The following is a 72089-nucleotide window of genomic DNA, read 5'->3' as shown; positions in this document are numbered from 1 at the left end:
TGCTGGTTTGGGTTGAGGGGTTGGAGCCGGAATGGCTGGAGGATCATCCTCGGGTGAGGCAGCAGAGGTGCCCAGGGTGTTTGAAGCCAGGAGAATGAGATCGTTCCTTGAGAGGTCATTGCTGACTGGGAACCCGCTCTCTTCCAGGATACTGACAATTTTCTCAGAGGGCAGTTGGGACCAGGGAGATTCCCTAGTTTGAATGCGGCTGCTTCGACGTACTGACTGAGGAGAAGGTGAAATTTGATTATCATCTGAATCAGAGAAGTCAAAGTCTACAATCGGTTTTTGAGACATGTTGAGCTGCGGGACGGATGCGCGTGAAAAGAAAACTTTGCTACGACACCTGCGGGCAACAAAAAGGGACGGTAAGATCAGTCTTTTATATTTGATGTCAAGCTGTGATTGGTAGCGTGGAATTGTGAATTAATGACGTGGCAGTAAAGTCTTTCTGGTAGAACTTTCGCTTACGCTTTCATTTCTTTGCTTTTTTTCCCCTCTATTTTTTAAATAAGAGGAAGTCTATATAACTCCTTAAAGCTGCTGTCGGCAAGTCTGGCAGATTGGGTCGATTAGGCAAAATTTTGAATGTTTACAACTCTCATGCCCCTCCCCACTACCAGCGAGCACCCTCCCATCGAGGTCGTGCTCGTCAGTGCGTCACTGTGCGTGTGTACCTGATTTTCTGTGAACGCGTCCGTCTCTTCAGCATCTATCAACACCATGGACTCGGAGGTAGGCTGCCCTGGCTAATCTAGCCATAGATAGCAATAACCGAGGAATTGGAAGCTTGTTAGTAGATTTTCTCTCCGCCATCACGCTTCATGCAATCTCCAGGCGAACTTCAGGCGTGGCGTGTGCATGTGATATTAACGTGCGCGAGTGAGGGGGGATCTGTGGCGTGTGCACGACCTGTGATTGACAGTCAGATCTCACACCCCCCTGCGCTGATTGGACCTGATGAAGCGGGAGCGCTGGATTTTTGCAAAACAAATAACACGCTCCAGGTGGAGTTAGAAGCTCGGGTTTTTTTCTAAAACCACCTTATTTATGTTGTTCTGTCGGATTATAGTGTCGATTACACTGAATATGATCAAAAAAATGTTGCCGACGGCAGCTTTAACTGACAACTGAAAATACAGTAGATTAGAGTTACATCACGTAGTTCTAAACAAATTCTACAGAATGAAATGGTGGCATTTACTGAAAATCACTGAACTGTGTTCATCTGTGCACCAGAAGTTGATGGACCTTCCTCCTGCTGTTCTTCCAAGATATGTCCATTTATACTTAGATATAAACTTAGATTCTATAGGCTACTCCACATAAAAATGTGAAGAAATGTGAATGTGTAGATTGTTTGATGTGTAGACACATAATGTTAGCATTACCTCTGTAGGCCTCTCTGTGGAAGCAGAAACTGTTTCTTCATCCCCATCATCCTGTGAAGATGAGCATTTGGTTGAGTACACCTTATAATACTATTTGTCATAATTTCTGGTGTATTGAGTAGGCTACTTACAACTGCCTGGGGTTCTGTTGAGACAGGAGGCTCCAAAAGACAGATATTTCCATCAGAATCTGTTGGGACCAACGAAAAACCCAACCCAAAGTAATATAAATGGAAATATCACAAATAGCCTATATAAAAAAATAACACATGGTAGACCTCTTACATTTTATGAAGGCACTTGAATCTTCGGGAGTGACTGGCTCTGATGAAGTCCCTCCAGGAATTCCTTCAGCCATTGGCCTTCCAGCATTCAGGCTCAGGGCCATCTCCTCTGCATTTGTCAGAGTTGCTGGTGCAGGTCCTCCCCCCGTTTTGCGAACCTCTGCCTTCTTTCTGTTGACTGAGTAGAAGTCAAATGAGAATGAACATTTAGACCTATGTCAAAAATCCTGCTGCACTGCTAGACACTGGATGCTATTTAGTTATTTAATATGTCAAATGTTTGTAAAGTCAGGTACCCTACACCTATGGCATGCTCAAGCCTTACCTGAATAAATTGTTTTAAAGGGCACCTATTATGCAAAATTCACTTTTACATGGTGTTTGAACATAAATGTGTGTTGGCAGTGTGTGAGCAAAACCACCCTAGAATGATAAAAATCCACCCAGTGTTTTTTTTACAATCTCAATAAATCATAAGCACTGTCTCAGAATGAGCTGTTTTCAGATTCAGCGCAATCTGACGTAGAATTGTGCAGGCCCCTCCCACGACTGTTGAGTGACACTTCAGTTTGAGCATAGACCCGCCCTGAGTGAGCTGGACACAGTCCGCCATTGTTCGACGCTTGAGCAGCTGTAGAAAAGAATGTCTCCTAAGCGATTGAGGTGTTTTGTTGTTGGATGTCAGAATGAACATATCAGTCTTCATTTACTCTCATTCTTACTCGAGGATGGATCTGTACCAACTGTTCGTGATCCAGATTACACTCTCCGGAGTGACAGGACTAACGTTACTGACTACGGCAGAAATGAAAGTGAGAGAGCGCACTTTATGACAGCTCATCGAATAGTTTTACGGATTTACAGTGTACCAGTTTATTAAGCACAGACTGAAAAGGTGTGTATATATTTGTTTGCTGTTAGTTGTAACGAGTGTTTTGTGTACTTCGCTGTGAATGTTCCATGATAATGAAAGGGAGAGAGAGAGAGTTTATGGATAAGACTTTAATGCTCACATCTTATACTGTGTTTATTTAGCTGTTCTTACAGTGATTCTCTGGAGTAAAACTAACGCTTCATCTTTTGTGTGATGTACAATAAACTTCATTGAACTCATCAGTATATTTTGGTCATCATTCGGACGAGGTCTGCTACAGCAGGCTTGTATTAATAGTGGATAAAAGCAGATGACAAATAAGTTATAACCAAGCGGCAACCTCCCCGTCTCTCTCTTGAAACCAACACGGAAGTGAGTTAAACTGCAATTCGTTGACTGGCCGCTTGAGGCTGGTGTCAAAAGTGAGTCAAATCTGTATCTCCCCCATGTTAAAATGCCAAATTTTACAGCAGAAAAAAACGTGTTTACAGCCTGGTGTCTGTATGTGGCTTTGGTCTATACAGCTAATTTTGCCCTTCATGACAACTGTGAGAGGGGTGAATTTTTTTATAACTCATCCGTTTAGTTGATTAATATTTAAAGTTAGTGCATAATTAAGGGTGTGTCCACTAGAGTGACAGGTGGATTGCAGCTGATGTCAATGCTAGCCGTTTGTCTGCTGTTACTAGCCGTCACTTCACCTCAGCAAATTTTAGCTTCTGAACTTGCCATATCTGCAGTGTTTGTGCTTTTTTTCGGGATTATTTCATACAATTTAATACACCTATTACTTCGCCCATGGCTTTGGATTCCGTCGTTGTCGTCGGGTATCGTTCGAGAGAACAACCAGCACTGTATTTCAGTTGTTTTCCTCGGTGAACATGCACTAATGGATGTCTGACAATTTTGTTGCTTTTTGGAGTTTTCAGATTTAAAAACGTCAATAAAGGCTCATTCGTTCTGCTCTCATGGAACAGATCGATTATAATGTGCTTATGTACCGTCAGATGAAATCCTGCAGGTGTCGGCGCTTTCTCCGTCCATGCAATAAATGCACATCCTTACATGAGCGCGGATTTCCAGCGCATTTACTTGAACTTCATAGGTAACGTTAATATGGTTTAACCCATTTGAGAGGCGGCCAAAATAAGAATTTAAAATGGACTGAATAAGCTCTCTACGAACTTGACGAGCGATGCCGCGCTGACGGACCATAGGCCTACACTATAAAAAAAGAGTGACTGACATGTATGCACATAAATCACTCACACACACTCTCTCAGAGTAATATTAAGTTACTGCAAATACTTTTTCAACTAGCAGAATAGTACAGAATCACGATACACAGTCTCATGTTGTCATGTCTTTTAACTATTATAATATTTTGAAGGGCAAAAACAGGAACTTTTAATTGGCTTTACATCATCAACTGTCACTTTAGCGCGAGGCCCTGTGCAGTCGCAGACTTGGTACTGTCAGTAGCATATAGCATAGCATTAGCTCCCCACCCGCCTCTTTGCCCATTTTCTGTTATCCGGGAGTGACGCGAGGCCAAGATGGCGACGGCCGGCTCCGCCCACTTTAGGCTTCAAAAATGCTCTTCAGAAACCTACGGGTGACGTCACGGACACTACGTCCATATTTTTTTACAGTCTATGGTTATAACCATAATTAAGCTAAACTATACCCGTTTAATCTCCATACAGTATATATTCTCTGGCGCTGTGGGCATTATTGTCCGACTCTGTTTTGATATTATCAGATGAGATTGTCCTGACTGAAGCGCGAGCTCGTGAGGCTCCGCCCCCTGGGCCGGCAGCAGCAGTTAATTTGCATTTAAAGGGATACACACTAAAACAGCGCGTTTTTCTGAGCCCCAAAAAATGACAATTTAAACATGCTGTAAAAAAATATCTGTTGGGTATTTTGAGCTAAAACTTCACATACATACTCTGGGGACATCAGAGACTTATTTTACATCTTGTGAAAAGGGTCATAATAGGTGCCCTTTAATATTTCATTTTCAGCTGCTGCCACGTTCTTTTAATGCCTGCAGGATTGCACCTACATGAAAATCAAAATAGGTTTAATAACATACTGTTCTTCCAGTTTCACCTCTGATATTATAACAGTTGGGTAAGTTACTCTAAAATAGTTAACTACTAACTACAAATGACATCTTCAGCAGTCTAATTAGATCAATGTAATAATTACTATCTCTAGAAAGTATTGGTCTACTTATTACAAATTACTTTCTAAATCCCATATCAACCTCAACCACTTGAGACAAGGAGAGACAAGAAACTGCACTTTTAATGCTTTCAAATAAACAATATACAATTGCATGAATTATTCTTGAATTGACCAAAGTGTGTAGAGGGAGAAGGTTACATTAAAAATATACCTTTTATAATTTGATGTTAAATCCACTATTGTTTTATACAGAATTGTTCTATAGTCTATGCAGCATTGAATGCAATTACATCAGATTTTACTTTAAATTACAGAAGAATTAAGAGTAATCCCTTTAATTAAATTACAGTATTTAGATTACATAGTAATTAATTACACCCAACACTGTATAACAGTAATTAAAATGTAAACTTACGCATTGTCTCGAGCAGCTATTTTCTCCCAAGCTAAGTCTCTGTCCTTCGCCGCTGCAGCCATGTTCGTACTTTCCATATGCTTACTTAAGCACATCCAGTTCTGCTGGTGAAAAATATGCAGACCTCTTTTTTTCTGCCGCTGTTGCCATGGGGACTCATAATATCTGCGCTCCATTGATAATGGCTTTTTATAGTTGTGGTGCTCGTACTTAACTCAGAGTCAGTCAACTTAGAGTTGATTGAACAAACTCATTTCAGCTGTTCTGAAACCGAAAACTCAAGAGTTTCCCATCTCAGGGTAAATCAACTCAGAGTTCAAGATTTAACTCAGAGTTGTATGAACCTCCTTTCTGAAACAGGGCCCAGAACACTCAAGCTGTTTGATTGACAGTTCTAGCGATTGTAAAGGGAGCGTTCTTTGATCGCTTTCTGTATATAATTTAATCACAGTTTAAATAACATATTATTTTCATCCTATTAAGACAAACAATGTGAAGTTGACAGTTTAGTCACTGGTTGATTTACTGATGTAACAAGGTTAAATGTTGTGGGAAGAAGGAGGCAGGAACCGGCGAACATTCAGACACATTTTAATGCCAAAAATATGGTCAATGCTTTAATTATTCTGATTGGATTTATTATATTTAAGGATTCTGATAAGAATTTGATCATTACCCTATAATCCTCTTTTTTCCTCCTGACCTGTCGATTCTCTCTTTCACTGTCCGTTCCTGACGCCTGTTCTGAACCTTTTTTCCTTTTCCGATGCGATATGGCTGTATATCAGCACAGCTGTGATTCGGCAGTAGGTAATCACAGTGTGCTGATATACAGCCATATCGCACGGCTAAGAGTTTGATATTGCATTTATAAAAGTAAATAAATAAGAAACAACAAAGAAAGGTGTCTTTAAAAACCCTCTTTTGTGCAGAACTACTTCCTTCCGCCAATCTCAAGTTGACAGTTTGACAGTTGAGCCCAAGCCCCCGCTACTAATTCTAAAGTGATGTTTTAGAATTAGTTGCAGGGGCTTGGGCTCAACTGTCAAACTGTCAACTTGAGATTGGCGGAAGGAAGTAGTTAATTGATGCTTGTTGTATTATGTAGAGTACAGTATGGTATTAAGAGAGAGATATCAGCTAAACGAGTGTATTATCTGCATCTGACATGACATTCATTCTTCAAGAAAGCAATATGTTCATCTTTGTCCTTATCAGCGCTAAAACAACTTCCTTGTTCTGACTCTTCTTCTTCTTCTTCTTCTTCTTCTTCTTCTTCCTTGATGTTTAACGGCGGTTGGCATCCAACTTCAATGGTGCATTACCGCTCCCTACTGTACTGGAGTATGGACCAGATCTAGACAGAGATAAACTATATCTATAAAGGTAGATTTTAATAATTAAATAAATAACTAATAATCACAAATAATAAAATAATAATAATAATAATTCAGAACTGGAAACTATATCCTATCTGCCAGACCTGTGTCCTTTACGAAACTAAATAAATGTGTACTAATGTCATTTAATGTTTTTCCCAGTAGTTCCTTAAGGGAGTTCCCTTGAACCCCCATTCTTCTTATGCCTTCTTTCATCTTTATCCTTTCCCTCTCTTCTGACATTCAAACACCACATGTTCAACAGATTCAGTACTATTGCAAAATTCACACTTTCCTGATATATGCTTACCTATTATAAATATAAATACTTATTTAACCCACAGTATCCAACCCTTAGTCTAGTAGAAATTATTTCTTCCCTTCGTTTCCTTCCAGTGATCCTCCTTGTTCCAACCTTTCGTTTTATACTGTATAAATGTCTCCCTTTCTCCTCTTCATCCCAACATCTCTGCCACTTTTCCATAATTTTCATCCAGATTTGGGCCTTAGCTTCTGCTTTATTTATTGAAATTGATATTTTAACAACTTCCCTTTTACTGGCTTGTTTTGCCAAACTATCAACCATTTCATTTCCTTTAACGCCTACATGTGCTGGAACCCATGTAAACTTTACCCTCATCCCCATTTGACAAACCTGTGTGTGACATTCTAGTACCTCATATACCAAGTCCTGCCTTGATTGTGACTTGAATGATTGCAAACTCTTTAGAACTGCACTAGAGTCGTAGCAAATTACAACTTTATCTAGTCTAACTTCTTCTACCCACTGTAATGCCAACCAAATACCCAACAGCTCCACTGTATATACAGATAAATGATCAGACAGTCTCTTCTGCACTTTGATCCCCATCTTTGGTACTCTGAATGCAGTCCCAGTTTGTCCAGATTGAGGATCCTTAGCTCCATCTGTGTAAATATCCAAATAGCCATTATACTCCCTATTCAGATGATTATAAAATACTTCACATATATCCATATGTACATGTACATACATTCATTTTTATTTGAAAATCTAAAACCCCATCTCATTGACCACCGTTCTACCAGTCCTATTGCTTCCTGGACCTTACTTACTGAATATTTTATGTTCCTTCCCCTTTTCCACAAGGTCCCATCATCCGCATACAACGATTTTCCAATCCCAGGCCCTACATCTGAAAATACATCATTTATCATGATGAGGAAGAGAAAAGGACTAATAACACTACCCTGAGGGGTACCATTTTCTACAAGATAGCTACCAGATATTTATTTCCCTATTTTCACCCGAATAGAGCGCCCATACAGGAAATCCTTCACCCAGTTAAAGGACCTACCTCCTACTCCCAAAATATCTAATTTAATCATCAACCCCTCTTTCCACATCATATCGTACGCTTTCTCAACATCTAAGAAGACTGCCACCACTGTTTCCCTATTAACTTGTGATTTCCTTATTTCATCTTCCAGGCAAAACACTGGATCCATTGTCCCTCTACCCTTTCTGAATCTACTTTGAAATGATGAAATTAATTCCCTCTTCTCCAATAAATAAACCAGTCTATCCGTGATCATACGTTCCATAATTTTACCTACATGAGATGTTAATGCAATAGGTCTATAGCTAGTAGGTTTTGTAAGATCCTTTCCTGGTTTCCTAATTGGGACTACAACTGCTTCTTTCCAACTTTTTGGAAGCTGTCCTTCCTCCCAAACTCTATTGAATAGTCTTAGCAGTCTTCCCTAATGCTATCTCACCCATAAAAGACAACATGACATAACACATTTCATCTCCTCCTGGTGATGTCATCCCTGCTCTGGTAATCTCTCTCTCTCCATCTCTGCCTTAGAAAAAGGTGTACTTAATGCATCATCCACCTCCTCTCTTTTTTCCAAGACTCCAGGATAAGTCTTTAATGTCCTTTCCCTTCCTTTCTTCCAATTTCCCTCTAGGTTATCAGAACTGTATATTGCTACAAAAACTTCTCTTTTTTCAGTCACTGCCTTCTCTTTCTCACTGACCAATAGGGGTAGTCCCAATCCCTCCTCACGCCACCCATCTTCCTTATCATCCCCCGTACTTCTCTGACCGGTGTCATTCTACGTACAGTATTAAGCTGTAGAACTGATGCCAATAATTCCTCTTAGCCTGGCTTATGGTCTTTCTTACTAATGCTTGAGCCCTTTTATACTGTAACAAATGCTCATAATTATGGGTTCGTCTCAATTGCCTGAAGGCCCTATTCCTACCTTTTACTACTTCTCTGCATTTCTCTGTCCACCATGGAACTGCTTTCCTTTTCCTTTTCCCAGAACTCTTGGGAATAGTTTCATCTGCCACCCCTCTAACAATTTCCTGGAAACTACTAAACTCTCTATCAATATCCATATCTCTAACTTTCCCAGTTAATCTTTCCTCACATAACTCCTTGAATTTTGCCCAATTAGCCTTACCAAACACCCTTCTCCCTACTCCCTCTTCAGACTGTTTTTCAACTCTCATTCTAATTGAGCATAATATAGGAAAATTATCACTCCCTACTGTCGACCCCTCCCGTATCTCCCATTCACATAACCTTGCTATATCATTAGATGTAAAAGTAAGGTCTAGTGCAGCCTCATTTCCTGAAACCATATCAATCCTTGTTCCTCTACCATCATTAAGACACACCATCCCTTTCAAATCCAACAACTCCTCTATCACCCGACCATTTTCATCCAACTTCTTCCCACCCCAAAGTGGACTGTGAGCGTTAAAATCCCCACACCACACTACCTTTCGTCTGTCCTGTCCCTCAACATCTTCCATTTTATCTAATTCCAGTTTCCTACATGGATTGTAAAAGTTAATTATAGCTACACCATCCAGTCCTACCCACACCTCCACCACCATATATTCCAACTCCTTTCCCAATCCCAGGACCCTATATGGGAGTCCCCGTTTCCCCCACCTCCTTCATTTCTATCTCGACGAACAGACACATACCCCTGTATCACAAAATCTAGTTTTGGTCTAAGCCAGGCTTCCTGGATACAAATAACATCTGGCTTTTGCACCCACCACTTTATCAATAAAGCTTTTAAGCTCTTGTCCATTTGCTACCAAGCTTCGGGCATTCCATTGTATTAAAAACACCATGATTAATATCAACCAACCCATATTTCCTGACTAGACTGATGTTTGAGATCATCTCTCACTGTTTCCCATGTCAGCCCTGTTACGTCCAAATGTCACTCTGCCGCCATAACTATCAACTGTATTCTTTCTGTCTTTGATTTTACATCTGCTGTACCATTAATCATACCAGCTATAAATGTGACTAGTTTCCTTGCATTTACTTGCATCATATTCCCGTCATTCTGCTTTATTTGTCTTGTTTCTTTCTCCACACTACCCACACTGCTAGTTCCTGCTGTCTGGTTTCGGACCATTTTAACTGCTTCTGCATATGACACCTTCTGTCCTACTCTCATTTATTGCACATGTACTGCTTCCTTCATCACTGCACATCCTCCATAAGCCACATTATGAGCACCTCCACAGTTACAACATTTAGGTGGTACACCTTCCCCACACTGACCGTTATGATTTCCTCTACATCTGGCACACCTTCTTGTCTCCTTGCACATTAGGCTACGGCTACATGTCCAAACCGCTGACAGTTATAGCATCTAAGTGGTTTTGGCATGTAAGGTCTTACAAAGTAACTCATATAACAAATTGTTATTTTCTTTGGGAGGGCCTCTCCCTCAAACTGTTACAAAACTGACAGACTATCCTCCTTAATTCCTTCTTTTGTTGTTTGAAGTCTTTGTGCACTCATCATTATCCCACCCCTTAAATTAGTCTTCACCTCTTCCATCCCTACACACACTGGAATACCTGTAATCACCCCCTTTCTCCATTTTGTCCTTCCCTGATCAGATACAGCACTCTGCCCCATTCTTTCCAGCTTGAGTGCCCGATCCCCTCTGACCCATGTCTTTACAAGTAATCAATAAACTTCCATTTCGTAGCACCCTTGCTGCATTTATATCATCAATCACCTTTTTTAATGCTGATGTCAGTCTAACCGGATTTATACCTTCCACTCCACCTTCCATCCTAAACTTGATCACTACTTTATAATCTTCGTCATCTCGTTCCTCTAATGTACATCACTCTCCTCACCACTCAAATCCGAGTTACTACTTGTACCTAGTGTGCAAGCCTTCCTTTTCTTCATCAAATTTTCATTTTTACCTCCTACCTGCTTTCCCTTTCCATCTTTCCCCCTATCCCGTCCTCTTCCATCTCCTTCCTCCATCTCCATCTCCAGTCCAGTCACAGTACAGCTGTTCCAACTGCCGTCTTTCCGATCGAGTAAATGTTTTCTATTCGTGTGAGCGTATAAGCTGCTGTTGCTCCGGTGCCCAGTGCTCACCTTGTTCTGACTCACTCATAAAGGCAGTTTTTGACGCCATCCAATGGCGTAATAATGTAACTTTCACTGAAGTCCATATTACGATCCTTTCTCTATACCAAATACGGCATATTATTTAGATAAAATAATATTTGTTGAACAACAATATTTAAATAAAAAATATAGCCATATATAACATATAACATAGAGTATATAACATAGAGTTATGAAACTTAATTTTCCCCTTAACCATAATCAATTTGATCTGGAACAAGTAATAGATTAATAAGACCAAAGATTGCCCGTTTGATATGTTGGGCAAATTCCCAAAAGACTGGCCGAGATGACGCTGTTCTCTGCGGGAACATGAGTGCTGAATGGCCGCTGACGGCCTGGAGCTTGCATTTGCGAAAGCGTCTCGACAGATTGTAAAATAGGTTTGATTATATATTAGTCACATGTTTGAGGTCTAAAATAACCAATGTTCCTATCTCATGATTTTCCTTTTATAGAGTTTGGCCCATGTATTAATTCAAACTCTTTTGGTTTAATGTTTCAGAATTGCATACTATGGTTAACTAAAATCACACGTGTTATCTATATGAACTCCAAAATTTGCTTCCTATTTGTTAATTTACATTACATTTTGCTAACTCAGTGGCACATTATAATATTATAAGAATCTTTAAGGTTATTCTCTTAACCACTTACACCCGAAGGCATTTTTAATGATTTCACGTCTAAGTGGCATATTTAAAAGTAATGGCTTATAACTCTACAGAAAAACAAGATAGAAATAAGTGCATGGTCTCATTTGATAGAAACCCTTTCAAATATTGAAAAATAAATTTGATCATGTTTGGTGGTTCTTATGTTACATCATTGCTGAGAAACCCCCAGAAAAAGCAATGCAATTTATTGATTTATTTAGTTATTATTGATGATTGAAATGATGACTAAGTATATATGGAAGCTCATAAAAATCAAGTTTGGACTTGTTCACAATCATGTCAACTGTATCTGGGCAAAATGTTGTGTTGATTTTTCAAAGTAATCAAAAGTTATGGCATTTGGAACCATTTAGCCTGTTTATCAAAAGTCCAAAAAAAAAAAAAAAAAAAAGAGTGTTATACTGAGCATAAGACCTACTTACATGTGTAAATCTACAGTACAGCATACAATTATTTATAATTACATAGAATAAGTATCAAGCAATAAGATCCCGGTTGGTGAGTCTTCCAGCACTGTTTCAGCTGTGCACTCCTATTCTGTGGTGCACAGTAAATCAAGACCTGTCAATCAGGGCAATCAGCCCAATCAAGCGCACTCCTGGAAGGGAGTGTCTGATTGCTCTCTACATATCGTCCCATCCCACTATACCCACCCACATCACCTGAGATCCAGTTTCCACTGGTTGAACTTTCAAATGACGCTGCGTCATGGGCCGTTTCTCAATATGCATTCTTGTCTCTACTTGTCTTGTCTGTACTGAAACGTCATCAGTTGCTGCCCAAGTACTGTTCTAATTCAAAGTTCACATCTAGCCAAGTACAGTTCAAATCCCCGGATGTGTTCTTGATCCACCCCTTTTGTTTTCTGAGGATGCATCGAGAGGTGACTTGTGTGGACTTGAGCACAGGTATCCCAGAATGCATCTCGCACCAACCAGCAAGTGTCAATAGCAGAGGAGAAACCCCACGTAATTGTAATTGTGTCACAAAATTTAGTTTTAAGTGTTTTCAGGCGAGAATGTAGTTGTTTATAGCTCGAATCTATGGTTTATTTAGAAAGATAGTGCCTATTTGAAAATTGTATCTGACATTTTCAGAGTTGTGAGATCCAGACAATCAGCAGGCTTTCAGCACTCATGTACCCCGCAGAGAACTGCCTTACCTTGGCTAGTCCTTTTGACGTTTGCCGCTGGCTCTGATGTCTTTGTAGTGGTTAAACATAAAATATAATTAATCTCGTGTGTATCTATAACGGGCAATCTTTGGTCTCATGAATCTATAATTTGTTCCCTGGCAAATCGTTTTGGATGAGGGCAAAGTGAAGTTTCATAACTTTATATATGGCCAGAGGTGTAAAGTCCAGGTTCAGAAAGTAAAAGTCCTCCTCAGTATTTTGTTCCAATCACCTGGATTTGTTAATTAGCACAGTTTTTCAGCCAGGAGATAGAACTAATTATATATATTAGTGTGTTTTATATTAGCCTTTATCTTTCTGGTTCTCGAATCTGATTGGCTGAGAGCCTTTTTCAGAAGTGCTATATTCACACAGTAACAGCACTCTGACCGTTTCACTGTTTGTATCACTCCGCTTGCGGCGACTGTCATGGCGGTCAAGCAAATCGACCATATTTGAAAAAAAAAAATACTACTGTTGTTGTGTCACGAAGTGTAGTTTTAAGAGTTTTTTTTTTTTTTTTGGCGAGAATATTGGATACGTGTTTATACATTTCTCAAGTGGTTATATATAGAATATATGGGATTAAAAGGGTTTATTTGTCCTTTTCAATGAGAATTAAGTGAGAGTAAGAGAGCGCTTCACTAAAACCCGCCTGTAACATGCCTCTCTGGAACAACGTCACACAAACCCATCATTTCACCAGAAAACGAATCGGAAAAAAATCACTGGAAACTAGCTAGATCGCAAAACGAACACGATAAAAGCTGCCGTTTGTTGGCATTTTTGTTGTTTACTTATAAATATTTAAATTCCAAGCATTGATGTTTTACCACAGTTTTACAATAATAAGTGATACTTTGATCATAATGAATTAATTTGTGTCAAGATTGCACATTAGTCACAGAAATAAAGTGGTATTTACCGTTATTTCACAAAAGAAAAAGGGAACACACATGCTTATTCAGTCGCGTCTGTTTATTTGTAGTCACAGGACAGTATGTTTACATTGCATTTAGAAAGAATGATAATTTCTATAAATTTTCCACCAAAAATACGACCTGAGGACATTTAGCATTCTCTTCAGTGACAGTCCCAATACAGTTAGAAACGTCTCGGGTTACTATTGTAACCCTCGTTCCCTACTCAGGGAACGCTGCGTCGATACTCGATACTCAACACTTTGGGGAATGCCTTCGGCATGATACGGCTGAAGTCTGTAATGGAACTACTCTAATCTTGATTGGTGCTGCGTCTTTCGTCACTCGTGACGTTGCATGTGACGGTGATACGGAAGATAGCCGCGTCAGCTTTTGAAGGGTCGAAGCAAGTCGTTCTCAGGAGCGCGAAAAGTGTGGCTGAGGGACACAGCGTCTCATTCCTTACTCAGGGAACCCGAGACGTTCCCTATCGCAAGGGAACTCCCGCTGTGTCGATACTCGACACTTTGGGGAACGAATACCCACGCCGCCATACTGAGAGACCCCGCCCTGGTCTGAAGCAATCTGGCACACTCAAGACATGAGAACTTGTGAACCTGGTGTAGAGGGAAGATCCAGACTGTAATGTTTTATGAAGGTGTGTGGGGAGGCCCAGCCAGCGGCATCACATACCTCTTGAAGAGAAACCCCTGCTAGCAAGGCTCTAGAGGATGCCACTCCTCTAGTTGAGTGGGCTTTTAACAGGAGAGGTGAAGGCAGATTGCGCACCTCGTAAGCTGAAGAAATAGCCTCTACTATCCACTTGCTAATAGTCTGTTTGGAGACCGGGGAGCCCTTCTTGGATAACCCAAAACACACAAACAGTTGGTCCGACTTCCTCCAGCCTGAGGTCCTATGTACATAGGCCTCAAGAGCCCGGACCGGGCATAACAAGTGTAGTTTAGCTTGATCAGCCGACACATGCGGTGGAGGATGAAAGGCCTGAAGGATTATAGACCGTGCCACATTCGTGGGCACCCTAGGCACGTAGCCAGGTCTAGGGTGGAGAATGGCTCTCACTCTGCCAGGAGCGCCACAGATAGCGCCTGCAGGTCGCCAACTCGTTTCAGGGAAGTAATAGCGAGCAGGAAGGCTACCTTAAATGACAAAAATTTCTCAGACACCATATCCAGGGGTTCGAAGGGTGCCAGGGATAACCCTTCGAGGACCACTGCCAGGTCCCACGTGGGGACCCTAGGCTGGATGGCAGGCCTCATCCTCCTGGCTCCACAAAGGAAACGAATTATGAGTGGGTGTGTCCCCAGAGTGCCCACCCTTAAAGGCGTGTGGAAAGCTGATATAGCCGCCACATAGACCCTAAGCGTGGACGGGGAGAGCCCGTCAGAGAAACGATTCTGGAGGAACTCCAGTACTGAAGCCACTGGGCAGTTAACTGGGTCCAACTGACGTTCTCTGCACCATGAAATGAAAATTTTCCATTTAAATGCATAAAGTTTCCTCATGGAGGGAGCTCTAGAGTTTAGAATGGTCTCAACAACCTCGGTTGAGAGACCAGAATTTGTGAATTGGTCCCCCTCAGGGGCCAATCCAGCAGCTTCTTGGGCTTCAGCCAAGGGTGAAATATCACGACCTCGGACTGTGGAGGGAGGACCATCCTGATCCGGATTTACCGCGGAAGGCTTGCTAGGAGAGCCCAGATGTTTGGAAGCCATATTCGGGCCAGACAGTATGGGGCTACTAAGAGTAAGCTGATCCCATACTGCCGAACCCTTTTGTACTCTAGAACCCCCGGGGGCAGAACAATCGGGGAAAACATACACAGACGTGGCCTCAACCATGTCTGTATCATGATATCCAGACCCAGCAGAGCTGGAAGAGCACTAGAGAGGTGGCGCGGAAGGTGGCCGTCCGCATGAAGGGGAAACGGGACCACCTCCGACAAACCGACCTCCATCCCGGCTAAAGCCAACTTGGGGTGGAGTTTGAAATCCCCGGGCCGCAGCCCCTGCCTCGACAGGATGACTGCCCCCTCTTTGATCAGAGAGACCACCGACGTATTGTCTGTCAAAAATAGAACCAGATGGCCTCTCTGAAATTTCCTCAGACCCTGTGTTTCCAACACAGGTTCTAGGAACAGAAACCATAACTTCCTCCCCATGATCAGAAAACGAGGGCATATGCGCGTAACTCTGGTCATGCAGAGTGGGTTCCCTCTCGGGATAAACCCATTGGTCCTGAGCCACTTCTATAGGGCCCCCACTTACAGCAGGCCAAAGAATAGTATGTTGAACACTGCTGCCAGCGAGCCCACTCTTAGATAAGGTCATATAGTGGTGGCCTGGCCTAGCTTGATATTCATGACTAAGGTCAGGAAGGTGAATGTCCGAGCTGGAGACAATTGTGCCTATATTGTGACTACAACCTACACCGCCCCCAGGAATCGGTTTCTCTGAAGAGGAACTAGTGATTTTTCCTAGACTCTGAGCCATATTCCCTAGCACCTCACGAGACTCAGAACAACACCTCGGTGTTGAACCGTCTGCTCTAGTAGTCAATGGATGGGAATGAGGATGCCCTGAAGACTCCATGGAGCTAGGACAGTGACCATGCATTCCAAGGAGGTGCGGGGATACAATACTAGTCCCGAACTGATGCGCTTTTCCCCCAAAAGCGGATCTCGGAAACTTCCTGTGATGGGGTTAGAAGGGGACGAGGAGTTAGGAAGCTTTTGGATCTATCACGACAGACCAGTCCTCGGAGCTGGTCTGACTGACAGTCGGTATCTTGAATCTGAACCCCCTCGGAGGTTGATCCAGTACCTCGAGATCCAAAACAAGGCCTAACCCAAAGATTTGGAGGGAAGTGTCTGAGCTATCAGGGGTGACGCAATGTCGGGGAGAAAATATTTCGCAAAATATTCCTCAACCCGAGGCATCACCTCATAACCATTCTCATTAGATTCCCTAATGGATGAGTAAATATACTGTATACATGGGGGGAAAATAATTGTGATGAACATGGATTTTTCCATGATCTCGATGGCTCTGACACGAAGATTCTGATTGGGTCTGCAGCAGGGTGGGAATTATACCGCGGCCACGCGGCCATGGCCGCCGTTGCCCTACACTTTGGCCTTCATGCCCCGTGAAAAAAAAATCATCGTACGGCCACAATGGCCTGTGTGCCCTGGCCCTGTCCAAGTTCCATGTATAAAGCGCCAGTGCGGCATAGTGGGCTTGCTTTGAATTAAAGCGAGCCACCCAAGTAGTCTCTGAACTTCAATTAGTTCATGGATTCGCGCAGGTGCAGTGAGTGTCATAATCACATCGATGATCTCACGCCTCAAAACAGCAGTGCAAGAAGAAGCATGTAACGTCAGCACCAACAGAAGAACGACAGACACTCAGGTAAGCATTAGCAAACGAGCTAAGCCGGTTTGATATGATTCGTAACTGATTAATGTGGTAACGTTAGTATTTGACTGAACGTAACACTTAGTATTACCGGTATTTGCCATTTTTGCATGCTGAACTAGCAAGCTACTTAGGACAACAAACATCTCCTCAGGGGGAAAAAGGTCGGCGGCTGCAGCAGCACCATTTAGCATTTAGTATTTATCCTGCTAAGCCATATTGATATTAGGTTATAGCCTACATGACGGACGTATGTGGTGTTACGTTGAACTGAACATCTACGTTTAAGAAGCACTATTTGGTAGGACTATTTAGAACTATTTGTAATCAACGTCTCGCTGACGTTAGTGCTACATTAAACTTATGCTAGCTGCAGCTAGACACTTTTAAATGATGGGTCGCTAATACTGTTGCACGTCTTTTCCAGAAATGCCAAGCTTAAAAAGAATTCGCGACAAAAATGCCAAACTATTACGGGAGTCTGCTGCTAAGTGCATGCGTCTGGATAGATTTATGATACGGTGAGTATCAAGTTCAATCCCAACAGTGACAAGTGTCTTACTAAGAAGAGCACATTCTTAATGTTCTGATCTGCTGCTGATGTTATGGATAGCAATAACGTTATGCCACAGTGTTTTAGTTGTGCTATTTGCTAGTAGTTTTTTAATAGTTCAAAGTTACTATAAGATTTAATGTTATACCTTGACAAACTATACAACCCCTTGCCCGTCATAGGATCACTGGTTATCCCGGATTATTGTTGTTCAAAATGCATTACTCTTTAAAACATCACACTCTTACTTGATCTGGACAAAATCAGCATTATGAGAAAGGTTTAAGACTCCAGCTTCGATATTTGACCACTGTTTATGATTAAACTGGTTTGCAGTGACATTAATTTCTTAATTTATGCCAGGAGAGCAAAATAATTAATCTGTAACGATCGTTATTTTGAATAGAAAAAATTACTCACACGACATTCATTCTCGTCTTCTCCGGTTTATTTGTGTTCAAATACATATAATATACAGCATACGACAGGGCTATTAGTCCAATGGTGCGCATATTTGGAGAAATAATGAATAATTATTACATGCTAGTAAAATATTTCGTCATACAGAATAACATTTGTATTCATTTTCCACTGAATTATGCGATCTGAAGAGCTCAAACAGCGAACACAGCTAGATGTGTGTCTCCTCTTCCTGATTTGCGTCATACTTGACCTCAAATCTTTATGATTCGCTGAACAGCTGTCAATCATCTCACGTGATTCAACGTGACCTCTTCTGCATGACGCGTCTGTGTACACTTCCTGATTCTGCACATCCGTGATAAACAAAGCGAAAGTGGCATTTCTTCACCGAAACAAGCAGCTAATAAATGCACGATTTAAGTATTTGTGTTTTGTGTTTGATTTTCGTGCGATTTGGGGTGTTTTTATATGAATAAAGAATAAAGTTATAGGTAAGCATAGCCCATAGCTTCATATAAATTGCTAAATATAACATATTTCAAAATCTTTTTTTGACTTGAAAACATTTTAATTAGATTGATACAATGCCAACTTCAATTTTATTTTCATGAAGATGTTTCATAAAAAAAAAAAATTCTCATAACTTAATAAAAAAAAAAAATCTATTTATAACTTTTATACATTTACAATAAACTACCAGGTGTCAGCTTTCAAATGAGATCATACTTGTGCTTTTAGTACAAAGGGTTCATGAACTGTATCTGTTTCAGTTTGGGTAAGCCATTTCTGGGGATTTTTCAAAAGTGGGGTTGCAGCTTAACAGGTTGTAGTTGGAAACAGAGACCTCTTTAATACATTCAAGGGTTGCTGAATTTGACAAGCCCTGATCTCAAGCTGAATTTTCTTATTTGTACAATCGCATAGGCCTCCATAGACAATACATTGCAGACCAGCACATGTGCATTTCCCGATGCAATTGTGTTTTTGTAAATTGCACAATTTGATTTCTCTGAATCCATTGCAGTAAGGCCAGTCAGGCTCACCATGATGCACAGGGAATCAGAGAGGAGACACAGGAACAGGGAAACGGAGAGGAGGAACAGGGAAACAGAGAGGAGGAAACACAGGAACAGGGAGACAGAGTGGAGGAGACACAAGAACAGGTAAACAGAGAGGAGGAAACACAGGAACAGGAAACACAGGAACAGGGAGACAGAGTGGAGGAGACCCAAGAACAGGGAAACAGAGAGGAGGAAACACAGGAACAGGGAGACAGAGTGGAGGAGACACAAGAACAGGGAGACAGAGTGGAGGAAACACAGGAACAGGGAAACAGAGAGGAGGAAACACAGGAACAGGGAAACAGAGAGGAGGAAACACAGGAACAGGGAGAGGCTCTACCAATGAATAAACTTAGGAAAGCAACTCCCCACACTGTGGACTCTTGGGGATTTGATTGGCTCCGCTATGAAGTAAAAAACAACATGATTACAAAAGTCTGGTGTTGCATTTGCAGGGATTACTACAGCAAAACCCCCAAATCTACCACACAGTGCCCTGAAAGACCTATTCACAGCGAACAGTACATCACAGGAACAGCAAATATAAAAAAGGATACAGCCAACCACCATGGAAAGTCCAAGTCTCATAATGCAGCCTTTCAGGCACTCACAACTCCACTACCAGAAGTGTCTGACACAGTTCAATCTCTTCAAAGGCTTAACGATAGAACAAAAGACAAGATGTTGAAATTGTTTGATATTGCATACAACACGGCATATTCTGAGCAGCCTTTCAGACAGTTCCGAACTTCAGTAGGAATGGAAAAGAAGCATGGTGTGGATCTAGGAGCTACATATCAAAATTCAAAAGCCTGTCAAGTTTTTATACAACACATCGCTGGGACGATGAAAGACGAGCTCAATGACCTGATTGAAAAGAAGCCGTTCTACTGCTCTTTGTTATTTGATGGGACCACAGACAAAGCAACAATGGAGAAAGAGCTGATCAGCATCAAGGTTATTGAGAATGGCACACCAAGAATAAGGCTGCTAGGGTAAGTAGCACCCATGTACTTCATTTGTGTCAATTTATGCACCTTGCTTTCGCATAATTGGTTTTAGTATATTTTGGATTTATAGATAATATCAATTGTTTATCAAATAACGCAGTCGTTTCTCATTTCACCCAAAGCCAACATATGACTCAATTTAAATGACTTAAGGTAAATAAATGTTTTCTTTTATGTATGTTTTTCTTTCAGAATTGTAGAGCCGGACACCTGTGATGCTCGGGGGATATTTAATGCTATATTGCAGAAATGTCAGGAAAACCAGCCCAACCTTAGCAGCTGTCTGACTGCAACAGCAGCAGATGGAGCCAGTGTCAACTTTGGCAAAAAAACTGGTGTCCTTACACAACTCCAGGAGCAGTTAGCCCCATGGATGATAAGGGTTCATTGCATCACTCACAGGCTTGAGCTCTGTTTGAAGGATGCTTTCAAAGACACCTACTTCACCCAGGTGTGTTAAAATACAATGCGACCCTTTCTTACAGTATACACACTGTCACAATATGAATAATTACATGTCATATGTTTGTCCATTTATAAATGTGTTGGTTAAAAACAGTTAATATGAAGAAATTTGTAGCTTATTTTTGCTTGTTTGTGTGTGTTTGTAATCTCCCCTTCAGATTGACGAGTTGCTAATGCGCATCTACTCCCTTTACCGACGTTCATCCAAGAAGTGGAAGGAGCTGAAGGTGCTTGGAGAGACCCTTGAAGAACATGTGGTGAAGCCAACACGCTCTCAAGGCACAAGGTGGATTAATCACAGGAGGAAAGCCTTAGCCGCCCTTGCCTCCAACTACCGGTGTGTCATAGCCCATCTTCTAAAAGAGCAGGAGGAGTCTGGACCAGACAAGGCAAAGCTGAAATCTTACTGCCGTCAACTGACTTCATCAAAGTTTGTCCTCCATGTAGTTGTCTATCAAGATATACTGGCGGAACTGGCAGAACTGTCACTGGACTTTCAGGCAGACGAGCTGTCCCTTTCCTCTGTCAGGAGTAGGGTTATGGCGTCCCAGACTGCTCTGCTCCGACTGAGGGAAAAACCTGGTCCCTATCTCCGTCCTGTCCTCTCTGCTTTCACAGACACAGCCAGTGTTGGTGTTTTCCAATACAAAGGAGTCGACATCAACCACCAGTCAACAACCTCTGAGGCATTCCGTCACCAAATGGTTGACATGATTGACAAAATCATAGAGTGCATCACTTACCGCTTTTCAACCTTTTCCACAGATCCAGTGCTCCTGGCTGCAGAGATCTTTGATCCAGTTAACATGCCAGAGAACATCAGTGCCATCAACACATATGGGGACATTGAACTACAAAGGCTCTGTGAGCATTTTGAGCCATTGCTCGTAACTAATGGCTGCAATGTGGCAGAGGTGGAGCGAGAGTGGCTTAGGGTAAAATTTGACATCGTTCAGCATCACAGGCGGGAGGCTTTCCTTGTGCTGTGGAACAGGATGCTCAATGAGAAGGAAAACATCTACCCCAACCTGCTTCACCTTGTCAGGATTGTTCTCGTGTTCCCTGTATCCACAGCCCAGGTGGAAGGGCAGTTTTCAACGATTAAGAGAATGCAAGGAGACTGGCGCTTGAGACTGAATTTGTCCACAATTGAGGATCTTCTTTTCATAAAGTCTCAAGGCTGTGATCCCTTGGAGTATAATGGTGAAAAAGCTGTGGAAAGGTGGTGGAGAGCTTGCGTTCGTCCATATGGGTCAAGACTGAACTCCAACCCTGACCCTGAGTCAGATTCTCTTTCAAGTGATGAGTCTGATTGAAATAATCCACTGCATTCCCTCACTCTCTCTCTCCCTCACACACTGTCTCTCTCTCTCTTTATCTCTCTCTATCTCTCTCTTTATCTCTCTCTCTCTCTCTCTCTCTCTCTCTCTCTCTCTATCTATTTATCTACCTATTTATCTCTCTCTCTCTATCAATCTCTCTCTCACTCACACACATTCTCACATGATGTAATTGACTGAATGAACTTTTTGAATGCTTTTATTTGGCATTTGTGTTGTTTCTGAATGCTTTTATTGGCATTTATGTTGTTTCTATTGTTGTGAAGGTGTATACCTTCTGGATGAAATGGTTCTATCTCTCACACTCACATGATATAGAGGACTGAATTAATATTTTAAATGCTTTTATTGGCATTTGTGGTGTTTCTGAATGCTTTTATTGGCATTTATGTTGTTTCTATTGTTGTGTGAGGGTGTATTCCTTCTGGATGTAATGGCGCTCTCTCTCTCTCTCTCTCTCTCTCTCTCTCTCTCTCTCTCTCATTAAAATTTTTTTTTTTTTATTAAAAAAGTCATAATCCATGTCTTATTCCAAATTAGGATGTTATGGTATCAATCTGAATGGGAAAACCATCGAATTGTACTCAATGGCCTTTGTGCCCTGTCATATGGCCTTGGTGCCCCTAAAAAAAAAGAAAAGGTGGAGGCCAAATGGCCTTGCCCCTAAAATTACATAATTCCCACCCTGGTCTGCAGGAAGTGCTCATCCATTTTATTTTTATTAGTCGCTTCCTGCTTATTAGATGGCCATTCAACATTTAATTTAGCCACTGCCCTGGTTACAACCTCCAGCAACTCCTCAATAACGGGAATATGGGGTGGCGAATCCCCATATCCACGTGATTCGGTGTTGAGAATATCTAACTCCTCGGAGCCAGATAAATCAAACACCGGGTCTTTAACACGGTCGGAAGAAGCCGCAGCGCGGGCTTCCGAACCGTGCACGAGACCAGTGGAGCTGGTTAATAAACACTGAGAAAGGGTCGCAACCGTCTCAGTATTATATGCCAGCCCCACGTGCAAATCCCATGCATATAAGCGCCGCGCTGCCTCGACAGACGCGGGACCTGATGCACTGGAAACGCGAGCCTGATCTAATTGCTCGAACAGGCTCAAACGGGAGCGGAGCTTTTTCATAGGAAACTGAAAACAGTTTGCACAGACAGCGCCCTCGAGCACTGCCCGTGCATGCTCCACTCCCAGACAAACAACACAGAACGAGTGCGTGTCATCCTCGCTCAAATAGCGTGGGCAAGAGGACTGTATAAGACAATACAGTCACACAGAACGCTTGCTGAAGACAGAAAGCTGACGTGGCTATGTTCCGTTGTCCTTTTATAGCTTCCGGATCACCATCACATGCAACGTCACGAGTGATGAAAGACGCAGCACCAATCAAGATTGGAGTAGTTCCATTACAGACTTCAGAGTATCATGCCGAAGGCATTCCCCAAAGTGTCGAGTATCGACGCAGCGGGAGTTCCCTTGCGAAAGGGAACAGAAAGTACTGAAAAAACTGAACTCCCGAAATGTTGTTTTATTTTATGACATATAGAGCTAAATAGATCAGACAGTCCGGTTTAAAGAGACGAGACGTACTGACAGATTAAATAAATACACGATTGTGACAGCCTTTATGATTTGTCTTGATTTCTTCAAGCCGTCGTATTTACCATGTTTACTATGGTAATGGTTAGCACGCATAGTCTTTTGTATCGTATATAAATATTTCTGCCTTATACATGAAAACGTGAAACGTGGGTGATGATAACATGAGAATGAACCTCATTGGTTCTTGTGGAAGCTCAAACGTGCTGCGTAACATGAGATTGAACCTCATTCATTCTTGTGGAAGCTCAAACGTGCTGCATAACACAAAAGAATGAACCGCATTGGTTCTTTGTGAAGCTCAAACGTGCCGCGTAACACAATAATGAACCTCATTGGTTCTCACTGAAGCTCAAACATGCTGCGTAACACGAAAATGTACCTCATTGGTTCTTGTGGAAGCTCAAACGTGCTGCGTAACACGAGCATGAACCTCATTGGTTCTTTGTGAAGCTCAAACGTGCCGCATAACACAATAATGAACCTCATTGGTTCTTGCTGAAGCTCAAACGTGCTGCGTAACACGAAAATGTACCTCATTGGTTCTTGTGGAAGCTCAAACATGCTGCGTAACACGAGAATGAACATGATTGGTTCTTGCTGAAGCTCAAACGTGCTGCGTAACACAAGAATGAACCTCATTGGTTCTTGCGGAAGCTCAAACGTGCTGCGTAACACACAAGCTACATAACACACAAGATTGAACCTCATTGGTTCTCGCTGAAGCTCAAACATGCTGCGTAACAAGAATGAACCTCATTGGTTCTCGCTGAAGCTCAAACGTGCTGCGTAACACAATAATGAACCTCATTGGTTCTCGCTGAAGCTCAAACGTGCTGCGTAAAATGAGAATGAACCTCATTGGTTCTTGTGGAAGCTCAAACGTGCTGCTTAACACGAGAATTAACCTGATTGGTTCTTGCTGAAGCTCAAATGTGCTGCGTAACACAAGAATGAACCTCATTGGTTCTTGAGGAAGCTCAAAGTGCTACGTAACACAAGAATGAACCTCATTGGTTCTCCCTGAAGCTCAAACTTTCTGCATAACACACACGAATGAACCTCATTGGTTCTCCCTGAAGCTCAAACGTGCTGCGTAACACAAGAATGAACCTCATTGGTTCTTTGTGAAGCTCAAACATGCTGCGTAACACGAGAATGAACCTAATTCGTTCTTGTGGAAGCTCAAACGTGCTGCGTAACACAAGAATTAACCTAATTCGTTCTCGCTGACGCTGAAACGTGCCGCGTAACACGAGAATGAACCTCATGGGTTCTCGCTGAAGCTCAAACGTGCTGCATAACACGAGAATTAATCTCATTAGTTCTTGTGGAAGCTCAAACATACTGCGTAACATGAGATTGAACCTCATTCGTTCTTGTGGAAGCTCAAATCTGTGCTGCTTAACACGAGAATGAACCTTATTTGCTCTTGCTGAAGCTCAAACGTGCTGCGTAACATGAGACTGAACCTCATTCGTTCTTGTGGAAGCTCAAACGTGCTGCATAACACGAGAATGAACCTGATTGGTTCTTGCTGAAGCTCAAACGTGTTGCTTAACAGGAAATTGAACCTCAATGGTTCTTGCTGAAGCTCAAACGTGCTGCGTAACACAAGAATGAACCTCATTGGTTCTTGCTGAAGCAAATGTTTATAGCTTAAACGTGCTGCGTAACACGAGAATGAACCTCATTGGTTCTTGCTGAAGCAAATGTTTATAGCTTAAACGTGCTGCGTAACACGAGAATGAACCTCATTGGTTCTTTGTGAAGCTCAAACGTGCTGCTTAACAGGAAATTGAACCTCAATGGTTCTTGCAGAAGCTCAAACGTGCTGCGTAACACAAGAATGAACCTGATTGGTTCTTGCAGAAGCTCAAACGTGCTGCATAACACGAGAATGAACCTCATTGGTTCTTGCAGAAGCTCAAAAGTGCTGCGTAACACAAGAATTAACCTAATTCGTTCTTGTGGAAGCTCAAACGTGCTGCGTAACACAAGAATTAACCTGATTGGTTCTCGCTGAAGCTGAAACGTGCTGCGCAACTTGAGAATTAACCTCATTAGTTCTTGTGGAAGCTCAAACATGCTGCATAACATGAGATTGAACCTCATTCGGTCTTGTGGAAGCTCAAATGTGCTGCTTAACATGAGAATGAACCTTATTTGCTCTTGCTGAAGCTCAAACATGCTGCGTGAGACACAAGAATGAACCTCATGGGTTCTCACTGAAGCTCAAACGTGCTGCGTAACATGAGAATGAATCTGATTGGATCTTGCTGAAGCTCAAACGTGCTGCGTAACACGAGAATTAACCTAATTGGTTCTTGTGGAAGCTCAAACGTGCTGCGTAACACAAGAATTAACCTGATTGGTTCTTGCTGAAGCTCAAACGTGCTGCGTAACACAAGAATTAACCTAATTCGTTCTTGTGGAAGCTCAAACGTGCTGCGTAACACAAGAATTAACCTGATTGGTTCTCGCTGAAGCTGAAACGTGCTGCGCAACTTGAGAATTAACCTCATTAGTTCTTGTGGAAGCTCAAACATGCTGCATAACATGAGATTGAACCTCATTCGTTCTTGTGGAAGCTCAAATGTGCTGCTTAACATGAGAATGAACCTTATTTGCTCTTGCTGAAGCTCAAACATGCTGCGTGAGACACAAGAATGAACCTCATGGGTTCTCACTGAAGCTCAAACGTGCTGCGTAACACGAGAATGAATCTGATTGGATCTTGCTGAAGCTCAAACGTGCTGCGTAACACGAGAATTAACCTAATTGGTTCTTGTGGAAGCTCAAACGTGCTGCGTAACACAAGAATTAACCTGATTGGTTCTTGCTGAAGCTCAAACGTGCTGCGTAACACACAAGCTGCATAACACACAAGAATGAACCTTATTGGTTCTCGCTAAAGCTCAAAATACTGCGTAACAAGAATGAACCTCATTGGTTCTTGCTGAAGCTCAAACGTACTGCGTAACATGAGAATGAACTTGATTGGTTCTTGCGGAAGCTCAAACATGCTGCATAACACGAGAATTAACCTAATTGGTTTTTGTGGGAGCTCAAACGTGTTGCTTAACACGAGAATTATCCTCATTGGTTCTTGCTGAATCTCAAACTGCGTAACACAAGAATGAACCTCATTGGTTCTTACACTTAAGCTTCTGTTTATCATGAGTGATCTGTGAGTTGAAGAATAAATTAAATCCATTCATCAAGTGATCGTGTCTCTTCAGAAAATTTTGACTAAAACATTTTGATTAGTTTTACAATCTCTTTATGAACTTTTTAAAGAGACAAAGTGTCAGTTGTGTGGACTGTCAATGGAGGAACATAAATCTCTCAGATTTCATTTTAAATATCTTCACTTGTATTTTGAAGATGAAGGAAAGTCTTACATGGCTGGCATGAGTAAATGATGAGAGAATTTTCCATTTTTGGGTGAACCTTAAAACTGGATGGAAGTTTTGTATGCAATTTAAAGACATAAATATTACTCATTAAGTAATAAATATTAATACTTTGCAAGAATGTAACAGCATATTTAGGATTGGGACATATCCTCTTATGCATGGTCCCCAAATGTTTATAGTGGTTTCATTCCTGGTACTTTTGGGTCTGACTTTCAGAATTATATGTTCAGAAATGAGATTCCATAGAAAGAGATGTTTCAGAGTTGACAGGCTTCCTATCTGGCTTGTTCTGAAATCTCAACATGATGTCCTTCCATTCGAAAATCATATCAAACGTTATTCCAAGCTTCTAAAATCATTCAGTGAAACATCAGATGTCAAACTGTGTCTTTTGATTTCCTCTAGATGTTCCAGGAAATGCAGATCCACATTTCAAAGAAGGACCAAAAAGAACGGCTCCGCTAGCTTCTATGGAACTTATTCCAAAGTGGAACCTACAGATCAATCGATTAATTAAAACTTTATATCTATAACACCTTTCAAACAAATTCAATGCAATGCAAAGTGCTTTACATATCAAAACAAGCAACTGACACAAATGACAAGCAACTGAAAACAACACAATGAAATGCTGATAAAGCAACATAGAATAGAAATAAATTAAATGTAAATAAAAGCAAAACAAATACACTATCAAATATTTTTTTAAACGGTTATAACTGTCTGTGCAACAGTAGGCTACGCTATATTATTGAATGCACAATTTGTTGAGCATGTCGTTCGCCTCTCTGACGCGGGGGGCGATATTGAGTTCAAGAGACATGACAAATCCCGAATGAATCAATAGAGAAGAAGAGCCTGCTTCCCACAGTTCTGTGCGCTCGCAGCCATTTCGGTTTCTCCATCTGCAGGTTAACGTGCTGCAGCATAAACTCAGTGTATTTCTGTTATTTCGTTTTAACTGCACATATTTGAGGTTCCAGAACAAGATTATTCTGCGCGAGCGCCTGTGAAGACTTTAAATTGCCAACATGCCGCGGATTATGATTAAAGGAGGCGTGTGGCGCAACACTGAGGTTTGTTTAGAAAACACACAGTATTTTCGCATTGAAACTCATGAGCATTTAGTTAATTAAAGCCATTCAAACTTCAAATAGGTATTAATTATCTGAATTCTACACATATTCGCGTTGCTGTGCTTTCATTTACTTCTCTCTTTATGTTGTGAGTGATGATGTAGAATGATTTCAGCTCGCGTTGTATGTTGTACATTTTTATGAATTGTATTTTGAGTTAATAAAATATCAAAACATGAATGCAATTATTGTAGTTTCACCAAAAGTTAATATACCCACACATTTTTTTATTGTTTTAGGCAAGATTATTAATTATACACAACATAAATACTAGGTGACATTATACGTCAAGATTGAACACAAACAATAATACTGTACATAAATAACATAATCAAACGTTAAATTACACGTGTATTAACTGTCAAGATATCTCTAATTTATAGGTGTTTTCCAATTATGGCTTTTGGTCGTGTGTAGACTATTTAATAGGGATGCACCGAATCACTGATATGATTATTTAGGCCGCAACCAATACATCTTTATATTTGATATCCGATATATTGGCCGATATATCCAAATCCAAATTTTTATATAATTTTTTAGAGCCTGATTACAAAAACAAAAGTCTCACCATTAAAAGCCATATCCCAAACACACATTTATAATGTTGTTCTTATAATTGAATGTAGCCGATATGACAGATTTGTGTTGCACATTAACCGTATTTTCCTTTTTTGAAGTGATTTTCAATCATATTTCAAGCAATTCAAAACCATAATTTCAAACGGTGCACATCTGAAATGTCTCGGCTGAAGGATATAATCCATTATTTATCGTCTTAAATATATCGTCCAAATGTTCTTATCAGGCTGATAATATTAAAATGAACATATATCTATTGATACTGATATGGTATATGGTATAAAATATCGGCATATATCGTGCATCCCTACTATTTAATATTTATTTTATTTATTAATTTACAGCTTGTTTGTTAGTGGCACAGCACGCAGAAAAATATATTCTGTTCAAAAGTGACATTTGCCTTGCTTTTCATTGACACTGATGTTTCTTTTATAAACAAGTATTCTAACTTTTCAGTGAAATTTATTCAAGTCATTTAATTTTATTATGGTGTAAAAATGTTTGAGAGTTGATTTACAATTGTCAGCTTTTCAAAGTTCAAGTTAGGTTAGTAATAGTAAAATAATCTGTCATTTATGAGTCTTATTGTTGTTGCGTCCATTTTCATGGGCTCTCAGTGTTTTGTAAAACCTCTTTAATTAGTCATGTCTTTTGTGTGATTTATTAACAGGATGAGATTCTCAAAGCAGCTGTAATGAAATATGGCAAAAACCAGTGGTCTCGAATTGCATCCCTGCTGCACCGCAAATCAGCCAAACAGTGTAAAGCCAGATGGTGAGTTTATATCTTTGAGTCTGTCTTATTCAGGTGATGTCTCAACCTAGTGATCATGACATTTTTGAACATCATAGGTGCATTTAAATTATCTCCTTAAGGAGCAATTGTAATGAATGCATATGTATTTCACTTATGGTGTGTCTCATGTAGGTATGAGTGGCTGGACCCCAGCATTAAGAAAACAGAATGGTCACGTGAGGAAGAGGAGAAACTTCTTCATTTGGCCAAACTGATGCCCACTCAGTGGAGAACAATCGCCCCCATCATTGGGCGAACGGCTGCTCAGTGTCTGGAGCATTATGAATATCTGCTGTAAGTACATTTGTTTGATGCAGAATACAAACAACATGTAATAACTTCCATTCATACCATTTGTACTGTCAGATAAAAATTATATAAATCATTAATGTTATAGGTTAACTTTTCACAATTCAGTCTAATCCTCAATGTCGTCGTCTGGTTATGGAAATGTAATGCTGTGCAATTGCAATGTCATTTTGTATGTTTGCATGCACCTTTTTGCAGAATCAAGATAAGCTTGAATTAATTCTTTATTACCGCAGAGATAAAGCTGCTCAGAGAGAGAATGAAGATGATGTGGGCGATGACCCTCGCAAACTAAAACCAGGAGAGATCGACCCAAACCCTGAGACCAAACCAGCCAGACCTGACCCTGTGGATATGGATGAAGGTGAGGGTGTCTGTTTAATGTAATGTAAAAAAAAAAAAAAACGCTTTAACACTGCAATGAAAGATAAAAAGCATCCCATTCACAAATGCTTGTGCAGATGAGCTGGAGATGCTGTCTGAAGCCAGAGCTAGACTAGCCAACACACAAGGCAAGAAGGCAAAGCGGAAGGCCAGAGAGAAACAGCTGGAGGAAGCGCGGTAAGATCTTGTGTCATTAGGAGAGGTTTGGGGGGTAACATTGAATAATCTTTTGAGATACTACTATAATTTTTTGTAATATTTTGAATGTTTTTATTTTTATTTTTGTTTGTTTTTTGTTATTTTGCTGTATATTTTGTCATAATTTATTAAATGTCTGTATAATTTTTTTAATAATTTATTTATAAAAGAAATTAAGAAATGTGAATAAAAAGGAAGTAAACACTGCAACAAAAAGGGCATTTAGTAATCTGGTAAGCTTGTGTGCACTGGGAATTATGTATTATATATTTTTTTAAAGACAGGGTAACACAAATTTTACATGCAATACACAGTGAAAGTGACATGAATATAACACCGTGGCCAACTGGATAGAACGCAGTAGAGTTTAAATAGAAAAGCAAATGCTGTAATACTTTTTTGCTTACAACATATCGACCAAACAGAAAAACGTATCGGCCAATGCCAAATATCACTAGTTTTAGTTAACTAAATAACTCTAGTTGTTGATGTTATGATCTAAAATTATGATCTAAAAAAGTGTAGGTGATGGTGTCATAATGAGGATTTTATTAGTTCTCACAGTGTTGGAGTTGTTAATTATAAAGCCGTCTTCACTGTTCATTCTTCCCTGTGTTGTCTTCCGCAGTCGTCTGGCAGCACTTCAGAAACGCAGGGAGCTGCGAGCAGCAGGCATCGACATCCAGAAGAAGCGCAAGAAGAAGAGAGGTGTCGACTATAATGCAGAGATCCCGTTTGAAAAGAAACCCGCTCAAGGCTTCTACGATACGTCCATGGAGCTGTATGATCCTTTGGAGCCTGACTTCAAACGACTGCGCCAGCAGCATCTGGATAAAGATCTCAGGAGGTGAGCGGGTTTGTGTTTTGAGCTGCAGGAACTTCAGTGGCTCGGATGGACATTTTTTTGATCACCCCTCTGCTGTTTTGTGTATAGTGAGAAGGAGGATCGCGACCGAAAGAAGGACAGACAGAAGATCAAGAAGAAGAAGGAGTCCGATCTGCCTTCAGCCATCCTGCAGACCAGTGGAGTGTCAGAGTTCACAAAGAAGAGAAGCAAACTGGTGCTTCCTGCACCACAGGTCAGTTCAGCACAAACATTACCACCTTAACCGTGGTAAAAATCGCTAACTTCTCTGCATAAACACCTTCTCAACCACCCAGTCATTCCAGTAATTGCATTGCAACCAGTCCTATTGTTAACTAAAACTATTAATAATAATTTTTGTTTATTGAAATAAAGCTGAAATATAAATATAGATGATAACATAAACTTGGGATCAGTGCTTAAATAAATTGCGAGAAATAAATCTTGATGTTACGACAAGACACATTCCCTTTTAATATTTGCTGGGATGAAGTAATTTACACTTGATGCCGGATCGGACGCTCAAGACTTAAATGTTTACTATCAAAAAAAAGTGTTCATCTTGTCATAATCCACTGTCCATTAAACATTTTGTTGCAATGTCCTTCCTTCTACCCCTTTGAGGAAGTTTTTTTTATTCTGTTGATACTTCTGAAAAGGTTTTTTAACCAAGTAAATCCAAATTTAGTCAAGGTTTTTCGGAAGAAAAAACAAGAATCTTAAACATCTAAGGCTATGTTCACACTTAGCGTCTTTTTTGACAAGAAAAAGTTGACAACGGCGTTTTTTTAGCAAAAAAAAACGCTGGCAGCGTTCGGTTACAAATAGCAGCCGAGCGCGTCTTTTGTGGCTGGCGCATATACTGACGCGTCTTGACCATGCGTCAACATACGACGAAAAGGGTACCCCCATAACGTCCATATGTGACGATTCGGGTTATGGGTAGGTTTAGGTATGCGTTAGGGTACCGCTAGGAGGCGCTGCTGGTGCGCTTCTGTCTGCGTCTCATATTGACGTTAAAGGGGTACCCTTTTCGTCGTATGTTGACGCATGGTCAAGACGCGTCAGTATCTGACGTTTTGGGGTGAGACCGGGCTGCTATAACAAGAGCTGCAACAGTAGCCTAGTGCTGTGTGATGCAAAAAATGTCGAGAAAGAGAAAGTTGGCTCTTGCGTTGGCTTTTGAAGTTACCGGGGAGGAGAATGTCGGTTCACAAAGACGTTTGTGGGTGCACGACAGACAGTTGTTCTTGTTGTTATGGAAACGACAGGTCTCGCTACTCGCTTGTCATTGGTCAGCTGTCAAAAAGGCGCTTGACGTAGGGCGTTCTTTTCAGAAAAGTTGAACTTTTTTCAACTTAAAAAGACGCTCTGAGCTGCAGAAAAAGACGCCGGCGGTGGCGTCTAAAAAAGCGCTCAGGACTTTTTTGAAAAAACGGTTTACTCCATAGGGTTATAATGTAGAACAGACGCTGGCAGTTTGAAAAAAGACGCTAAGTGTGAACATAGCCTTATTTAGTTTTATTTTTCAATACAGTGGGTATAGAAAATAATCACCCCCCCCTTTAAAATAATCACATTTTGTTGCTTTGCAGCCTGAAATGAAGACAGACACAGTTTTTGTTTCATTCAGCTGTATTTACTCAGTGCAACTTATAACATCCAAGTGAAAGATATAACACCAACATGTCAGAAAAAAACATAATCAGTCACTGAGTTGGGAAAAGGATCACCCCCTTGTTTCAGTATTTTGTTGAACCACCTTTTGCTTTAATTACAGCCTTTAGTCTGTTGGGATATGTCTCTACTATCTAGACGTTGCAATATTTGACCACTCTTCTTTGCAGAACTGCTCAAGTTCAGTTAAATTTGATGGTGACCGTTTGTGGACTGCTGTCTTCAAGTCATTCCACAGATTTCCAATGGGGTTTAAGTCTGGGCTCTGACTAGGCCATGCAAGGATATTCACCTTTTTCTCCTTCAACCACTGTGTGGTCAGTTTTGCTGTGTGCTTTGGGTCATTGTCATGTTGGAAGGTACATCATCTTCCCATTGACAACTTTCTGGCAGAGAGCAGCAGATTTTCCTCAAGAATTTGACAGTATTTTGCCCCATCCATTTTTCCTTCTATCCTGACAAGTGCTCCAGTCCCTGCTGCAGAGAAACAACCCCATAACATGATATTACCACCTCCATGCTTTAGGAATGGTGTTATTTGGATGGTGAGCTATATTGGATTTTCGCCAGACATATCGTTTGGCGTTGAGGCCAAATAATTCAATTTTAGTCTCATCTGACCATAACACCTTTTTCCACGTGGCCTTAGAATCTTCAAGGTGCGTTTTGGCAAAGCTCAGTCGTGACTGCATGTGGCCTTTCTTGAGGAGTGGCTTTTTTCTTGCAACCCTCCCATTAGAGGTGGGAATCTTTAGTCACCTCGCGATCCGATCCGATTCTGAAGATCACGATCCGATTCCAGATCGATTCTTTATCTACTTTTCCCCCCTTATTAATTCATTAGTTTACATAAGTAATTAAGTACTTTTTTAAAAATAATTACAAATTAAAAAAAATTATTAAAACAGTTGTATTTTAAGAATTTTAAACTTATATAACTTCAAACCATACAAGCAAGTAGCAAATAATAAAGAGGAGCATAGAAACATGACAAACAACAAACAAAGAGTGCTTTCAGTATTTAAGATTATCTGAACATTTTCCATTCAAGAACTGTGAGTGATTTTTTTCTTCATCGTACTTTTGTATTTTACTATGACATAGACTGCGGGAGATCTATTAAGCTGCATTCACGCTCGGATCTCTTTTGAAATATAAGAAGTAAAGTGGTTTGTCCTGTCCGTTTAATCCCTTAAGACATAACTGGCTGTGTTAACGTTCATTTTGCACAAGTATATTAAACCACTTACACGGAGTCGCACAGCCGCTTGCGCGAGCAGTCTCGTGCACAAACAAAGCGCGCGTCAGCATTTAAAATTGAAAGCAGCCTTCTGTTAGTGAGATTCATATTTTAAATATATAAGTCCACTGCATTCCAAACCACATAAATGATGACTTCGTAGAGCATTTGTAAGGAAAATACAGACGGGCGAGACAGCACACTTTTAAGTGTAACATCAAAACAAGCGCGCGTCTCTCACAGCGCATCCTGTGCAATAGGAGGATCTTTGTTGACATCTTTGTACGCATGCGCGAGTGGTTGTGTGGCAACAAAACAAACAGTATTGCGGGCAGTAAAGACGCGACGAGCACTTTCAAGAGAGTTAGCGGGCGAAATCCACAATATATAAGCACTTTAACATCTGAAGACCGGAGGAGGTTTGGAGAGAAGCTCAAAATTTGTATTGGTGACAAAATCGAAGTTATTCAAAGCCCATATGAGATCTGGGATGACAAAAAACGTTGGTCCGACTTGCCCGTGTCTTGGCCACCAATCTGCTGGGGAGACATTTATTCTTATTTAATAGAAACCCCTGGACCCTTCACTCATGAAAGATTAAAGGCTTTCAAAAGTCTGGAGGCCTATGATTATTTTGTTTTTTCAAAAAGTTGGGCCGATCTTTTCTGCCAAACAGAAAGCAGTGATCGTGCTAAAAGCAGAGGTTAGAACAGCCTTTTCTTTTGCTTTTAAGTTTTGCGATCCAGAATAGCCCATTTTGATGTGAGGAACATAGTCTGGGTGCTGTGGATCGCGGTTTGGGACACCTGAATCAGAACGCGAAAACATATGACTCGGTTGATTTGACTCAGTTTTATTATTTTTTTTTATTCAATCTTCTATAAATACATAGTCACTAAGACTTAGGCCTACCATGAACAAAATGAGCCTCACAAACTCGATCAGTAACGTTAGCTGCAGGAATCCAGGCTTTCTTCGGAGCGTCCAGGTTCAATCGCCTAATTGCACGCAACCATTTCTTTCGTTTTTTCGCGATCCTTTTCGGAGGGAATTCAAAAAAAACTTTTTATCAGGCCCCCAACGAGCCGTACTCGACCACACAGCAAGAGTGAACCATCCTCTTCTCTAAATCCTCCTCCAAACGTGCAAAACAATCAAATTAGAGGTATCTAGCGGTGATTCCTGCCACACGATTCCCATGATGCAACGCGACAAACATAAACAATGACGTCACAAAAGATCCGCCTATAGAGACAGTGTATTTAGGCCACGCCCACACCCAGGGGGAAAACAAACCAACCGTTTGTGAGAGGCTGCCTCCTTGTCATTTCTTGCTTCTAACAAAAGACAGAAAAATGCCTAAAAGCTGCTGTGTGACAAGGTGTACAGCAAAGAAGCTAAAAAACCCAGAAATACGTTTTTATTAGCTCTCGACCCCAAAAAAACGAGTGTTTAAGGACATAAAAGTGGATACAGGCAGTTGAGACAGAGCGTCACGTGTCTCATTACTCTGAGAACTAACGTACGTCCGCTGGAGGAGACCGTAATCGGCAACACAGGATAGTTTATCTTACAGAAATATAATATATAAAACTGACATTTGGATATTTGGCTCACCAGTGACCAAATGTTTAACTTACTGCACACGTAGTGTATTTTTAGTGCATACTGAGTGTCAGGATCCCACAATTTTCCCAATCGTTCCAGCCTGTATCCACTTTTATGTCCTCAAACGCTCGTTTTTTGGGGTCGACAGCTTATGAAAACTTATGTCTGGGTTTCTTAGCTTCTTTGCTGTACACCTTGTCACATAGCAGCTTTTAGGCATTATTCTGTCTTTTCTTAGAAGCAAGAAATGACAAGGAGGCAGCCTCTCGCAATGCAAAGTCAATGGAGACAGTTGGTTTGTTTTCCCCCTTGGTGGGCGTGGTCTTCAGATTATGACGTGTTGCGCTCTGTCTCTATGAAGCCTGTGAATGTCCTTGTAATTCGCTTCAACCTTTCCGAACTTTATGAAAGATTATTTTACGGAAGGTTCGAGTTGTGTACGTGTGTGAGGAATTGTTAGCAAGCAGAAGACGGGTGTTTCTAAAGCAAACTCAGCGTCATCGCACATCTGGTAAAAAACTAAGATCAGAATCAATTCTGAAATTCTCAGAATCGATCCAGAATCGTTGGAGAGAGAATCGCGATGGATCGAATTATTATTATTATTATTTTTTATTTTTTTATTTTTTTTTACCACTACCTCCCATACAAGCCACATTTGTGGAGAATTTGTGATATTGTTGTCACATGCACACAATGACCACTCTTTGTCATGAATTGGTAGAGCCTCTCTGACCAGTTTCCTCCTGGCTCTTTCATCCAGTTTGGAGCGACATCCTGACCCAGGGAGGGTCTGTGGTGTACCAAATACCTTCCACTTCTTAATAATAGACTTCACTGTGCTTCTAGGCACTGATAAAGCCTTTGAATTTTTTTTGTATCCATCTCCTGACTTGTGCCTGTCCACAACTTTATCCTGGAGATCTTTTGACAATGCCTTGCCACCCATAGTTGATTGTTTTCTTCAGTTGCACTACCAAGGACTGAAATGCTTCAGGAAAAGCTTGTTTCATGCTGAGCTAATCAAAATGACCACAGCTGATCACAGTTGAAAGTCATTTGGCTTTGTGTGCTATTGAGAAGGTGATTAACTACACCTGGTTGGGTTTACTTTTACTTTTATAATTTTTTTTCTTTTTCTGACAAGTTGGTATTATATCTTTCACTTGGATGTTATAAGTTGTAAATACAGCTGAATAAAACATTGTTTTTGTCCGTTTTCATTTCAGGCTGCAAAGCAACAAAATGTGATTATTTTAAAGGGGGGTGATTATTTTCTATACCCACTGTAACTAAACCTGGCTCTCGCTATGAACAGAAGCTGTCATGGCGTTAAAAAAGTTACGAAACAAAAGACAAACTTTACTAAAATTAATAAATAGAAATAGAAAAAAAATACAAAAGCACACAACTTGAACAAAAATAGAAATAGAAACTGAAAATATAAAAATAAAAGCTAATTCAAAATATGAATAAATACTATAATAGAATGTAAATAATACTAAAATAACACTGATTGCAACATGTTAACCAAATAAATATGAACAGAATTATAAAAAAAAACCTGATAAATTACAAAATAACATAATAAATAAATAAAATCTAAACAAAAAATGAAAACAAAAAATGTAAAATGTTTATTTATTTATTTGCAAGGACAGTGCATATTAACATAACAGCTCAACTGTAAAATATGCCAGAGTTAGCCAAAAGGCTAGTTTTCATCTGTAGTCCTAGGCCAGATGTACAGTAGGCACCCTGGAAATAGGTAATAGGTAAAACAAGTTGATTATCACATGGCAAAATACAATAAACATTACATTTGCTGCAGCAGCAGAAATAAGACACCAAAACAAACATGCAACAAAGAGTTCATGTGCTACAGAGCTTAAGTGGGAATGCAGCTGGAGGCGACAGGACATAAGAGCACAAGCAGCAGTTCATGAAACAACTAGAATCAGTATTAAAGGACACAGTCAATAACATTAGTCAGTTAAAATACAAAGCTTAAAAGGGAGAGTAAACATTAAAATGCAGCAGTATCGAAATTAGATAAGAAGAACATGCAAGATGACTCAAGAAAGCGGCGATAGAAGTTCAGTGCTGGCATGTTTGATTGCTAAGGAGCCAACGTTTTAATGATGAGCGGAATACATTATAACTATTGATTTCTCTGATTGGTGTTGGAATGTTGTTCCATTCTTTTGAAGCTTTAATAGAGAAGGCTGACTGACTAAACGCAGTTTGACACAGTCTCCTCTGGATGTTCCTCTAGTGAGGCGACTGGTGTTGGACCTTAAACTCAGAAACTCACTAAGAGGTGGAGGAGCCAGGCCATGAAGGATTTTATATGCTAAACAGATATTTGTGAACTTAATAAGGTTTTCCCAACTTAATAAATTGTATTTTGACTGAATATTGCAGTGATGAAAATGACGTGGTTTCTTATCCAGAACTTTAAGTATTTGTTTGTATAGGGACTGTATTGGTTTCAGAGTGGTGTGGTTGGCCTGGGACCAGCTGGTGAGGCAGTAAGTCATATGCGAAAAGATCAGTGAATGCATAAACATTTTGGCTGCTCGGGTGGACATTGAATTTCTGATAAATCGAAAATTGGATAGATTAAATTTTACTTTCTTGACAGTTTTGGTGATATGAGAATTAAAGTTGAGTTTGGAGTCTATGAGAATACCGAGATACTTAAATTCTGTAACTATTTGAAGTTTTTCACCAGATATTACAATGTCCAGATTTGCTGTGGAGTTGGTAGTTTTAGTAAAAAACATACCGACTGTCTTGGAGACATTTAACTGAAGGCTACCGCTACACTGGTTTAGCCATTCACTGATCTTTACCATAGCATTTGTAAGTTTAGTTGCCACTGCTGTTTTTGATGGCCCATGTATGTATAGAACTGTGTCGTCTGCATACATTTGAATATTTACTTCTGGGCACACACGTGGTAGGTCATTAATATATATGCAGAACAGAAGAGGGCCCAGGATTGACCCTTGGGGCACTCCAGTGGACAAGTGAAGGGGTTCATAGCTGCCAATACGGACGGTTTGTGATCGGTGGTAAAGATAAGATGCTACCCACTTAAGAGCATTATCCGAAAAGTTGAGATGAGAAAGTTTGGAGAGTAAAATTTTATGATTAACAGTGTCAAAAGCTTTCCTGAGATCTAAAAAGATGGCTCCAACAACGCTGTTCTTGTCAAGCAATGATTTAATGTTTTCAATGAAAAAGCAGTTAGCTGTCTCTGTAGAATGGTTTGGCCTAAATCCAAATTGTAGTGGATGGAGGGAAAAGACAGTGTTGTTCAGGTGATCTCTAATCTGTTGAGATACCCACTTTTCCAGAACCTTTGACATTACTGGCAAAATACTAATGGGTCTGTAATTGGAAATGATTTGTCTGTCTCCAGATTTAAATATTGGGGAAACAATGGCTGACTTCCATGCATTTGGAAATTCCCCCTCGGAGATAGACTGATTTATAATTTTTGTGATGGGGATAACTAATGATGAACCTAAATCTTTCAGCATTGTGGTATCCATTCCAAACACATCTTTAGCTTTTGATGTGTTTAGTGACCTGATTAAGGCTTCTATATTTCTTTCAGAGGCACTGGAAAACACAAGGCTGGGCTCTGATGACAAAACTGAACAAATACTTGTCTATCTGTGAAAAACACAGTGCAATAGATGCAACAGAGTCAACAAAATAGTTGTTAAATGCCGTAGCAACAACAGCTGGATCAGAGATACGTTTTCCATCTAATAAAAGTTCAACAGGTTTTCTTTCTTTGTGTTCCTGCCCCATCAGTTTTTTTAATTGATCCCAAATCAACTTCGAATTGCCCCCTGCTTTGCTTATTATGCTCAGAGAAAAGTCAGCCCTTGACTTTCTCAACAAAAGCCGCGTTTCCACTGCAGGAACTTTCCCCAGGAACTAGGGACTTTGGGCTGGTACTCGATGTGTTTACACCGCAGGAACCAGGGTCTAAATGAAGTTCCGGGTAAATATTTCCCCCTCCGATAGTCCCTGCTCATGAGGTAGTACTTTTTCAAAGTTCAGGAACTTTCAGGGGTGGGACTTGTGCGCTGCACAAGCTGATTGGTTGTGTTCACGCCGCATTTTGGTTGGATGATTCCACGCAGCATTTTATTTTTATTTTTAACCTTATTTTTAACCGACACGGTTCGTGTCGTGGCTTCATGCAGTAAGAGTTGTCTGTCTGCAAATATGGAATTTAATAAAAAATAAACTGGTGGACTGGCGACGAGTTTCAGGCTTTATTAAGGGTATTTGTGGAAGAGGAAACTTTCTGCGCGTTCGTCTCAGCCATCTCACGGTCAATGTCCGCAATAGCTGATAACATACAAATGTTATATCTAACGTTAGCATTACGAGCTTACTGAACACGCTTTATCAGTGCTCGTCTCTTTTCTGCCACAGCTTTTATTATTAAGTCATTATGTTTACACATTGTCATCTATTGCAAGGTTAGGTTAGTAACAAACAACTATTTACAGGACTGTCACTATTTATGATTGATAGACGGGGTTCAGGCTTTTTTTTAAGCGTATTTGCGAAAGAGGAAATTTTTGCGCGTTCGTCCTAGGCATCTCACAATAACTGATAACATACGTTGTCTAATTTTATACGCATACGAGCTTTCTGAACACGCTTTAGTATCAGTGCTCGTCTATTTTGTTTTGTTAATTACCTCGTTAGTAAACCAATACATAACTGCAGCACAGTTTGAATCTCCTCCATACTTATTATAAATGTGGCACTCAAAACTGATTACTGTCCGTTGCAGACTGGGAGGAGCAGTTGCGCGCAGTTTACCTTCCCGGTACTTTAGACCGCGGTGTAAACGCAGAAAGCAACCGGTCTGGGGCAAAAAAAGTTCCTGGGACAAATTGTTCCGGGTAATTTCGGTGGAAACGCGGCTATAGATGTTACTTTGTTCCTCAGCATTGTAAAATGGTGTTTATCATGACATAGTTTTGATTTATTTGCCTTTTTTTTTTTTTTGCAAGGTCACGTTCTTTCACTTTCAGGATTTCAGCCTTAATCCATTGAAGACTATTCTTGGAGTTTCTATTTCTAAATTTCTGAGTAAACTCCTTAATGAAATATGGCAGTTTACTTGAGCACAGTACTTCTGTCATGTAAGTCTTTCCCTGCAAGCAAATTACTCCAATTAAACCTGTTTATTGTGTTTTTGAAACGGTCCTGCTCTTTGTTAGGTATTCTGGTTGATTCTTGCTCCTTAGCAGTGGAAACACAAAATCTTTTGCTGGTTAATTTTCTTGCCACCAGAACTAGATTGTGGTCCGATAGGCCTGTGATCATGTTAAAGGATTTTGTGATTCTTTCTGGTTTGTTGCTGAATATTAAATCAATCTGAGTTCCAGTATTATGGGTTATTCTTGTTGGGCCCTTAACTACCTGCGTTAGATCAAAATTATCGAATATAACGAATATAATTATACAAAATAACATAAACAAATAAATAAAATCTAAACAAAAAATGAAAACAAAAAATGTAAAATTAAAATATAAAATATTATAATAGTATATAAATAATACTAAAATAACACTAATCACAACACGTTAGCCACTCAATGTGTTTTATAATAGATTTGCAGACAGTTTATGTTGAATAACTACATTTGACGGATTTGTTTTGATTTTAGATCTCTGATGCCGAACTGGAGGAGGTTGTCAAACTGGGTCAGGCCAGCGAAATCGCCCGTCAGACCGCAGAGGAGTCTGGGATCACCAACTCGGCCTCCAGCGCCCTCCTGTCTGAATACAATGTGACCAATAACTCCATGGCCCTGCGCACACCCAAAACTCCAGCGGCACAGGACAAGATCCTGCAGGTCTGGTGCAGTTTCACACACTTTTCAAACTGGTTGTTTAATGTTCTGCCCTGAGTCTCACTGCTCAGTTCTTTTACCCCCACAGGAAGCCCAGAACTTGATGGCACTTACGAACGTGGACACCCCTCTTAAAGGAGGGCTGAATACTCCCCTCCATGAGAGCGACTTCTCTGGTGTCACTCCACAGAGACAGGTGGTCCAGACGCCCAACACCGTGCTGTCTACACCCTTCAGGTACCCATCATGCATGAAAATGTCTACTTTTAAATGGAAAATGTAGGTTAGCATATTCATAATCGTAGTAATTGAGTTTTGTAAAACGTCTTAAATTAAATGCCATATTAAAACAGTAAAGCTGCGTTCACACTGGCAGCGACAAAATGACACCATCCCATTTATTTGAATGGAGAGCTGGCGATTTCCGGAGACTAGCGACTGTGACCGTTGGCGACAGGATGTAGGCGTGTCCAGCAACGTAATAAAGTTGAGATATGTTTCACTTAATGCATATGAAGAGTGACTTTCAGAAGCAACAACCAATAGGAGTGAAGTCAGTGGAGCGCTCTGGGCTGTGCGATATATATCGTCTGCTATAATATCGTAATTGTTGTTTTAGGGATATGCAATTTGACATTATCGAGTATAGCCTATCCCTCACACACACCCAGAGAGTGCATGCATATTTTACGTGATGCAGTCTTGTAGATTAGACTAGTGCGGGTGTGCATTTAGAGTGCATGCTTTTACTGCTTTTATTTATCATTTCGTAATAAATTTCACAAGAGTGCAGTTTTTCTCCAAATATCAGCATAACAAATGTTATTGATTTTATAAAAATTTTAAACAAGAGACACCATATTGCCTGTTTTTGCTCTTTCACCAATGAAAATAGTTGAAAACAAAGCCACATATCACATGGCCTCAGTTTCCTTACTGAGTGAATCCGCTTTTTGAACAAATCAGTTGACTAGGATAGATAAAGTCAAATGCTTCTTTCCTTGAATGAATCAGCCGTTTGATTGAATCGGTTGAATCTCTATGATTCGCTCATTGACAGTGACTTGCTGCCACCTACTGGCGGTTTCAATTTCACATTTTAAAGTATCTTTTCTTGTTTTAAATAATTTTAAATATCAGTATTCAATATTGCAAAGATGAATTTTGATACTGATTTAATTTGATTGGTAACAAAACTATTGTCTTATTTTTATAATTGAGTTTGGTTAAATTTGTGAAATTGACACAAAAGATGATGCATGCATATAATTAGGTTTAAAAAATGGCTTTATAAAGGTTAAAATGCCCATATAAGGTAAAAATCTATTGAAACATATTGGAAAAAATAATGTCACTGCTGTGAACTGATCACCACACAGAGTATGAAGAACGTCAAAAACTTTAGGAGTCGGCTGTCCACGACAGTCCTAAACCTGCCAAACGACCAACACAAACACACTCAGCAAAATATCGTCTAATAATCGTTATCGATAAAATCCCAGAAAAATATCAAGATATAATTTTTTGTCAATATCGTACAACCCTAGAGCGCACATGATGTCACGACATACTGTAGTGGAGTGTCGAGGCAAGATTTAAGTGCTCAGCAACTTTCCTATAATATATGTAACTGTGTACATGTGGGGTTACTCGCCATGCTGATTATAAGCCTGAATGGTTTTGTGAACCCAGATAGACCGGCGCTTGCGCCTTTGCTGCAGATAAATAGCCACGATGGCAAAGAGCACTCACTGTTTTCCATTCATCTTTAAAATGAAGCATTTTATGTATGGATTCCATTAATATTTAGCTTTTTCCTTCCGAAACGTTTGTTTGTAGCGGTAAGAAATTTGATTTGTTTTCTACATCATGGAGTAACATCCGTGAATATCATTCACAAACGTTGCTTGGCAACCAGTAGTGGGAACACTCAGTAGTGACCTCACCGCCAGCCGCTGGTGACATCCAGCGACAAAGTCACTGGTAGTGTGAACACACCCTCAGCCACTTAAGAGAGTGGTTTACAAGTGATTTGGTCTTATGGTTCTGGGTTGTTGATGCAAATAAAATCACTGTATCGCACGTCCTTGAGTAGCTTATTGCTTAAATTAAATGCCACCAACAGCAACAAGACAGTCAAAATTATTATTAAATATTTAATAGTAAAGATTAAACCAATATTCTACACAGTAAGTTATGGTTGGGCGCATTAGTATAGATTTTAGTGCTGGAGTTATAAGATCATTTAAAAGTTTGAGGTCAGTAAGATTTGTATGTATTTATTTTTTATTTTTATAAAATTAATACTTCCATTCAGCAAGGATGCATTAAATTAACAGTAAAGACATTGATAATGTTACAAAAGATTTCTATTTTAAATTTGAAAAGTTCTTTTGAACTTTTCCAAATATCCTCAAACAATTTATCAGTTTCCAAAAAAGCACACAAAAAAAAGCAGCTACTGTCTTCAACATTGATAATAATCAGAAATGTCTCTTGAGCAGAAAATGTGACACTGAAGACTGGAGTATGGATGCTGAATTCTGCTTTGCATTACAGGAATAAATTAAAATGTAAAATATATAAAAAAAAATGAATAGACATAAAATCGATTTCACAATATCACAGTTTTTACTATATTTTCATTGAAATAAATGCAGCCTTGGTGAACTGAAGAGAATTCTTTTGAAAACAAATTCTTACCAACCTCATACTTTTGAAAGTTATTGTATTTTAAACCAGATATTATCTATTATCTGCATTGAATATATCATAATTTTAAAGTAGATGCTAAATTTCAGGTTAATGAGCTGTGTGAATAATGCCTTTATGAATATGGTTTCCCAGAACCCCCAGTCACGGAGCCGAGGGCATGACCCCTCAAGGTGGAATGACTCCTAAACCCTCGGTGGGTGTGACCCCGGGCAGGACTCCGCTGCGGGACAAACTCAACATCAACACAGAGGAGGGGAGTGTGGACTACAGTGACCCGTCATTTGCCAAACACTTGGTGCGTTAAATAATTTTAAATCATTGTCCTTCAGTGGATTTAATGCCGTTTTGATTTAAGTACTGATGTGTCAGCATTGTGTTTTTGCATCGTGGTTAGATTTGTTCTGTTTGTTCCAGCAAAGGGAGTCCCGCGAGCAGCTCAAGTTGGGCTTGATGTCTCTGCCGGTGCCCAAAAATGATTTTGAGATTGTTCTTCCTGAAAACGCTGAGAAAGAGCTGGAGGAAGCTGAGGTGGACGAGAGTTTTGTCGAGGATGCGGCCGAGATAGAACTGCGTAAACAGGTCCGTTGACTCAACGCTGTGATCTGTAAACACACTGATGTTCATAAAGCGGTCGCTCAAGACCCAGAGGGTGCTGTATTTAGTGTTTGTTTGTTTTTGGTGTTATTTATCTTGCGTGACATTTCCATAGGCCGTGAGAGATGCTGAGAGGGAGAAGGAGCTGCGTCAGAGACACACGGCAGTTCAGAGAGATTTACCAAGACCTTCAGAGGTGAGGACTTCCATACTTGCTGATCTGTCCCAACAGGGTTATTGTCAAGTCAAGTTTATTTGTATAGCGCTTTTCACAATACAGATTGTATCAAAGCAGCTTCACAGTATTAAATTTAAATAATACAACAAAGTTTGTTTCAAGAGGAATTTATTGATTGATAAAATTAAATATCCCCAAAATATCCCCAACTGAGCAAGCCAAAGGCAACAGTGGCAAGGAACCGAAAAACTCCATCAAGTGACCTAATGGTGTCCTAAAACTCCATCAGGTGACCTAATGGAGAAAAAAAAACCTTGGGAGAACCCAGGCTCAGTCGGGGGCCAGTTCTCCTCTGGCATTTATGAGCTAGAGGCCGGATTGTAGTTTGAACTGTGGGATTATATGAATGCCTGGCTGAAGAGATGCGACTTTAATCTAGTTTTAAACTGGGAGAGCGAGTCTGAGCAACGAACAGTATCAGGAAGACTATTCCAGAGTTTTGGAGCCAAATGTGAAAATGCTCTCCCTCCTTTGGTGGTTCTGAATATCCTAGGTATGACCAAAAGCCTTGAATTTAGTGATCTTAAAGAGCGCGATGGATTGTAGGGCGACAGAAGATCCGTTAAATAGACAGGAGCTAAGCCGTTTAGGGCTTTATAAGTCAGTAGCAATACCTTGTAATTAATACGGAACTTTATAGGTAACCAATGCAGTGATGATAAAATCGGTGTTATATGATCATATTTTCTTGATCTCGTAAGAACTCTAGCGGCGGCATTTTGGACTAACTGTAGCTTGTTTATTGAGGATGCAGGACAACCAGCTAATAAGGCATTACAGTAATCCAGTCTCGAGGTCATGAATGCATGAACTAACTTTTCTGCATCAGAAACTGATAGCATATTACGTAGCTTAGCAATGTTTCTAAGGTGGAAAAAGGCTGTTTTTGTAACATATGAAATATGATTTTCAAAAGACAGGTTGCAATCGAGTATAACACCCAGGTCTTTTACTGTAGCGGATAAAGTAACAGGACGTCCTATGATGTTAAAGTTGTATTGTGCGAGGTTTTGTGGGCGGTTTTTTGAACCGATAAGTATTACCTCTGTCTTGTCTGGATTTAATAAAAGAAAATTACGCGTCATCCAATCTTTTATATCTTTAACACACTCTGTCAATTTGGAAAATTTAGCGTTTTCATCCAGCCTTGATGAAATATATATTTGAGTGTCATCGGCATAACAATGGAAACTAATTCCATGTTTCCTTATAATATTTCCAAGTGGCATCATATATATTGAAAATAACAGAGGGCCTAACACAGATCCCTGCGGCACTCCATAGTTTACTGGAGTTATGATCGATTTTTCTCCATTTAAATAGACAAAATGGTAGCGGTCAGATAGGTATGATTTGAACCAGCTTAGTGCTTGTCCTTGAACACCAGTATAATTTTGTAGTCGATCTAAGAGTATTGTGTGATCTATAGTATCGAACGCAGCACTAAGATCAAGTAAAACTAGTATTGAGATACAGCCTTGGTCAGAAGCTAAAAGTAAATCATTTGTGATTTTAACAAGCGCAGTTTCAGTGCTATGATGCGGTCTGAATCCAGACTGAAACTTTTCATAGATATAATTTTGTTGCAAGAAAGAGCCCAGTTGAGCGGACACCACTTTTTCTAATATTTTAGACATAAATGGAAGATTTGAAATGGGTCTATAATTTGCTAGATTATTATGATCTAATTGTGGTTTCTTAATGAGAGGTTTTATAACTGCCAGTTTAAATGTTCTTGGAACATGACCTAGAGATAAAGACGAGTTAATAATATTGAGGAGAGGCTCTTCCACTACAGGTAACACTTCTTTCAGTAGTTTAGTTGGTATAGGATCTAATAAACATGTTGTTGTTTTAGATGAAGTGATAAGTTTATTTAACTCTTTTTGTTCTATAGTTGTAAAGCACTGTAATTGTTCTTGCGGGGTGATAATTGAAGCTGAATTATAAGGCGCGATTGAAGATTGAACGTTTACAATTGTGGTTCTGATGCTTTCTATTTTCTCAGTGAAGAAGTTCATGAAATCATTACTACTGAACTGTAACGGGATATTTTGTTCGGGTGACGTCTGTTTATTTGTTAGTTTAGCCACGGTGTTAAATAAAAACCTTGGATTATTTTGGTTGTTTTCTATTAGTTTGTGGAGGTGCTCAGCCCTGGCCGCTTTTAGGGCCTTTTTATAACGTGACATACTGTCTTTCCACGCGATTCTAAAGACCTCTAAATTAGTTTGTTTCCATTTATGCTCTAAAATACGGGTTTCTCTCTTTAAAACATGCGTAGTATTGTTATACCATGGTGCTTTATTTTTCTCTCTGACCTTTTTTAATTTAATAGGTGCAACCACATCCAATGTTCTAGAGAGAATGGTGCTCATAGTGCTAGTTAGTTCTTCTAGTTCATCTGTTTGTTTGGGTTCAGGCGGCAGCTGAGACAAATTAGATAAGCAATTTGAGAAATTATCTATGGTGGATGGAAGGATTGTTCTGCCTGGTCGATAACGCGGCGCTGCATGACATATTACAGCAGTACGTAATATGCAAGTTACCATGTAGTGATCAGTGACTTCATCACTTTGTGGAATGATATCTATATCGGTTGGATCGGTTCCATGTGATATAATTAAATCGAGTGTATGATTAAGACGATGTGTTGGTCCGATGACGTTTTGCTTGACCCCAAATGAATTTAATAAATCTGTAAACGCAGCTCCTAACGCATCATTTGGATTATCTACGTGTATGTTAAAATCTCCAACAATTAATGCTTTATCGACATTGACTAATAGGTCTGAGAGAAAATCTGCAAACTCTTTTAGGAAATCAGCGTAAGGCCCTGGCGGTCTATATACGGTAGCCAAGGCTAGAGATAATAGTGATGTTTTTCTAACATCTAAGAGCGTAACATTTAGTACAAGTACTTCAAATGAAATAAACTTATAACCCGTTTTCTGAGTAACATTTAGAATATCTCTATAAATGGTTGCAACACCTCCGCCACGACCAATCAAACGGGGCTCATGCTTATAACAGTATCCAGGAGGAGTAGACTCATTAATACCGAAATAATCATTTGGTTTAAGCCAGGTTTCAGTAAGGCAAAGTACATCGAAGCTATTATCTGTGACTATTTCATTTACAATAACTGCCTTAGGTGTGAGTGATCTAATGTTTAGAAGACCTAGCTTTAGAAATAGTTTTTGTTTACTAACAGCAACATTTTCTGTTTTAATAACAATTAGATTTTTCCTAGATCCTGCATTAGATTTATTATTTGATCTCACTAAACGAGGAATAGACACGGTTTCTATGCAATGTTCTACACTAGTATTTATATCAGTTGAATTGGTGCAGCAGAGACTATGATTTGGACTTTTGGTTACTAGTCAAAGGGTATTTAACATTTTGGAGATGTTATCTGACAGAAGAGCCGCTCCGAATCTGCTTGGGTGTAAGCCATCAGCACGGAAAAGCCTAGGACGCTCCCAAAACAGATTCCAATTATTTACAAAGAGCAGTTTCTGCTCATTGCACCATGACATTAACCATTCATTTAGCGCAAATAATCTGCTGAACTTTTCATGCCCTAGTCGGTACGTGGGAAGCGGTCCTGACACAATGATCGTTGTTTCAGGCGATGTGCTGCGTACCGTATCGAATAGATTCCTGAAGTCTTTCTTCAGAATCTCCGTCTGGCGCAGCCTGATGTCGTTCACTCCCGCGTGCAGGACCACAGTTCCGACGCGCTCGTCACCGTTCAGGATCTCGGGAACGCGAGCAGCGATTTCAGAAACATGAGCACCAGGAAAGCAGTGACTTTGCACCTTACTTTTACCTAACGTAGCGTGTACGTGCCGAACGATGGAATCGCCGATGATCACAGCATCGTGTTCTGTTTCGCGTAGAGGGGAGAAGCGGTTTTGTGTGGATAACTCGAAAACCGGGAGGGTCGGAGAAAGTCTTGGTCTAAACCTGACTCGCGTCTTCCGCTGCGGAACCACCCAGGCTTCGTGGTGGCGTGTTGGAGCCGGAGTGAACGAGACCATGGCTGATTGCGACCGATGCTGAGGAACGCACGGAGTAGACGCGGTCGGAGTCAGCGGGTTAGTAACGTTAAACACTGATTTGTGTGCATCGGCACGTGATGTTTCAAGAGCCAAACACCGGTCTCTCAGCTCGGCCTGTCTCAATAAAAGGTTGTGGATCTGTTTCTCAACAGCTTCCAGCTCAGACTGCAGTGCGTGCAGCTCAAATGTGTCCTCACCTGCACCAAACGGTAGACTACTTACATCTGATATATTCGCCATTTTAACAGATGGACAGTGAGTTAGCAACAAAGCTACCAGTGATGCTATCAATATTAATACTAATTTATATTATAAGTTTGTTTGTTTGTAAGTAAGTGTGGAGAAGACGCGTTCAGCCGTGATCCACGGACGTAACCTTTAAGAGTATGCAGCGTTGGATCACTAATAGGCTTGACGCGTCTGCTCAACAGTCCGCGTTGTAACTATGAGGTTTTTTAGTTTTTTTTTTAGTGGTAGGGGTGTAGAGTAGACGCACGATAGGCGAGAAAAAAAAAAAAAAAAAAAAGTTTGTTTATAAGTGAGTGTGGAGAAGACGCGTTCAGCCGTGATCCACGGACGTACCTTTAAGAGTATGCAGCGTTGGATCACTAATAGGCTTGAGACGCGTCTGCTCAACAGTCCGCGTTGTAACAATGAGGTTTGAGCAGTAGTGCTTCTCAGTGAGGAAAAGTAGAAAATCTTCGTTGTAAGCGAGTTTAAAGAGAAAAATCAAGAATTATAAATCAAATCGATAGAGCTCCAAAAACAACAACGCATTCAGACGCGACGCATGATAATAACAGGACAAGACATTACTCACCGTGTTTGTTGAGTGATTCTTACTCACCTGAGCTTTTATGAACTCAAGGCGCGAGAGAAAATAAATAAATAAAAATAGCTGAGCGCACGGGTGGCGCGCTAACAGGCTAGCGAATTACCAGCGTGTTGTGTTAGTAGTAACGGAAGCCAGCGATGTTGGGTAAGCTGTATTTAGTAGTAGTATAAACAACTAGAAATTGTAGTAAATGATGGTTCAAAACAAGGAAATACGAGGCTAATACGGAGCTTACAGCACCGAAGCAGACAAACTCACAGCAGACAGCGAGGCAGACAGGATTATTTTATTGTAATAAAATAACTGAAATAAAATAAAATACCGTATTTTCCGCACTATAAGGCGCACCGGATTATAAGGCGCACCTTCAATGAATGGCCTATTTTAGAACTGTTTTCATATATAGGGCGCACCGGATTATAAGGCGCATAGAATAGAAGATACTGCAGTCAAACGTTTGACTGGGTTTGCGTTATGCAGTGGTCACCAACCTTTTCAAGCCTAAGATCACATCCAAAGTCCAAATGTAAACCAAGATCTACCACTTGCAAAAAAATATGAAAAAACAAGTGGCTGAGCTGTAAAACCTTGTTTATACTCGACGCGTCCGCATGAGCGCGAAGGTAATAAAAAACTAATATCCGTCTGCTCGGGCAGATTCGGCTCAAAGTCGTGCATCTTCGGATGCGGAGGCGCGCGCGCGGCAAAATGACGTCATTGTGACAGCGCGCGCCTCCGCATCCGAAGATGCACGACTTTGAGCCGAATCTGCCCGAGCAGACGGATATTAGTACATCTCATCACACCGGCACCCAGTTTGCGCGTCTAAATCAGTTGTATGGTCTGGTGTTCAGTCTAAAACAAAACCGTTGCGTCAAGTATAAATGCCTCGTCTGTTTGGGGAGGTGCGTGCGCAGTCAGCGGAGGCTCGCGCTCCGGTGCCAGGCGAAAGTATAAACAAGGTTTAAGTCAGCGGTTGTTTTACAGACATTAATATAAGGCGACAGATCCATATATAAGGCCCTCCGGATTATAAGGCGCACTGTCGTTTTTTGAAAAAATTAAAGGCTTTTAAGTGCGCCTTATAGTGCGGAAAATACGGTATATTTGCAGCATTTGTAGACATAAAAAAAAAAAAAAAAAAAATGACAAAAATACTAAACTAAATTGCAAAAACTTGAAAATTAAAATGAAAACAAAATATCAAAATGAAGGCGTCATTTAAAATTAAGTTTTATATATTTATTAATTTTATTTTCAATTTACAAAAAGGTTTTCAGTAGTTCTGGTTTTAGTTTTGTTAGCGATAGCAGCACTGCCACATACTACTTTATTATATAAATACATATAATGTATCTATGGTTGTTCTGCATTTTGATCAGCCTTGCTTGCTTTTTTAAAATGCTATATAAATTAAATAAACTTTTTAGCAACATACTTTCTTAAAGATTTGCAACACATTTCAGTGTGAAGTAATGTGGGGCAAAACTGGGGGATGTGCAACACAACATAATTTAAAAATTGACTAGTTGATGGGTTGTGTTAAACACTAGTTCTTAAAGGGGTGGTATACTGCCCTTTTCACAAGATGTAAAATAAGTCTCTGATGTCCCCAGAGTGTGTATGTGAAGCTTTAGCTCAAAATACCCCACAGATATTTGTATATAGCATGTTAAAATTGTCACTTTTTGAGGGTGAGCAAAAACGCCTTGTTTTGTGTCTATCTCTGTGTTCAGGTGAATGAGACGATACTCCGGCCTCATAATGTGGAGCCACCTCTGACCGACCTGCAGCTGGCAGAAGAACTCGTCAAGAAGGAAATGATCACCATGATCCACTACGACTGTCTGCATCACCCCTTCAGTGACATCCAGGCCAGGAAGGGTAAAGGAGTGGGATCCAGCTCCAACAACGCAGAGCACATCTCCTACCTGGAGAAAACACCCTATGATAAGATCTCAGAGGAAGAGCTCAAAAAGGTTTGCTGCTTTTAATTAGTAGACCCATATGGCATAGGCACTTTTTTAATCTGGGTGGAAAATCTGAGAGTGCTTTATTATAAAATGATTTCATTATATTATACTTGGGAACACACAGGGCTTTGGAGAGGTCTAGAATTTTAAACATGACATTAAAATTCTGTGCGAGTCATTTTGTCATTCTGCAGGTACAGATTCAGTGTGGCCTGGCAAATTATTTAGAATGGTGAATCTCGCAAAAGTGTAAAGAAAATTCACCCCAAAATAAAGTATTTATGCTTTTTTATTAGCGGTTGCAAATGTATGTACAAATTAAGTATAAGTATCATAGTTAGTATGCGGAGTTCTTTTGCGAAGAAAATATATTTTTCTTTATGCAAATAAAATTTGTCTTTTATATTTTGTTCCGGCATCAGTTATCTTCAGTCATAAAAGTACATCACTCTTATGTATTCAAACCCAATGCGTCAGAAGGCTCAGCTGTATGTGTGCGTTTGAAGGCAGGAGAGCTGCTGGGCCAGGAGATGGAGGTGGTGAAACATGGGATGAGTCATGGAGATCTCTCTATGGAGGCTTATAATCAGGTGTGGGAGGAGTGTTACAGTCAGGTCCTGTACCTGCCCGGACAGAGCCGCTACACCCGAGCCAATCTGGCCAGCAAGAAGGACCGAATCGAGTCTATGGAGAAGAAGCTGGAGGTAAGATCATCATCCGTGTGTTCTGTGCACTCCCTTTGTGTCCAGTAGATGGCGGTGTCGTCGTCGTCTGGCTGATTGCAGCTTATGTTTGAGGATTTAAAGTATTAATCAGGGTTTTGATAAAATCACTTGAGTGTCTTATTGCTTTTAGAGACAGTTTATTCCAATCCATTATTTTTGCTCTTAAAAGGCATGCAGTATGTTTCAGCCTGAAGAGGTTGTATTCGCTATAACAACCGCCTCGCACTACATTATCCCGCTTATTACATGGCTACCTACCAAATAAATCAATAATTTGACACAAAATATTGATTTTGAAAAGGAGTTTATTGATTTAAAAACGATTGTATTGCTTCCGCTAAAGAAAATAGTCCGTTCCGTCTGTACGGTTAGAATCCTGCGTCCATAGCAACGCTCTGTTTTTTATGGCAATTAATTAGTCTTATTTCGTATGGCATTTCATTTAATCTTTTATTTTTTAGTTTATTATTTACACTTATTTTTCATTTTAACATTGATTTTTGTTTGTTTCTTTGTTTTTGCGGGGTACTTTTTGTGTAATTCCTTTTGTATTTTTTGTTATATTTTGTTTTTACATTTAATCTTTTACTTTATCCATTTATTTTTGTTCAGTAACATTCAACGTTCAAGGAGGGTCTTATTGCTTTTAGCACAAGAGACCATTAATTCCTATCTCCTCTTAGTGCTCTTAAATGCTATCCAGAGTGTTAACCTTGTCATTAACCAGTCAAAAGAAACTGATAAATCCGTTAATTCTGTTTTAATGAGGATGGCTCTAAACTTCTCCTGGGCATTAATGCTTGGTAATACACAAACAGAAATGGTCGCCACCAGTAAGACAGCCAGCCAGCCAGTTGCCTGCAGTTTCAGGACGTGCTCATGTGCAGAGCTTCAGTTCATTAGGACCCCCCCTCCTGTTCCACAAAGACTGCGTTTGTGTTCATATGTCTTGGCTGGGAGCGTGTGGCGGAAACTTGGAGGCGATTCACACAGCAGCACGTTCAGAGCCATGGGAGCTGGTGTTCCTGCAGGGAGAGGGAAGCCATGGCACGCGGCTCTCATTCACAGAATCACCAGATTTATGCCGGCAGCATCTGCACTGCACATTTATAAACAGACCTCAGCTGTAGATAGATTTAATGTGTTTTACCTCAATTATTTATATATGTATTTATTTACACTTATAAAACATATAAACAAAAGCCTCTAAGTGCCATCTGAAATTTTCTTTTAAAATGAGCATTTTTACCAAGCTCGTATATTTAAGTTCAGTAATTTCACTTTAATGACATTATGACAATTAATAGGTCATTTTCATTGCCATTAAAGTGAAATAACTGAACATAAACATGCAAGCTTGATAAAAAAGAGCATTCTAGAAGAAAATTTCCGATGGCACTTAGAGGCTTTTGCATCTGAAGTCTTTATATACACACTTATAAAACATAAGAAATATATAAATGTACATATTGCCTAGTGTATATATGTGTATATAGCCTAGTAATTGTGGATAGATAGATAGATGGATGGATGGATAGATGGATGGATGGATAGATGGATGGATGGATGGATAGATGGATAGATGGATAGATAGATAGATAGATAGATAGATAGATAGATAGATAGATAGATAGATAGATAGATAGATAGATAGATAGATAGATAGATAGATAGATAGATAGATAGATAGATAGATAGCAAAAAAAATCTGCCACATAATAAAAATAAAATAAAATTCTCAGTTATATATCTCACAATTATGTTTAATTTTGTTAAAGATAGGGTTGGCTATTTGTTCCAGAAACATTTATGCTGGTTGAAACGCATCCTGATAGAAATCACTAAGTTAAGTGGTCTAAATGTATTTATGTGTATATATCATCTGTGGAAGGCCAATCGTCCAATCATTGAATTCAGTCCTAAATGAATCTAAAGCAGTCAGGTGGTACAACTAAAGCTCTTTAAGTTGTTTATTTTATTATTATTGTTATGTACTTTGAGACATGAGGTAGTTTAATGCCGTCTCTCGTGATGCTTTTGTGTGCACGCGTTGATGTGTTTTGGATGAGGGGTGGCTTTGGAGACGCTCTGAAGGGAGGGTGGGATTGGGTGGGTATTGCTAGCCTCTCTGAAAATTACCTACCCAACCTTTAAAATGAAATATTAATAAAGGAACTTTTTATTTCTTCAAAATTTTGAATGTGTTCATAATATACTTCAGTTGATCAGTGGTAGTCACGCATCTGCTGTTGTCTGGATGTTGTGCTCGATGGATGTTTTATCCAGCCAGAGATGCCCAGTCAGGACTTTCAGCTGGCAGCCTGACGCTTGCTGGAAAACGTCAGGCGCTCGAATGAAAACAGATCCATTATAATTGCGTAATGGTTTGTTAAAGGCCAAAGTGTGTTTCTGAGGCCTTTGTTGACATTGGAGGTTTATTGTTTTTGTTTCCATCTCATAACTTTTTAGAGTTCACTACTTTTATGCATGTCACACATTATTGCAAAATTGAACGTCTGAAAATAGTTTACGTTTGCGATGGTTTCAATATTTCGTGGTGCCAGTGTCTGAAGGCAAGAATTGAATCCTGATTTTTCTTAGAGCTCCCATCACAGCATGACAAGAGCAAGAACTGTTTCAATTTAGCAGAGATTAAATGTTACTTATTGTGGATTTTTTGTGTTGCTTTTGGATACTATTTATTTATTAGATTTGTTTTTTATACTCACAGGGTTTCTGCAGGTCTTAAAGTCTTATTTTGCCCTTTACACAAATTAAAAAGTTCTTAAATTCATAAATATGTATTTTTTTTTAAAAGCTTTTCTTTTTTAGTTGATATTTTACATTTGTTATTCAATTATTATTATTATTATTTTATTTTTTTATTATTATTTTTTAATGTATATTTTTTAATATATTTTACCTCGTCAATTATTTTCTTTTTATCTAGACAAATTAAGTCTGGCTACAGTGCAAATGTGTTTCAATAATACACTTTCTACAGTACAAAAACTAATGCAGCAGGAAGTTCAGGCTTTGCATGTGGTTTATTCAATCACAATTCAAAGTCATCTTTAAATCATTCTGATTGCAGTCTTGTTTGTAACAGTTCCCCTCACTTCCTGTGTCTGACAGATTAACAGAGGTCACATGACCACAGAAGCCAAGCGTGCAGCGAAGATGGAGAAGAAGATGAAGATTCTTCTGGGCGGGTATCAGTCTCGGGCCATGGGACTGCTCAAACAGCTCAGTGAACTCTGGGATCAGGTGGAACAGGCCAATGTGGAGCTCCACACCTTCCAGGAGCTGAAGAAACAGGAAGACCACGCCATTCCACGCAGAAAGGAGGTGAAAAACTTTACTATCTCTATAAGATGTTGTGATTAGGGGTGTGATGAAACGCTTAGCTCACAAGACGAGACGATACACGATTTTGGGTTCACGAGAATGAGACGAGACAATATTTTAACACTATTTTTAAGAAATCTTCAATGACAAAATATGTGACTTCGTCACAAAATGCAAAACAATGCAGGTGCTTTTTGAAATGTTTTAACTAATCTAGGGCTGTCACTAACGGTTATTTTGGTAATCGGTCGATTATTTTGATCGAGTAATCGGATAATATTTTTTGTGGTAATTAAAATAGACCCTAAGTGAACAGAAGCCTTTCAAATTATTTAAAATACATATGTAACAACAACAACGAGGCAATGATAATTGGTTGAAATAAAGTATCAAAGCAAGTAATCATATGGTTTTATTGATCAACACCATTAAAATACATAATATAAACAATCAACTTCTGTACATTGTATTATAATAAATGCCTGCAGAGGTCGCCAACAACCTGGTGATTGTTGTTGTTACACTTTACAGCATGATCAAATCCTTGTTTAATATTGGCCAAACATCATTTCATTCAAATATCCACTTAATCTTAAACAATAAATCTTTATGAAACCCGCAGTGCATATATTTATTTAATTAGAAACCGCTCTAATGCTGCAGTCCTTGGATTCTCATCCGTGGAATGCACCACTTCTGGAATTTTGCTGGTTAAACGACATGAGTAAATTTTTGTTATATATATATATATATATATATATATATATATATATATATATATATATATATATATATATATATATAGTAATTATAAAATTGAGTAATGTAATTAATGCAGATATTAATAAAATCTGAGGAATTATATGCATTTGTTAAATGCAATATATAATTGTATTAATACACTCACCTAAAGGATTATTAGGAACACCTGTTCAATTTCTCATTAATGCAATTATCTAATCAACCAATCACATGGCAGTTGCTTCAATGCATTTAGGGGTGTCGTCCTGGTCAAGACAATCTCCTGAACTCCAAACTGAATGTCAGAATGGGAAAGAAAGGTGATTTAACCCTTTCATGCATGAATTATGATACCCTCAGTCAGGATTTTTTTCCTATGTGTTTTTATTGCTCTTAGGGCATGAAAAACAAGAATTGATTTTTATTTATTTTTTTACAAATTTTTCAAAGAGATCTTCAGATGTCCACTTGAGTGGACAGCATGCGGTTGGTTTAAACTGAAGATATACTGTATTAAATATAAGACAATAATCAAACAGATAAAGTATGTGAATTTAACAAACTAATCAATGCAATTATATCAAATAATGTGAAAACTATAAAATATATACAAAAAATATAAATGCAAAATATTGCAATGGCTTCATACAACTTCATACAAGTTGCACTTTGCGTATCTTTGATATCAGAACATGAGGACGTGATTCCATCAGAATTTTCTACAGCCTGTCAAGGTACAACTGTGGAAACCACTCAGATGCTCCCTCCAGTGCACCAGAGTATGGAGATTTACCCTTATTAGCTGATAATTCTGATTATGTTCAAGATGGACATGCACATTTCTATCATAGCCCTCCTCTGAGAAAACCTAGCGATACGTTTTTTCAATCTCATCTGAAATGATCAGTGTTGGGGGTAACGCATTACATGTAACATGCATAACGCATTCAGATTACTTTTTTGATGTTACAAGTAAAGTAATGTGTTACAAGTAACATGCATTACCTAATCAGATTACTTTTTGATCTAACAAGTAATTAACTACAAGTAATATGCATTACCTAATCAGATTACTTTTTGATGTAACGAGTAAAGAAACGCATTACAAGTAACATGCATTACCTAATCAGATTACTTTTTGATGTAACGAGTAAAGAAACGCATTACAAGTAACATGCATTACGTAATCAGATTACTTTTTGATGTTATGAGTAAAAAAACACATTACAATAACGCACATTACATAATCAGATTACTTTTTTATGTTATGAGAAAGGAAACGCATTACAAGTAACATGCATTATGTAATCAGATTACTTTTTGATGTTATGAGTAAAAAATGCATTACAATAACATGCATTATAAAATCAGATTACTTTTTGATCTAACAAGTAAAGTAATGCATTACAAGTGTCATACATTATGTAATCACATGACTTTTTTCGATGTCAATGAAAATTACATTCTAATAATACAAATACATTTATTTACAGTAGAAAAAGTCAATGCATATTAAGTTTTTAAGTTTTAAATTTCAAAAACAATATTCACATTATAATTATGAATTGTATCTGAAATATAGCCATTGCATGCATGACGTCCACTACAGTGGACATGTGATTAATCAGAGTTTTCTCTCAATCTGAAATCAAAACTTGGAAAATTTTACTGTGATATGACTCATTAGATATTGCTTTATGCTGCAATATTTTTTTTACCTACAAGAGTCTCCTAGGATAGAAGGAATGGGTGGATATTCTGGAGCAACTTGGCATGTCTGACTGACCCTTGGCCATCTTGGTTTGGAGGGGGAAAAAATCGAAACACAAAGGCTTGCCACTTGATTGCAATTTATAGGATGATGCACCAGGGTCCAATGAAGAGATTGATGTGCAACTTTGCCATAAAAACCCGTGCAAATTCAAGAAAATGCTTTTTTAATAGCTGTCCACTGTAGTGACCACTTGAGCGTGGCATGGTTGTTGGTGCCAGACGGGCCGGTCTGAGTATTTCACAATCTGCTCAGTTACTGGGATTTTCACGCACAACCATTTCTAGGGTTTACAAAGAATGGTGTGAAAAGGGAAAAACATCCAGTATGCGGCAGTCCTGTGGGCGAAAATGCCTTGTTGATGTTAGAGGTCAGAGGAGAATGGGCCGACTGATTCAAGCTGATAGAAGAGCAACTTTGACTGAAATAACCACTCGTTACAACTGAGGTATGCAGCAAAGCATATGTGAAGCCACAACATGCACAACCTTGAGGCGGATGGGCTACAACAGCAGAAGACACCACCGGCTGAAGACTGGGAAAATGTTGCCTGGTCTGATGAGTCTCGATTTCTGTTGAGACATTCAGATGGTAGAGTCAGAATTTGGCATAAACAGAATGAGAACATGGATCCATCATGCCTTGTTACCACTGTGCAGGCTGGTGGTGGTGGTGTAATGGTGTGGGGGATGTTTTCTTGGCACACTTTAGGCCCCTTAGTGCCAATTGGGCATCGTTTAAATGCCACAGCCTACCTGAGCATTGTTTCTGACCATGTCCATCCCTTTATGACCACCATGTACCCATCCTCTGATGGCTACTTCCAGCAGGATAATGCACCATGTCACAAAGCTTGAATAATTTCAAATTGGTTTCTTGAACATGACAATGAGTTCACTGTACTAAAATGGCCCCCACAGTCACCAGATCTCAACCCAATAGAGCATCTTTGGGATGTGGTGGAACGGGAGCTTCGTGCCCTGGATGTGCATCCCACAAATCTCCATCAACTGCAAGATGCTATCCTATCAATATGGGCCAACATTTCTAAAGAATGCTTTCAGCACCTTGTTGAATCAATGCCACGTAGAATTAAGGCAGTTCTGAAGGTGAAAGGGGGTCAAACACAGTATTAGTATGGTGTTCCTAATAATCCTTTAGGTGAGTGTATATTAAATTTTGAAGGAAGAAAGAATATATTATATATTTTTATGTTGTAATTGCTTAAGTTAATACTTGATTATCACTGATCAACACTGTCGTTCATATCCAGGCCCTGAGAGAGGATGTTCAGAGGCAACAGGACAGAGAAAAAGAGCTGCAGCAGAGATTCGCTGACCTGCTCCTGGAGAAACAGACGCTCTCGCAGAAGTTCTGAGCATCTCTGCATCTCCTGTAGTCAGTACAGTAGCTGTTCGTGCTTATCCTAAAGTCTAGCCTTCCCGTCCCGCTTCAGTGTGCACATCAGCATGTTTTACATCTTTACTGTGTGGATCCTTCTTTACTGTGTGGATCCTTCTCTTTCTGCTGTAATGAACTGCTTTCAGCTTCTTGATGTCTCACCGGGATCTAATTCACAGATTTTTGTTTTTAAAAATGATTTTCATTTTACTTGTGCAAATACGATGTTGTAAGTGTAAATATCGTCTGTTTTCCAGTACGTTTTTCTCATGTCAAGCCATTTTTAGTTTCTTTCTGAATATAAGAAGCTTTTGCTCATTTTCAGGTGTAAATTGGAATGTCTGGTATTGAAAATGTACATCATTTACAAAATAAATCATCAGCGCTGAGTTGCTCCGATCTGTGAATGAGTGGTACATTTGTCAAAAGCTTTCATTCTCAAATCTTACGTGTGCTTCACATTTGGCCTTCTGTGATCAACTGTGCACATATGAGAAGTAATGAAGTGTGGTGGTAATAGTATGGATTATTTTTTATTTTGCTGGACATTTCATCTTTAATTTTAATTTTATATTTTACATTTTTTATTTTTTATTTTACTGGGTAGTTTATATTTCAGTTATTTTTTTATTTTATTTTTGCTGGGTACTCAATTTAATTTTTGTATTTTATTTTACAATCTTACATTATTTTACATTATTCCATAATTTTCTTTGGTTATTTTAACAAATTCAGTCTGGTATCAGTGCAAAAACAGCTTCAATTCAGTTTTAAACAAAAACTAGTATCATGGTTGCATGTTACATTTGATTAAATATCATCAAACACAAAGTTGGCTTTTGTTTAATTGCAATCAGAAACTGTCAGATTTTCATTATGGTGTGTAACGAACCACACTTTGTATATTAGACTGATCAGATCTGTTTGGAAGTGTGAATGTTAATGTGAGCTCATCTGCAGAATCGGTGGTGTTTAGTGTCTCTTGTCTGCAGAGGGACGGGTCTCGATATATCAGAAACTGTTTCCAGAGGTGTAAAGAGTACCTGAAAACCATACTTGAGTAAAATTAGTCCATTACACGTTACAAGTCACCAATTCCAATTCGACTTGAGCAAAAGTCTTTGTGTCTACAGACACTCACGGGATTTCAGCAGGTCTTAAAGTCATATTGTGTCCTTTTACCCAAATTAAAAAGTTCTTAAATTCAATAAGTTATGGCATTAAATATTGAATATATTGCAAAAAATGTATATCCTCTGAATGTCTTCCTGTTTTCTATTTGTTTTCAATACAAATATCTAAACATCTTTAAATCAAGATACATTTAAGTCAAGTCACCTTTATTTATATAGCGCTTTTTACAATACAGATTGTTTCAAATCAGCTTTAGAGTGATAACACAGGAAAAAATAATGCAACGTTTGTTTCTGCTGTACAGCAGATCTAGAAGAAAATGGTTTCGTAGTCCAGCTTAAGTAAGTTCAGTAATGGTTATTTTTTGTTGTAAAGTTATTAATTTAGTTCATTTATACACTGTACAAAATTTCTAACCTCTCCAAGTCAAAATTTTCTAGTGACTGGTCACATCTAAATTTTTTAATTGGCCCAAGTGTAATTTGGCTCAATGAGAAATAATACGTCAGACTAATTGAAAAATTTAGAAATGAAATGTATGTTAGTTTGTCTGTATGAGACTAGCAGTAAGCTAGATCAACATTAGAATAACATACAGATTTCTAACATTTCATCATGTTGAGCTATATAACATTGATTAGTTTTATGTAAATGTGCTCACCTGTTTAATAAAGTAACGTTACATGTAGAAGCGGTCGAAGTCTCGGACGTGGAGCTCTCGTTTATACTGTCTATTATGGCAAGCCGTTTTAGCTTAAATTGTACCCAGCGGTACTCGTCGTAATTGCATTTTTACTAGTAAGAATTCAATTAGAGAGCTCTTCAATTCAATTCTTACTAGTAGCAATTACAATTAGAGAGCTCTCCAATTCAATTACTACTAGTAAGAATTACAATTACAGAGCTCTATAATTCAATTATTACTAGTAAGAATTACAGTTACAGAGCTCTCTAATTCAGTTCTTACTAGTAACAATTCGAATTAAAGAGCTCTACAAATGAATTTTTACAAGTCATATGTCTCCATTGACTTCCATTCATTTTTAATTACGGAGCTGTACAATGGAATTGTTACTAGTAAGAATTACAATTAGAGAGCTCTACAATTGAATTGTTACTAGTAAGAATGCAATTGCAGAGCTCTTTAATTCAATTCTTACTAGTAACAATTTAAATAGAGAGCTCTCTAATCCAATTCTTACTAGTAACAATTCCAATTAGAGAGCTCTCTAATTCAGTTGTTACTAGTAAGAATGTAATTGCAGAGCTCTTTAATTCAATTACAGAGCTCTGCAATTATACATATCTTTAATTCATATTTTTACTAGTAAAAATTCAATTAGAGAGCTCTGTAATTGCATTCTTACTAGTAAGAATTTAATTAGAGAGCTCTCTAATTGTAATTGTTACTAGTAATAATTAAATTAGAGAGCTCTCTAATTGTAATTCTTACTAGTAACAATTCAATTGTAGAGCTCTCTAATTGTAATTCTTACTAGTAACAATTCAATTGTAGAGCTCTCTAATTGTAATTCTTACTAGTAACAATTCAATTGTAGAGCTCCGTAATTAAAAATGAATGGAAGTCAATGGAGACATACGACTAGTAAAAATTCATTTGTAGAGCTCTCTAATTGTAATTGTTACTAGTAAGAATTGAATTAGAGAGCTCTGTAATTGTAATTCTTACTAGTAATAATTGAATTAGAGAGCTCTATAATTGTAATTCTTACTAGTAATAATTGAATTGTAGAGCTCTCTAATTGAATTCTTACTAGTAAAAATGCAATTACGACGAGTAACGCTGGGTACAATTTAAGCTAAAACGGCTTGCCATACATTGACTTCCATTCATTTTTAATTACGGAGCTCTACAATTGACCTTTCGCCGGCCCCTCCCCCAAAACGGCCACTGTCCAATCACACATCATAGCAACCGTTACTATGTGAGCATGTCCGACAAACATTCTCCAAGATGGTGAAGCCCACGGCGTTTGTAAATATGTGGAATAAGGGCTGCCTCCGACAAAAAAAAACATTTTCTAGTCGACTATAGTTATTCATTTAAGCCATTAGTGGACAAATCGCCCCTTTATATGAATTTAATTACTTAAATAGGCTATATAGCCTACAGGATAATGAGCGTTTATGTACTATAGCCGCACTCAAGCGCACGACCGCACGCATAAAGCTTGCCACGAAGAACCGGTAAAAGTAATTTGGGGTCAGTAAGATTTTTTAAGAAATTAAGAAAAGTAATAGGCAAGGATGCATTCAATTGATCAAAAGTGACAGTAGGCTATAGACATTTATAACGTTAGAAAAGCTTTCTATTTCAGAAAACTCTGAAACTTTCTATTCATCAAAGAATCCAAAGAAAAGTTTTCTACATTGATAACAATCAGAAATATTTATTGAGCAGTATATCAGCGTATTATTCCCTCAGGTAGGTTGCACGTTTTCTTGCGTGGGTGGATGTTGCTGGAATCAATAATCACGGTGTTTGCATTCGCCTAAACTGATTTGCCGAAATCAAAATGCTGACATTGAAAGTCCCGCTCGGAGCGGTAAATCAAACAATGATTTGTCTCTAAATAATGATGATATATTATATATTATTATTATTGATAGGATGATAACAGGTGTTGTGATCAGCACTGCTGCTGTATCAGTCAGTGGTTAGATCAGCTTTGCAGTAAAAAAAAACAGGACAAGGGAGATATAAATTATGCATTATTAATTATGACAAATAAATTATGCCCAAAATACGGGACATTTGGCAACTCTAACGTTATTTTTTTCCCTTCCCCAAGAACAAAGCACAAAACGTTAGCAGGGCTGAACTGGAACAAAAAAATTAAAATAAAATTTGCTAATAAAAATTAGCAAAATATAACTAACAGCTCAGATAACTGCGATTGTCTGCAACAAATCGGAGAAAATCAAGACAGAAGAAGAGGTCTACGATGCCTACGGATGCTGGTTCATCAAACTTCCAAGATGCAAGTGTGTTTATGTCGATTGCGTGGGTATTAGAGATTTTTCTGCGGTTGTCATGGGGTTTCTCAGATTTCGCTTGAGACCGGTAAGCCTCGATAGTAGTCGTGTCTCCTTCATTGTGCATTTTTATATTTTGAGTATATCCCTCCACTGCATACTGTAACCCCTTTTGCCTCGATCTGGAGGATATCGCGGAGGTATTGCTCCAAAAAAGGTCACTGACACGCACGGGTATACCTCTTCCCGTCATGGCAATCTGTCGCGCTGGTCGTGTTTGACCATTTGTTTGTCGGACGTAGCAACACACAGTAACTAAGGGGGGCGGTGCTCAGCGAAAGGCTAATTGAATTGTTACTAGCAAGAATTCCAATTAGAGAGCTCTCTAATTCAGTTGTTATAGTAAGAATGCAATTGCAGAGCTCTTTAGTTCAATTAGGCTACAGTACAAGCTACTCTGCAATTATACATATATTTAATTGTTTTGTTTTTTTACTAGTAAAAATTCAATTTCACACACAAACAAAATATCAGCATTAAATATGACAGCAAGTATCATTTATTTGAAAGAAAGACATTTTACACACAAACGAGTAAGTGCATTTCTCAGAACAATTCAGCACCACACAATGGATTATCTGCAAAAGCCTGTAATTTACTCAAATACTTTTGAGAGATGAACTAAAGAGCCATCAGAATGACAAGTCCTTGTATCAGATAGTCAAAATGCTTTGTCGTGTTGTCAATATTTACAGATGTAAACTATTTTGATGGCAATTATTGAAAATTCACAAGACTGCACTTTAGCTGAATGGCATATACAGTATATATGTATATTTCAACAGTACAAATTTACACATTACTCTGTGGGATATTGATTGCAAGAGACTGGACAGGATTCACAGTTACACATTTACTGTTGGTCTGTCAACAAATTACAGAACAATATCATTGAAATATAAAGAAAAAGACAAGATGTATATATATGTGTACGTGTGTGTGTGTGTGTGTGTGTGTGTGTGTGTGTGTGTGTGTGTGTGTGTGTGTGTGTGTGTGTGTGTGTGTGTGTGTGTGTGTGTGTGTGTGTGTGTGTGTGTGTGTGTGTGTGTGTGTGTGTGTGTGTGTGTGTGTGTGTGTGTGTGTGTGGGGTTAGTGGAACATGTTAAGGTAATGATCTGTGTGAACTTTGAACTTCATATATCAATTAAAAATCACCAAATCAAACACACTGCAATGTCAAAAATGATGAAGGAAAATTAAAAGTGAAGAGAAAAGATTCTGCAGCATTTGAGAATCAGATCTAATGAATCACATTCACACATTTATCCAAATACTTTTGGGGTGTTTCTGTTGTCCTGTGATTAGTTCATGTTCTCTGCTTGTTTTCTTCAATAAGCCGATGATTTGAAATTGCTGAAATGAACATGAAAGAATCTAAATGAAATGTTGCCATGTTCTTCTAGCGCTCTCGAGGGGCCGTGAACTCATGCACTTCACTTCATGTTCACTTCATGCAATCTGACATTTATTCACTTTTAAGCCCCATTGTTCAAAAAGATTGAAAAATATAGAGGAACACTGAGTTGTTTTGGAAGTGAACTGGTCTGAATGAAAGTCGAGTGATTAGAAACAGTTCTGCCTGGAAACGACACAACGCTATCAGATGTCTCTGAGACTCAGCTATTGTCTGAATGCCATTTTTTTCAAACGTTTTTAATAAATATAGAGCAATGTGGAGGGCATAGACACTATTGTTCAGTGTGATATGAATATTTTCAACAATCTCTTCACCTCTATAAACCACAAGCTTCATAGCATGTGCTGGCATTTAGAGGTTCTGGTGTGGCATTGAGTTTATTCAGTTAAATTACACAATAAGAATCACTACAAAGAATTTAGATGGCCACATATTTTTTAATGAAACCAGGCAAAACTGCAAAAGAAGTTCACAGTGAGCATCCTGCATTTTTCTTTGTAAGGAAAAGAGTGTGACATTTACTTTTATTCATTTAGAAGACGCTTTTACAGATGAGGACTACAACAAATCTATTCATCCTGAGGCAATAACATGAAAGTGCTTTCAACATTATGTAAAAAAGCAAGGGAAAGAGTGAAAAACATTTTAAAAAGCATTACTCTGGTAAGAACTCACAGAAAACATTTGACGTTTCGACAAACTCAGATTGTGTTCCATGGAACAAATGAATCCCCACATTAAATAAGTATTATATATAAAGTAGTGGCCAAAAGTGATGTCTGGCCTAGGAAAATTGACATCTTCACCCTTTATTCAAGTATTATTAAAAAGGTGTACATGTAAGCATATTGCGTAGTTGATCAATTGTTTTATTTGTGATAACGCATTGAAACTTTAATCATTGAATCAGTTTTGGCCAGGCTGTCATACAAATATATTATGAACACATGCAAAAACAAGAGAGAACCAACTGATTGATAACTGATTGTTGTATTCATTGTATGCATTTTCCTATGAGCTTTTTGTTTTTCTATGTTTTAAAATAAAACCTGTATCTGTAGTTTGCCTTTTTTGCCAAATAATTTTGTCAGATACCTTAACCAAGTTTAGTGTTTTGTTCTTCCCTCATATTTAAAATAGTTTCAAAAATAGAAAATCTTTTTCCTCATATTTTGATGGTTTAATCAAACTTGTAGAACAACAAACATCTCCTCCAGACATCACTTTTGGCCACTACTGTGTGTATACAGGAGTGTGTATAATGTGTTGATGCAGGAGAAATGGGCAGGAATAAAGATCTGAGCGACTTTGACTGGAGCCAAATTGTTATTGCAAGGTGAATGGGTCAGAGTATCTCTGAAACGGCAAGGCTGGTGTGTTGCTCCCGGTCAGCAGTGGTGAGAATTTACCAACAGTTATCCAAGGAGGGACAAACCATAAACCAGTTACAGGTGTGTTGGGCACCCAGAGCTCATCGATGCACAAGGGAAAGGAAGGTTATGCCGTCCGGTCCGAGCCAACAGAATGTCTACTATGGCACAAGTCACACAAAATTTAAATGATGGTTACGGGAGGAATACCACAACACAGAGCATCATTCTCCTGTGTAGACGCAGACCTATCAGAGTGCCTGATGACCCCTGTCCACCATCGAAAGAGCTTACAATGGGCACGCAAGCATTGGAACTGGAACTTGGTGAGGTGGAACAAGGTCGCCAGGCCTGATGAGTCCTGCTTTCTTTTACATCATGTGGACGGCCATGTACGTGTGCGCCGTTAACATGGAGAAGTGACGATGACAAGCCGATGGAGGGAGTGTGATGCTCTGGGCAATGTTCTTCTGGGAAACACTGGGTCCGGCCATTTATGTGGATTTTGACAGGTGTGACCGATCATAAACATTGTTTATGACCAGGTACACCCCTTCATGACAATAGTGGACTCTTTCAGCAGGATAATGCACCTGCCACACTGCACACATTGTCCAGGAATGGTTTGAGGAAGATGATGAAGAACTCAAGGTGTTTCCCTGGTCTAAAAATTCCCCAGATCTCAATCCAATCGAGCAAATGTGGGATGTGTTGGACCAACAAGTTCAATCCACGGCGGCTCCACCTCATAACCTACAGAACTTGAAGGATCTTGAAGGTAACATCTTGGTGCTAGATACCACAGCACACCTTCAGAGGTCTTGTAGAGTCCATGCCTCGGCGGGTTGGCGCTGTTTTGGCATCACATGGACGACCAACATATTAGAAAAGTGGTCATAATATTTTGGCTCATCGGTGTATAAAACATGATTCTAGTCACATTGCATTCTAAATAATTACACCACCAGACTGTCATGTTTCTTAGTCATGTAAACATCAAAGGACATTCAGAAACAAGACCAAAGCAACCATAAAAAACTGGACAAATGAGGCCATAAATGTATGTTTGCCAGAATGAGTTACTGTGAATTAAACATTTCCTTCCTGAGCTGGAAAAGAAATAAAGTAAAAGAAGATGAACAAATGCACTGTTTAGAAAGCTCTTTTTGTCTGACCAAGTCTGGCTCCAAGAGTCGGCCATGACCAAAATCAGATCCAAACCATAATAAAATATCTAAAGTCTAAATTTAAACATATTGCATATGGCGACATCGAAAAGCACGCCAACACTGTATAAAATATGGCAAATGTCTGAAAAAACATTGTTACGATGCCACATTAAATGACTGAAAGACAATCACTGTTCTGCCACCGTACTTTTTGTAAAAGGATTAATTACCAATTGTATTTGTATTCTTTCACAACAGAGACAGATCTGTTTTACTCCTGAGATTTTAAGAGCCTCAGTGAGCAGAAGGATAGTTTGTTCCTTTATGGTCGTGTTTGGTTTGGACTCTGCTGAATAGCATTGTATGATGCATAGGAAATTAAAAATGCAGGGTTGTAATTTACAGGAGAGTGAGATGGATTTAAAGGCTCGTTTTGCTGCTCCACTTCCAAACTTCCAAATATGTCACAGCTGAATGAGAAGCAGCTTTTTCGGGCCGGCAGTGTGTCGGGCCGGGCGCTGCCAGCTCCCCTCTGTGCCAGTGTAAGATTGACCCGCAGGCAACACCGTTTATCAGATCCAAATGTCATTTAAGTCCTGCATCTGATTTTGTACTGTTAAATTACAGTGTAGTTTCAGTGTGTTTTATAAAAGCGAGGGCCGGGGTTACTGAACTGATCAAGGGTTTGCTGAATGTAATGCTCAATTATTTCATCCGACCCTTCATGTTCAATATTGCAGGAGGCTTGAGTCTGGTCAAGCAGGTTATATCACATCTGTTTCAATTTGTACTGTCTACTGTGCTTTCTTTGATGATTTTAGTGCTTTGGCAGGATTTAAACAGACTAATTGATTGGAGAAATCTTGCATACGTCACCAGAGTCTGTGGTTTTCACCGGAGGATCCAGTTATGACATTTTGATTAAAAATTATGAGGTCAAAAAAAAAAAAAAAAACTATGGATGAATCATTCACAATAAGATCTATAACAATGCATTTAGATGCAAAATGCAATAGATGAAATAGACTGAAATCAACAGACAACACTGTTCAAAACCCATTTACTGCAGAACAATCTCCACATGTCCCAGTATTAACATTAATATTTTCTTTTTTTTTGTTTTGTTTTTTTGCTGTAACCTTTATTACATTAATGTTGACCAGCTTTAAATGACTACTGTATGTTAACAAGTACCAAGATTTGCATCACCTGCTATAGATATTTGACTATTGGTAAATGAACCCACACAGTTTTGGTGAAAAGAAGTTATGAAACTTTTTTCATTTGAAATTTTATTTTGATGAAAAATTATGACAAAAAAATTAAATAAAAATAAGGCAAAGCCCATTTTGGCCACATAAGGCAAAAAAAAAAAATCATGTTTTGGTAAATCATAATTATGATATAAAAAGTCAAAATTATGAGATAAGAAGTCAGTTGTGAAATAAAACGTTCAAATTGTGACAAAAAAAGAGATTAAAATCTAAATTATGACAAACAGTCATAAGTTTGACAATAGTCCAAATTGACAATGACACGCAAAGTTGTAATTATGAGATGTCAAAATTATGACAGTCGAAAAAAGTCAAAAAAGTAATTTAATAATTTATACATGTAAATTAAGAGATCATAATTATAAGTCATCATTTTGACTTATTTTATTTTGACTTTTTTATATAATTGGGACTAAGTATGTAATAATTTCGACTTTATTTTTTGTAATATTTATTTCTTCTTATCTGGAGTAAATTACCTTCCATAAATGGAAGCAAACAAATAAAAAAATGATAATCATCATCATCATAAAATAATATTATAATTACTTATTTTATTACTACATTTAATTTTTTCTTATTTCCAGACGCATGACATATATCAAAATATATGTTCTGGAAATAAGTCTGGTGCAGTCAACTCAAATGTCATTTTCAGCAGCAGGGTGCATGTTTTGTACAGAGGTATTAGTGTATTCTGAACACACACCGCCTCATATAGCCATTTCATGAGCACTTTGACTGTGAACTGTGTGCCCGTGACATGAACCCATAAGCCCTCGAGTGCTGTTGTGCAGTGACAGCTCGACCTGTCTTTGGCCTGTACCTGGCCTGGGACACGTGCCGGAGAGGGTCAGTGGCCCGCGTCTGGGGACTTGAACCGCCTCTCATTTGTGGTCTCTGTGGTCTGTGGAACGAGTCCAGAACTATTGGGTTCCTCTCATGACCGCCAGAGCCTGGCCCGCCTCACCTCAGACCGCTGCCAGTAAATAATATCTGCCTGTTATAATCACGAGACACGCTTTGATGATGCTGAAACCTAATGCCAGTCAATAGTGATGAATTGCATTTGTAACTAGATTTTTACATTTTCCACAAGGTGAAAATTGTATGTTTGATCACTTAGAAAAGTAACATCACACCTCTGTTTAACCGGCAGCATGATTTGAGAAATAAAAACCAACAAAATATGAGCTATATGCATTATGATGCTTTCCTCAGAAAAAGTGCCATGCACTAATAAAGCACCATCAAGTTTAGCTCAGTGTGTCCAATAGGTGGCGCTATTGTCCTAGTCAGAACATCCTGACATTGTCCTTCAATGCATGTGGTAACTGGGTTCAGCCAAGCTCTTAAACTTTATCTGTGTGAAAAATATCTCATGAAAATATTATTTCACCGTGTCAGCAATGTATGTTAATTCTGAACAAAAGAAAACTGATGGGCAACGCTTCAACAGCCATGCAGCGTTTTTACGAGTATTAATTAAACTTTCAACAAGCAGTTTAGTTGCTTTTGAAGACAAAATCTGAATGTTTTCCAAGTCAACTGTGCTGCTGGTTTGATTCTGATCTCATAAACACAAATGAAAGTGACTGAACCACTAGACGCTTCAGTAGTAAGTCAAACGGTCTTTTAGGGAATATACAGATCATTTAAAATGCTTTTAACATTTTTAAATGTAATAATTTCATGTTTAGGGTATTTCTGAATCAAAAAATCATATTCCTGGAACAAGACTTAAATAATCCGTCCAATAAGTTTTCATGGTAACACTTTACAATAAGGTTTCATTTGTTAACATTAGACTATTATCTAACTTGAACTAACCATGAGCAATACATTTGTTACTGTATTTGTTAATCTTTGTTAAAGGGTTAGTTCACTCAAAAATGAAAATTCTGTCATCATTTACTCACCCTCAAGTTGTTCCAAACCTGTAGGAGTTTCTTTCTTTGTTGAACACAAAATAGGATATTTTAAAGAATGTTGGTGACCAGACAGTTGACGGTAGCCACTGACTTCCATAGTAGGAAAAAAAGATACTATGGAAGTCAATGGGTGCCGTCAACTGTCTGGTCACCGACATTCTTCAAAATATCTTTAATTGTGTTCAACAGAAAATAATAAAATCATACAGGTTTGAAACAACTTAAGGGTGAGTAAATGATTGACAGAATTTTCATTTTTGGGTGAACAATTCCTTTACCTAATGTTGACAAATACAACTTTTGATTTTAATAATGTTTTAGTAAATGTTGAAATTCACATTAACAAAGATTAATAAATGCAATTCATTATTAGGCCATGTTAACTAATGTAGTTAACTTATGTTAACTAATGAAACCTTATTGTGAAGTGTTACCGTTTTAATCTACATCTGGAATCTGTATTATGACGTGTTCTCTGTTGTGAAGCCAAATACAATTTGCTACATTGTGGGCAATAGTTCCTGCATTAAATAAACACTATGAACTCCAATCATTTTG

At 39.0% G+C, this 72089-nt stretch overlaps 2 protein-coding genes across 2 annotated transcripts; both read left to right on the top strand.

Moving 5' to 3' along the window:
- Window positions 1–19149: 19149 nt before the first annotated feature.
- Window positions 19150–22026, top strand: LOC309479022 (zinc finger protein 862-like; the record flags this gene model as incomplete). The annotated part of the gene is made up of 3 exons (XM_082142867.1): window positions 19150–20230; window positions 20438–20696; window positions 20869–22026. Exons 1-3 carry the CDS (start codon window positions 19578–19580, stop codon window positions 22024–22026), a joined length of 2070 nt encoding a protein of 689 aa, XP_081998993.1. The 5' UTR covers window positions 19150–19577.
- A 5925-nt stretch (window positions 22027–27951) lies between these two features.
- Window positions 27952–61010, top strand: cdc5l (CDC5 cell division cycle 5-like (S. pombe)). Its single transcript, XM_082143464.1, has 16 exons — window positions 27952–28153; window positions 29469–29572; window positions 29726–29887; window positions 30139–30266; window positions 30364–30463; window positions 31113–31331; window positions 31419–31563; window positions 41586–41774; window positions 41860–42008; window positions 44619–44781; window positions 44901–45065; window positions 45196–45276; window positions 51957–52199; window positions 52700–52897; window positions 56054–56266; window positions 60052–61010. The coding sequence occupies exons 1-16, from the start codon at window positions 28109–28111 to the stop codon at window positions 60154–60156; spliced, it is 2409 nt and encodes an 802-aa protein (XP_081999590.1). The 5' UTR covers window positions 27952–28108; the 3' UTR covers window positions 60157–61010.
- The last annotated feature ends 11079 nt before the right edge of the window (window positions 61011–72089 follow it).

Source organism: Leuciscus leuciscus (genome assembly GCF_965113295.1).
Source record: "Leuciscus leuciscus genome assembly, chromosome: 17".
Lineage (NCBI taxonomy): Eukaryota > Metazoa > Chordata > Actinopteri > Cypriniformes > Leuciscidae > Leuciscus > Leuciscus leuciscus.
The sequence above is the reverse complement of the archived record's forward strand: the minus strand, read 5'-3'. Positions and strand labels throughout refer to the sequence as shown.

Bases quoted from the DNA above. Each gene is read 5' to 3' on its own strand.
- cdc5l (XM_082143464.1), top strand. From the start codon at position 28,109: ATGCCGCGGATTATGATTAAAGGAGGCGTGTGGCGCAACACTGAG. The intron at 42,009-44,618 runs GTACCCATCATG...ATGGTTTCCCAG, and splicing joins GTGCTGTCTACACCCTTCAG to AACCCCCAGTCACGGAGCCG. The intron at 45,277-51,956 runs GTGAGGACTTCC...CTCTGTGTTCAG, and splicing joins ATTTACCAAGACCTTCAGAG to GTGAATGAGACGATACTCCG.